This window comes from Rhizophagus irregularis, chromosome 12, assembly GCF_026210795.1.
Source record: "Rhizophagus irregularis chromosome 12, complete sequence".
NCBI classification, from domain to species: Eukaryota; Fungi; Glomeromycota; class Glomeromycetes; order Glomerales; family Glomeraceae; genus Rhizophagus; species Rhizophagus irregularis.
In genome coordinates, this window is record NC_089440.1 from 726,197 (window position 1) to 798,285 (window position 72,089).

Sequence of the window (72,089 nt, forward strand, 5' to 3'; positions counted from 1 at the left end):
ACTGCAATCAAAAGATCTAATAATTCTGGCCCTTGTAAATCCGTTAAATCAATTTTTCCACAATAAATGAATCTAATAATTTTTTTTTTTAAAAAAAAAAAGTATAATCAAGTATTTATTTGTATACAAAAGAAAATAATTTTTTATTTATTCATTACCTTAAAATGATTTTAAATATTTGAGGAGAAATGTTGGACTTTTTAAGAATAAAATTTCCATCTTTTTTATCGGCCCATTCGTTAGAAAATGCTGCATGAAAATACTTAGACCTAATGCATAATATAAGTGAATGTGCACGAATTTCTTCTACATTTTCACCTTCACCAGTATATATAATAACATCACATCCATTATCAATTTTAAGTAATTTTTCATAATCGCTGGTAAGTTCTTGAGAATATTCAAAAGACATTTTTCTTATAAAAAAAATATTTTTTGGATTTAAACGAAAAAAAAAATGAAAAAAAAAATAGCCACATGTTACATAAAATTCATTATGTCAATGAAATTCTATAAACGGAAATCAGAATCAATAAGTTAATTTGGGCCGAAAATTTTAACTAAAGTTAGCTTTGGACAAGTTTTACGATGACGTAATGTATTATCAAGTATGAACTAATGATGAGACAATCCTATAACTTTTTTGAGATAAACTTATCTGAAAATTAACTTTTTTTTACAAATTAAAAAAAAAAATTCATTGTTTATTTCTTAAATATTTTAAAAATTCATGAACTATTTTGTTAACAGAATTCATAAATAGAAATTATAATTGACCAACAAGTTAAATAATTTTAGCCGATAATTAAACGTAATTATAAAAACCAATAATAATATGCGGATTTATTATTAAATATGTAATTATAGAGCGTATAGTAAAATTTTATTAATTTATTTTCCCACAATTACTTTTCGACTTAAAAACAAAAAGTCATCAAATTTTAAGCCACGATAATCTAACATCCAAATTGTAATTTACGTTTCCATCACGTTAATTTATCAAAAAAATTTTGATAGGTAATAATTTATTAATTATTAAGAATATTCGAAATTAATCAAAATGACATTGACTCGATTTCAAATGGTTAAAGTAATTAATATCCAAATTAGTAATAATAAAAGATTGTTATGAAAGTTACTTTAATGTTCGAATATACAATCAGTAGTTTATAATTTGGCTACGACGTTAGGAAAACGTAACAGAGATTGTTTAAGAATTCACATATTAGTTATTATAAATTACATTATTTTAATAAAGAAATACGCTTAACAAATCAAATACATAAATTAATCTTTAATAAATCGATTAAAAAAATATGTCTACGAGTTTTCATCCACAACAACATGAAACCTTTACAAAATTTTTCTTTCCTTGAATTTTATAACGTAGTGGGACAAGGAATAGGATAAGAAGTTGAAAAATTTATAATATATATATATATATTATAATATTATATATTTAGTAACAAGTTGGATTTATTATCCGATTACTTCTTGTCTGATCTATGTTTGATATACCAATATACTAGGTAACGGGAACCGTTGGGCGTCCGAAGCGGTATAATCACATGATCATCAAATAATACTTATCGATTCTATGGCCATACACGCAAGATCCGAAAATTTGATTGGTATTTACACGCGCGGACAGACGCTTCGGACAATTATTAAGAATTTTGACATAGCAATAAAAATTTTACTTTCCCATTATATAAAAGAAGTTTACATCCTCAATTAAAATAATATAATAAAAGCGAATAGTTTTCATTTATAAACTTTATAACTTTATATATAATATAAAAATTAAATAAGTTTTTCTAATTGTTATGTGCAAATTCTAATTGTGCGATTTAAATAACAAAATTTTTAACGTTATTCAGGATTTGTTTTTTTTATAACCTGAAAAACTTCATAATCATCTACATCTATACTTCCTATCGGAATACCTATATTAGGATATGAACAAAAAATATTATTAAACTTCCAAGCTGTACCATCATCTCTACAAGAAAAATCACCACCAAATATTGGTCCATAAGATGGATAACAACCTATAGAATATATACCATTACTATATCCTACTTTTGCAGTTTTTGTATCCCTTCTATCTATAAATGTGAATAAAAAACTATCTTTTGTATATTTATAAATTTTATCTGAATCCCAATCAAATGGATTATAACCTCCAATAATCTGTTCTGATCCCTTGATTTTTATCATAACTATAGTAGCTCCTTTATTATCACACTTTTTATGAAATGCTTCTGATGTTTTACCATCTCTACTAGCACGATAAATTAAATTAAAATGATAAGGAATATCTTTTAAGCTATGATATCTATAATGAGAATCATTTTTCTTTTCAATCCAACTAGAAAAAATAATGAAATGTTGAAATTTAATTCTAGGCGATTGTATATCATCGTTGAGTATCTTATTTGTTGCCATATGAAATCTAAGTATGTTATTGGTTAAATCTTCGGGTAATAACGCTTTAAAAGGACATATTTTCAATTGAAAGTCTTCTGAAGATATATGATAAAACCTAATTAAAGGAATAAACATATGAAAAGTATTTTTCATAATTGCAATTTCTTCTTTATTCCATTTCAGAACGTCTCGCCGAATATAAGGGTGTTGAGCCAAATTCCACTTGATCAAATTATCCCATACTTCAATTTCATCTAATAATAAATCATCCCGTTTTAAAAGTAATTCCAAGAAGGGTGCACTTAACCTAATTAATTTATTAGAATTAAACAATATATCCGGTTTATCACAAATTGCTTCAATAAAGAAATCCCATAAACCTGCAAATGTATCACTTTGATAAACTTTATGAATAGTTTCAAGAATTTCAATTGGATTCTGTTGTAAGAATTCATATTGATGATTAATCAAATATTCTTTAATACAAGGGATTAATGTTTGAATATTAAGTTCATCGACTGCAATCATAAGATTTAATAATTCTGGACCTTGTAAATTTGTCAAATTAATTTTTCCACAATAAATAAATCTAAATAATATTTCAAATTAAAATAATTAGATATATTTAACAGTTTGTTAGATCACTAATTTTTTATTACCTCAAAATAATTTTAAATATCTGAGGAGAAATGTTGGATTTATTAAGAATAAATTTTCCATTTTCTTTAATTGCCCATTCATTAAAAAATGCCGCACGAAAATATTGACATCTAGTACATAATATAAGTGAATGTGCGTAAATTTCTTCTACATTTTCATCTTGACCAGCGTAAATAATAACATCATGTCCTTTATCATTTTCAAGTAATTTTTCATAATCATTTATAAGTTCTTGAGAATATTCGAAGGACATTTTTTTTTAAAAAAAAAAACCGATAAGATAAAGTTTTTTTTTTTGCATGCAAAAATATGCAACATAAAATTAACCAGGAGGTTACACAATTTTTTTTTCAATGAAATTCTATAAATGGAAAACAAAATTTTACCAAAAATTTTGTTAATTGTTAATTGCAACAAATCGATCAACATATTTTTAGTACACCTGCGGATTTTTATTAACCGGCTTGTTTATATAGAATGTTCATATTTTTTTATTATTTTAAAGAAATTAAGTTACATATAAATTGCTATGTATTTTTAAAGTGTTACAAAAATGTGTGGAATCCGATGAGGTACCATCCATGTGACGGTTTGTTCAAGCGATAAATAAGAAGACCGGTCTAGAACTTTCCTAATATGGTAAAATATGTATGTAAAGCATCATGTGAATTGTTTATCTTTTTACCGTTGCAACACCAACAATTTTAAATTCTACTACGTGACCGGTGACATTTAAAGGGTTATGAAAAAAATAATTTTGATGAATATTTAAGCCACGTGGGGTAGTTTATCTACGTTAAACTGACGTTGTTTATTAGGCATAATAGTAAATACATTTTTATATCTCAAAATGTATAATGACTCATAAGGTCATGATGAGTACATACTCAATTTATGTAATATAAGGTTTGTGCAACCAAAAAAACATATAAAAAGTCTTCACTTCCTTTAGATACTAAGTAATAAATGATGATTCCATCATTATCCGTCATTCTATCATCATCATCCTTTAGTAGGATAAAAATTAATATCAATAATACTGAATCAATGGTCATATTATTAAACTCCAATATCTGAGAAGCTCCCATGGACCATGGTATAACTAAAGAAATTCTCACAAAAGTTGATCAGTGTCTCCCTTCTTACGGTAAATCTGGAATATCCCTTTTATGATGATCCGCAATTCAAAAAAAACGGTTTCTCTTGTGCAAAAGAAAGATTGAAGAAGAACAAAAAGACCTAATTGTGCTCGCTGGGTAGAAAAACATAAGGAATTGCACTATATGAACTATATGAGTATGAAGGAATGCAGGATCTATGATAGGGATTAGATAGAGTGATATCCACCCAGCATCCTACACAGAATATTTCTATTCCAATAACACTAAGTAATAAATGATGATTTTATCACCCTCATTGCTAGCAGTAGGATAAAAATTAATTTTACATTACTTAATTACTGCTAATTCAAATAATGAAAAAAATTTAAAAAAATCTCTACATTCTTGTTTGTTTGTTAACAAACATTGGTGTAAAATTATGATTCAAATTTATCCTTATAAATATATATGTTTTATAAAAAAAAATTCATTATTAAATATTACCATTTCACATTTATCAGATAATTCAATTAAATTTTTGAAAGATAAAAATATCATTGAAGCTAAATTTTCAAAAGCAAAAACTTTCATTTAAAAGACAATTTTGATAAACACTTTGGCCCTGTTTTTTTATCATGAGCTACATTTTCCCTACTATAGTAAGATGCTTAATAAATGATGATTCTATCATCATCATCCTTGGTTAATAGAATAAAATTAATATCAATAATACTGAATCAATGGGTGTCACATCAATGTCTGGGAAGCCTCTATATATAGTAAGTATGAAGGAATGGTGCGCACTACAGGGTTTACGATAGGGTGGTATTCGCCCAGTTGCATCCAAGGTTTAGTAACTTTATTTAGAATTTTGTAAGGCATGCTCAAGGAGAAATGACGAATGGTAAAGCAGTCCTTCAATTTTTGGGTCCATTTGATAAAAATTTAAACAGACCTCAGCAGTACTGTGACGATGGGATCAAATAATCAAGAAATCACAAAGAATTATTGAGTAATGTGGAGAGAATGGAAACAAATAACATAATAAAATTTTAAAATTTGCAATGCCTCATTTATAATTGTCACGTACGTCACGTAAAAATTTTTATGCCGTTTTACGCGATCCTTTAATAAAAATGTTGCATAGTAACTTTTTTCACGTGCGTTCTCATTTTGTAAGTTATATTAATAGATATTAATAACACTTCCGTTTATTTTATTGAATATTTATTATAGTACTGAACTACTGATTAATTATGAAAATTATAATTATTTTTTTTTAAAAAAAAAAAATTATTATACATACACGAATTATAAGATTTCTTTATTAAAAATCAACAACAATTCTCACGAAATAATCCAATCAGAATTCTTCAAGTTATCATGATATCTTTAATAGAATTATACAAGGGACGAAACAATATGTTTTAAACCTGAAACTAAATTAAGAGAATTTTTTTTTACATAATTTTTTATTATAAGGTCACGTGACACGTTTGAAACGCATAAATTTATTAAAAAATTTTATATTATTAAAACTATTCTATCATTCCTTTTACAATAATAAAGTTGTTATTAACATTCACAATTTTTTACAATTTTTTAAAATTTTCTTACAAATGAATCAAATTCTAATGGTTCATTCATTAAATTCAACTAAATTGAAATCAGATGACGAATATGTATGTACTGTTTAAACCATAGCATACCGTAACGATTTACTATATTATATACTCTTATTAATTGTAAGAATTTTTTCAAAATCTAATAAAATCGTTTTATACTAATTTGAATTTGTACGAACGAGATAATAATTTACTGAGTTAACCGAAGATTTAATTGTAGTAAAACATAAGAAACCGTTTTTCAATTCAAATTTTCAAAGATACCAAATAACTTTTATTGTTGTGCAATACAATAACGATATTACTATTACATATTTAGTTGCTTTATAACTTGAAAAACTTCATAATCTTCTGCAATTATACTTTTGTTCGGAAAACCACTAAGATTAAAATAATTAGTACTATAAGCTGTCCAAATACTACCATCACTTCTACAATAAAAATAGCCACCAAATATTGGTCCGTTAGTTGAATAACACCCTACAGAACTTATACCACCACTATAACCTACACTTGCAGTTTTCGTGTCTCTTCTATCTGTAAATGAGAATATAAAACTATCATACGTTAATTTATAACCACTACGCGAATCCCAATTGAACGGATTATAACCACCAATAATTTGTTCCGATCCACCAATTTTTATTATAATGATAGTGGCCCCTTTATTATCACATTTTCTATGAAATGCTTCAGCCGTGTTACCATCTCTGCTAAGTCTATATAAAAGATTAAATTTATAAGGCATAGTTTTAGTAGTATATTTGTTATGGTCACCCATTTTATCTATCCAATTTGCAAAAACTGCAAAATGGCCTAGAGCTTGATCAATTATAACAGAATGACGTGCAGAAATTCTCGGTATAATTTTAATAGTTGATCTATATTCTGAATTCGAGTAAAAGTTTAAAAGATGATCAATTAATTCTTTAGGAAATATATCTTCGTAAGGTTTGACTTTGTTGATGTAATCATCAGATGATATTAAATAAAATCTAATTAAAGGAATAAATTTGTAAAGAATTCCTTGAAAATGATCAAAATCGTCCTGATCCCATTCAGAAACATCTTTATTAAATTGTCCTTGTGCCAACCCCCATTTGATTAAATTATCCCAAATTTCAATTTCTGATAAATTTAAATCATCTCGTCTTAAAACACTTTCTAATAAAAGAGCGGGTAATTTGATAAATATATCTTTATTAAATAAAATTTCAGGTTCGGAGCTTATAATTTGCAGACAATATTCTTGTAAATTATAAAATGATTTATTATAATAAATAACTCGAATAACTCCAACTGGTTCACTTTGTAAAAATTGTTGGTAGTTTCCCATGATAAATTCTTCAGTGAGTTTAGTTAATTGTTCCAACTTTAATTCTTCGGAGGCTACCATAATGTCCAAAAGCTCATATCCGGTTTTCGCATTAATATTAAAATGACCAGTATAAAGATACCTTATAAATTTAAATCGTATTAAAAAAAAATATACTTTTTTTTTTAATGATTTTAGTACAAGCAATATTGAAGTAACTTACTTAAGAATTACATCAAAAGCTTGAGGAGTTAAATTTTGTTTTGTAATTATATATTTCCCATCCTTTTTTCTGATATATTCAGTAAAAAGTATTTCATTAAAATATTTAGATCTACAGCCTAAGATAATAGAGTGCCCATGAAATTCTTTAAAATTAGGTTTCTGTCCGATACGAACAATAACATCACAATTGACTTTGTTTTCAAGTAGTTCACCAAGCGTTTTTATAACATCAGATTCAAATTTATAAGACATAATTTAAAAATAATGTTTTTTATTTATTATTGTAAAAAAAAACAAAAAAAAAAAATTATTGAGCGTTGGAGAAAAAATGTTCTTTTTTTTCTTATTTATGTTGTACGTCATTTTCCCCTGCGTCAGATTGCAGTTGCACGTGATTGATCGACATATAAATATTACTTTTCATGGTACCCTGTCGACACCCGATGCACAACGACAATTGACGTACTGTACGACATTTGTTTACATGTGAATTAATGATCTAGCATAAATGGATTTCTATAATAGAAAAAATCGGGATTATCCCGATTCGATTGTCAAACGTTTGTGAACAAGTTTCAGACAAACTTAGTTTAATTTCGGGCCAAAATTTTTCGTAATACCAAGATCTTCACCCGTTTAATAAAGATTCACATCGTAATATTTTAAGTTTTTTAAATTGAATTATTGTAATTAGTTATATGTATTGTAATTATGTGCAAAGGTTTTCCTAATTTCCTTAGAAATAACCTTCTTTAACGAAGTAATTTCTGATTTCCTCAATTAATTCTCTATACTTTTGAAAAATTCTTATGCTAGATTATTAAATATTATGCTAATATCTTGTATAACGAAATTAAATGTTGGATTTTCATGATTACTTGGCATGTTTAAATAATTCCCAAACCATCTAAAATTAACATTAATTTTATGCTTTGATAAACAGAAATTTTACGATTTAAAAATCAATTAAAGATTATCGTGTATTACAAGTAATGGTTGTATCCATGAAATGTTTCAAAAGTGTAAAATACCAGAATCTGTTCACTAATAAAAGTTGATCATATTTGAAGGTGTTTTAATATCGTAAATACAATCATCTGATAAATAGGGTCGTAAAGTTCCCAGTAAAGCAATGATTTTATTTTTTTTAACGATAAAAAAAAAATTATATCGATAAAAAAGAATTTCCATTTATATATAAATTGTTAAAACAATATTGTATTTAAATTGATTGTCTGAATGATGATCGGATTTGATTCTCCGATTGTCTGGGGTACTCGACAAACTTTAAAATGTAGATGAAGGACTTATAAGATTATAAGATCACAGGTTTTAAATTTTAATGGGGATCCTCCTGTCGATTAATAAATTTTACTTATTTTGACATAGGGAGCGATGGTAAATTAACACATACATTTGATACGTTCAAATAACCTTCCTTAATTTGTGGTCACAAGTATAAATTGTACTTGTATGTGGGTTGAAATCATCTTATATTCATTCGTCCTTGATAAAAGGGTGATTTGATCACATATTTTCAGTCGTCTATGAAGATATATAATGGCACAACCACTGGCTCGTTTATTTCATTATCAGTTATACGAAAATCTAGATGAATTTAGATAAGTTTAAGAAGAGCAGAAGGTGTGTTACAATCAGTGACGCTCGCTCAATAATCAACATTACTTATTTCTCTGGGTTACCGTAATCAACGCCCTATAAAAAAAAATTCTGGAAAAAACGATCATTTTTTCCGAAAAAATTTTTATAGGGACGACTGAACAAAATATGAGGGTTATTAAAAATTCATATTAAACGCATTATTTAAAGATTAATATGAAAATGATGAATTTAGTGATATTTCGTAATTTTGAAATAGATTGTTATTATTTACTATGTATTACGGATTATATAAACGATAAATTTGTAGCTAAAAAATCGTTATTAATATATTTTATTTATAAAATGCAATAATATAATAATACTTAAAATACATATGTAGGAAAGGTTTATAAATTAGTAAAATTTGTTACTATTTTTATTTCTTTCAATTATGATTCCATACTATAATTATTACATCTCATCACCCAATACTCTTTGATATAACGAATTTTAAACCATTGTTAATAAATTTAAAATTTAAAATATTTGAATTTTTTATACCAAAGTATTACTAATGAATTAATATTTTTGAAATCTAATGTAATGAGACTTGTATTATAAAATTTCAGTTTTTTGAGTTTAAATAAAACAAATTTTATATCTCATATCGACCTAATACATTCAAACCTTTATATAAAGATATGTCGGGACATATTTGAAATTTTTAGGAAATATCGTTGTATCAAAGTTACGATATTTATATGTCCTCACATATAGTGGGAAAATAAAATTTTATCGATATATCAAATTTTTAATAGTATAAATATCGGTATATCAAATATCGGTATATCGAGGTTAAACTTTAGTTTTCAATATTTTTAATTCCTTCAAATCCAAACAATGAATTGCTGCTATATTGCTTAAGAATTCTTTCCAATCTTTGATCAAGGAGTCTAAATTGATTTTGAATTTAAGATGGGATTATTAAATTAGATGAATAGATGCCAACATTAAATTATTCAATAATAATAAAGTAATAATTTAGAAATTTATTGATGAAATGATGAACCTTCAATCCATCCAATAATTGTATAATTTACACTAAAAAAATTAAGTATTTTGGATATTCAATTAATATACTCGAAGAAGGATTGTCGAAAGAAATACACAAGTAAACGCTTCAACGCGTATTACAACTTACAAGTCAATTGGGAAGGCCATTAATGGAAAACCACTAAGGGTAGGGAATTTTATATAAAAATCGGGATAGAAAATATTTAGAAAAAGATATAAGCAATATTATGTGGACATACGGCTAAATCACGAGGAAATAGAAAATAAAAGATGACGAAAAGGTATAAAAAAAAGTAAATGTGCGCAAATTGTTCTAAAAAATAATAATGAATTAAATAAAGTTGTAAAAAAATTATGGAGATAACAAATTTAAGATTCAGATAAATATATCAGAATCCTACCTTATAAAAAAAATTCTGGAAAAAACTCTCATTTTTCTAGTTTTTATTCCAAAGAAACTCGGACACGTGATCATTTTTCTGAAAAATTTTTTATAGGGCGACAAATGGATTCGCATAATAGTAAAGGAATTGTTGTTATTGTTGTTCTACACCAAAATCGATTAGGGATGGGGCGGTTCGTTCGGTTCCATTTCGGTTTGCCGTCGGTTCCGCTTCGGTTCCCATTAAGAAAAATATGAGCTACATGTGTCAAATTAAAGACACAAGTAGAGCATGTGTTGATGATGAATTAAAAAAAATTTTGATTGGTTAACAATCAATAGTTGGTTCAATGGTTCATGGTAATCATAATTTTGATGTTGGTCATATATTGAACCGGTTCGGTTCAATTTTTAAAAGCTATTAAAATAGTTTGTCTTATAAGTTTTCTTTTTTTTTTTATTTATTGTAAAAGAATAAGTGTTTCTCTATTCCAAATAGGATTTTTGGTTCATATAAGTTCGAAATTCACGAGATCTGAATTGGTTCCAAAAACCGCTCAAAATTACGACCCATCCCTAAAATCGATTGACTAATATACGGTTAATAGAGATGAATTATAGGTTTGAATTATAATAAATACAATTTTAAGGAAAAAAAGTTCACAGAATAGAAGGAGGTGATAAAAGCAGTATTTATAAATACAAAGAAAACTGTAAAAAAATGTGGCAATGCAACTGCTCAATAACATCTGAAAAAATTCCGCAATTTGGTATTGCAGAATTATTACTGGTGTTATCGGGTCGCTCTATACCAACGCACGTTTATTGCGCCATACTGCTTCTGATGAAATCTGATTTAAAAATTTAAACTGATAATTAATATATACTGAATTACTGACTACAAAAAAAAAAGAAAAGGAAAAAAAAGGAAAAAAGAAACATTAAACGTTAGGATGTTTAATAGAAGACATAAATTCCCGAGTAAAATTTAAATGTGGCATAAAAAAAATCAATGATGCGGCTTTTCAATCTTTAAAAGTGAAAAAAAGTGAAGCGGGCCGGGCGGCTGAGCCTTATAACTAATATGAAATAACAGGCGGGCGGTTCACCGTTGGGGCTTTACGTTAATAATAGTTTGGGTTATCTTATCATTTATGTAGTGATTTTAAATCTGTTTTAAGGTAAGAATCCTATCTATACAATAAAATAAAAATAAAAATAAAACTTGTATCTTTATGTAACCGTAATTAATTTTCCAAATCCGCAATAATGCGGACTTTGGAGTCGAATTGCGGTTAGTGATCCACAATTCCGCAAATATAAAAATAAGAAAAATTTACTTTTTTTTGTATTAAAAAAACGATTTTATTAATAAAATTAAGGTTTTCGTTTTTTTTATTAAAGAACTGGATCGGCCGGTTAATTTGACGGTTATTGACAATCCGTCATATAATCGGACGATCCGACTTTTTTTTTATAAAGATATCGATAACCGTCAAAGTAACCGGCCGATCTGATTTTTGAATAAAAATATCTTTTTTTTTACAAAATATTTTTTTTAAAAAAAGTTTATTTTATTATTATTTGTTAATATAATTTAACCGATTAATTTTTAAATTGTGGCATTGCGAATATTTGGACTTCATAATCCGCAATGTTCCCGCAATACCGCAAATCCGCAATTAGGGTATTGCGGACCCAGCCTTAAATTCATATGTCAATTACTTGCTAATTTCTTACATAATTGATCATTTTAAGATGTTTGATGATCATTTTAAGGTGTAGCAAGTATTTGACTTAAATCTAGCCAAATTACTTTATACTTTATTTAGTTAAGGCTATGATACATTCATTCTTTACCAATTAAATAAATCAATGCCCAAAATTCTATATACGCTATATATTCGGTTTACTATTTGATAATAACAAAAGGTTTTAGTAATGAAACTTTGCAGTTAAATTTATTGGTCAATAAATCTGATCATTTGAAATTCGGATTTATGGGCTATACCTTAACATTTATTTTTTCTTTATAATATGATAATTCTTAGTATGCAAACTTAAAAATATACTATTAATTAACCGAGTACAAAAGTATACAGATTTTCTGTCAATGAAATTCTAAAGTTATTAATCATTTTAGTGTTTTTTGCCAAATTTAATTGCAATAAAATCGATCAAACATATTGGCTTAATTTATTACTATAATTGAATATTGCGGAGGAATATCACCATGTGGTGGTTTGCAATAAGAAGACCGGTTAGAACTTTCCTACCATGGTAAAATATGGATGTCGAATATCCGTTTATATCATGTGTTTTATCATTTAATATTTGACGCTTCACATCGTTTGCGCTAAACAATCACCGTACTCCATCATGTCGTTCGATAATTAATCAAGTATAAGTTGTAAAAGTTTTCAATTTGATAATAAATAAATATTCAAGTAAAAATTTCATCTCATTTTAGTATTGCAATGGGTATAATTTTCTTGTATAATATTATACTTCTTTATACCGTATGCTTCATGTAAACATGATGTTATTATGCTGTTTCTATCATATGACCAGCCTTATATGAAACTTAAAAGTAAAAATTTAAGAATATAAATAATCGTCTTTGTTAGTAAAAAAAAAAGAGATCCCATAAATGTAAATTAATAACGAATTTGTAGAAACATTTCTTTGAACGTGACGTAATTGACGTTAATCATTTGTTTATAAACCTCATAAACATACTTCTTATCGAAAAATCGTAACATCTTCTGACAAGAAAGTACAAAACCATTACTAAGTCCACTTTCGTAGTTTTTCATAATAAATATTTCGTTCAAGTAAATCAAAAATAAGTTTTAATTTTCTGGGATGCAAATATCATTAACTAAATCTTTTGGCAGTAATTCTTTTAAACTTGTGGTACCCTGTGAAGTAATATAATACCTCGTTCAATTTCGCTTAAATCTGAATCTTAATTAATAAACTTATCAGAATCAAATGAAATTATAAATCCTTCAAAATTTTATCAAGACAATAATTCCGTAAATTTGAAATGATTAATCTTTTCACAATAAATAATCTAGAATTATTACACTCATTTAATTATTTATCCTTATTTTGCAGAACACCGAAAAAAGATGTTATGAATACGCATGCAATTCTCTTACATTTCGTTTAATCAGCATGGAACCTATTTGATTAGCTAGCTGTAAAAATTTTTAATAGCTTCGTAAAACAAAATTTTCACAAAAAAAGAATAACGAATAAAAAAATTTGGAATTTAAAAAATCTTTAGATTTGTAATTACGGATAGTATATGAGTTAACCGAAATTTTAATTGTAGTAAATTATGAGAAACGTTTTACAACTCTAAATTTTCAAAAGGTACCAAATAAAGGTTTGCATTGACACGCAATATCAATCATTACTCAAATTAGTTTGTAATATTTTGTAAGTATTTTATTTGATTTATTAAAATATTTCATGATTATTTTACAACTTGAAAAACTTCATAATCATCTACTTTTATACTTCCATTCGGAAGACCATCAATATTAGAATGATAGACATTGTTAATATTCCAAGTATTACCATCATTTCTACAATATAAATTGTCACCAAATATTGGTCCAAAATTTGTAGAGCCACATATAGACAGTTTACCATTACTATAACCTACTTTTGCAGTTTTCGTGTTCCTTCTATCTGTAAATGAAAATATAAAACTATCAGTTGTTGACTTATAACCACCATCTTTATTCCAGTCAATTGGATTATAGCCACCAATAATTTGTTCCGATCCCTCAATTTTTATTATAACTATAGTGGCCCCTTTATTATCACAATTTTCATGAAATGCTTCAGCTGTGTTACCATCTCTGCTAACTCTATACAAAAGATTAAATTTATAGGGAATATCTTTAGTATATTTGTTATTTTCGCCCCTTTTATCAATCCAATTTGCAAAAATTGCGAAGTGGTTTTGAATTTGATTAATTGTAACAGAATCAATATTGAAGTTACATTTTACAGAAGACCTAGGTAAAATTTTGACGGTTGATCTATATTCGGAAACCATGTGAAATTTTAAAATATCATTTTTTAATTCTTTAGATAATATGTCTTCGTAAGGTTTAACTTTGTTGAAGTAATCATCAGATGATATTAAATAAAATCTAATTAAAGGAATAAATTTGTAAAGAATTCTTTGTAATTGATTAAAATCATCTTGATTCCATTTAGAAATATCTTTATTAAGTGTTTGTCCTTGTGTCAACCCCCATTTGATTAAATTATCCCAAATTTCAATTTCTGTTAAATTTAAATCATCTCGTTTTAGAATAATTTCTAATAAAGGAGCGGGTAAATTGATAAATTTATTATTGTTGAATAAAATTTTAGGTTCGTAGCAGATCGTTTCTAAGCAAAATTCTTGTAAATTAAAAAATGATTTATTATAATAAACAATTTGAATAATTCCAACTGGATCATTTTGTAAAAATTGTTGATAGTTTTTAACGATGAATTCTTCAGTAAGTTTAGTTAATTGTTCCAATTTTAATTCGTCAGAGGCGATCATAATATCCAAAAGTTCAGTTCCAGTTTTATTATTAATATTAATATGTCCGGTATAAAGATACCTTATTAAAATTAAATCGGATTAAAAAAAAAAATTTTATAATAAGTAACATAATACAAATAATTTTGAAATAACTTACTTAAGAATTACGTCAAAAGCTTGAGGAGTAATATTTTGCTTTGTAATTATATATTTTCCATCTTTTTTCTTGATATCTTCTGTAGAAAGTATTTCATTAAAATATTTAGATCTACAGCTTAAGATATTAGAGTGCGCATGGTATTCTTTAAAATTAGGTTTCTCTCCGACGTGAATAATAACATCACAATTGAATTTGTTTTCAAGTAGTTCACCAAGCGCTTTAATAACATCAGATTCAAGTTTATAAGACATGATTTAAAATAATGTTTTATTTTTTATTAATAAAAAAAAAAAGAAATATTGAACGTAAGAGAAAGTAATTTTATTGAGATATGTAATCTTAATAATTTTCAATAAAGAAGAAAAAAAATAAATATATTAAAAAGAATTTTTCTTTTTTTCCTTATTTAAAACATTTTTCACATGGTGAGCATAAATGGATTTCTATAAATAGAAATCAAAATGATCATTTGATATAGTCAACCCGAATTTGCCGAATCTGATGAATTTGATTAATTTCAGCCAAATTTAATTTTAATTCTGGCCAAAATTTTGCTCCGGCTATACGTGATAAAATTTTTCACTTAATTCATTTCCATGGCATTGATGACAATATCTGAAATTTTGAACATTGCCATTGTTATTTATATATTTGGTGTATATTTATAAAAAGTTTTAGTAATTAGACTTTGCGTTAACTTTCATCAGTTGATAAATCTGACACACTTTTTACTTATTTCATTTACTAAAATACGGATTTATTTATACCTTGACACATTTTTTTTTGTAGAATATGAAAATTCATCTGGTCATAGAATATTGAAGATATAATTAATATTAAAATATAAACTTAAAATATACTATTAATTAACTACCTACTTTTGTTACGATCAATGATAACGAGTATTTTTGTGGGTTAAATTAAAGGAAAACTTTCATTTATAGAAGATCAAAAACTAAATAATTAGTAACTCTTTCTCTATAATTCGAAACTAATAATTTTTTAATCACAAAAAGACAGATTTAAATTTTCCAGGATCACATCATGAATTTATTCTTGTGAGTTGTGAAGTACCAATTGAAATTTTATATTAAATCACAACTCCTAAGCTTTATTTGGAAGGAGGACGTGCTTTTACTGCATGTTATCATTTGGTCTAATAAAATGCTTAAATTAAATGATATTTTTTATTTGATGCTTGTTAATGAAGAAAATTTTGGTATATTTTTATTGATCAATTATTGCCGTTTTCAGAAATGTTGACATTAGAATGTCGATCATTTCTATAAATCGAACACACCGAACACACACCGAACACAGCAATTAAAATTAAAAAAAAACAAATTTTCCTTTAAAAAAAGCAAAATTAAAACTTTAGTAATATATTTTTAGGTAGTGTGCATAAAAAAATGTATAAAAATTATATTATTTACATATATGTATTCACTTGTATTTGCTTGTATTTGCCAATGTTCGGTGTGTTCGGTGTGTTCGTTTGTGTTCGGTGTGTGTTCGGTACAAATTTTCATATTTTCAATTTTATTCATATCTAAAAAGTGACAAAAATAGTTTTTATATAAAGTTATGCATGAATACTTCAAGTTTGCATAATTTTTTGTATGTGTTCACGGTGTGTTCGGTGTGTTCGGTGTGTTCGGTGTGTTCGGTATAAAATGGTCAAAATTTCAGATTGTCAACATTTCTGAAAACGGCAATAAATGGGCCGTCATGTGATAAATATTAACCCAATTTTGGGGTAATGATTGAAAATAATTAAGGCCTAATTTCCGATATGAAAAATTGCAAATGAAAGTATTTTTCTCATAAAGATAATTTAATGATTAATCGTTAAGTTAATTGTGTAATTATGCTTAACATAAACTTTACTACTTTTAGCTACGCGTAATAATAAATGGCGTGTTTTTTACGGTAATACTGTAATTTGGTCAACACATTTTTTTTTATTGCAATAATTAACATTTTGAAAAAACATAATGTAATAACATTTTCTTATCAATAGAATTTGAAATTATATATATTTAAAATTTAAAAATATAAGCCATATATAATTTGCAAACTTAAGTCAGCAATAATGTTAAAGCCTTTCAAACAAGTCCCAAAATACAAATATTATAATATTGACGCCTAAAGGGATAGTAATTATTGCTAACATTAACATATAAGTATGTATATCCGTATTGGATGCGTATATAGCGATTATAGAAAACATTATGAAAGGTAAAATCCATGTAATAGTAGTTACTGTAAACGCAGAAATAAAGCTCCAATCACGCGTTCTCATACAAGTAACAGTATGTACAGGTGCCCACCCTATTGCTACACCTATTACAGCCAATGTCCAAAGAACTTTTCCATTTGTGAATGGTATTAAATCTATTAAGATGAGCAAAAGTGGAATAATTGTTCCACACCATAGTGCAATTTCCATTATTAATACTCTATATTCATAACCCTGGAATATAGTGGTGTTTTCACTAAATAAATCCCATGTTCCATACATAAGTACAATTATAGGAAACGAAGCAGTTATGCCTACTGCAACCCAAGTATTTACCGTAAAATTTATATCTAATAATACTTGAAAAGGATCTTTGGGATTATAGAAACACTGAACCGTAGATGAAATAGGGTATTTTTCAAGAATTTGTTCTACAGCATTTATGTTTTCAAGGTACTCTGTAGTAATATTTGTTGTTATTGATGTATAAAACAAGTTATCACTTTTTTGATATATCACCGTGAGCACAGCTGAGTAACAAGTAGGACATATTATCTCACAAGAATGCCAAAATGTAAACTTACAACAGTAACGATTATAACAACTTGAGCAACGGGCATCACAACGTGCTGAACAACAATAATATCCGTCATTACATTCCCCCCTTATATTATTTATAGGACAAACATTTGCTAGCGAACTATTTGTTGCTACTGCTTTGGCACATGTTTGAGGTGGTATTGAATTCCATTCGTACATTAGAACTGAACATATAGGATCTATTAGCGCATTTGCTGTTCCGCAATAACTACATTCCTTATAGCAACAATACTTTGATAATATTGTTTTATCATCGATCGTACAATTTGTTGAAATATATCCAGCTCTTTTTATTTCAGGGTATCCTAGACCGAAAAATATACCAAAGAACAAACATAAAGCTTGAAGCAATATGATGTAAAAATTTTGAGATTTAAACATGATTTAACTAAAAAATATTGAATATTAGAGTAACTGGTTTCTTTATATACTGTAAAGTCCCGAATATGAGTAACCTTTTTTTATTATAGGGGTGCTTATATTTGGGAAAATTATATATTTGGTATATTGTAGTATTGGCCAAAATTATCATAGTGTTGGTCAAGAGTGCTTACTTACGGGTAATATAAATTCTGGGGATGCTTATATTCGGGACTTTACGGTATTAAAAATGAGTTATAAATGATAGGAATGATCAGCAATGCATCATAAATATTCAAACGCTATATACAGTACGCATATTCTTTAATAATAGTGTTTAATAACGATCGATAGTTTATATATTTCCATCAGCTTCGATGCCTAACATGACTAACTAACCACATTCGCACTTACGTATACTAGTTCCCAAATTAAAAGTATACTTTTCATTTTTAAATGATTTTCTCATAATTCCATAATGAAAATTGATATTATTGTGTTTCACTATTCCTTTTTTCTGCACTCTAATGTTTTTACTTTATTAACCAATATTCTTTTTAATCAAAGCAGTAATAGTAGTAATCCATGATCAATCTATTCGAATTTAAAAGATCTTTATGCGTTAAATTTATGGTTCCATAATTCTTGAGTCATACAGTATATTGATAAAATTTAATAAGAGTTCAATAAAAAATTTGTTGTTTACGCGTTAACTCCTTATAATTTATTATTATATTCTAATATTAATAATAAAACTTTTTTTTTCCAAGACATTCATAATTTGTGAGGGATATTTCTTAATTACATGATCATCAACTACTGTTGGACGTTTCTTTTACATATATAAATACGCTCTTCTACACCCGTTTCCTTTAATTTCTCTCAAAAGGCCATGAGGTCCGCCAATAATGTATATCAATTGTATGAAAGGTTCTGATGAATGACACGCTCGTGACACCTTTCTTAATCGTATTCTTTCCATCTTGATTTCTTTTCTTGACTGCCGTTCTAAGGGATCTAGATTCTTCTTTTTTGTTAGCTTTAGGGGGTACTACAAAATTATTAGAATTCATGTTTCATGATTGTGAATGGATCTCTAAGCATAGTTAATTTCAATATTAAACTTATTACGTTGGAAAAGCACGTCCAATATGGACGTTTTAACATTCTTAATGCTACAGAATCCAACCCATGACATCTAATCTATTTTTCAGGGTCGGAAAGTGTATAAGCTATATGGTACCATTCGTTTAATAAAAGGTCCATCACAAATCTTCCTATAGTTTCCTGTGATCAAGAGCCTAGGAGTACAGACTGAACGTATGGTATCTAAATCGTAAGTTTGTTTGTATTTGTTGACCAAAAGAGCATTAGTTCTAAGAATAAATCCCAGCAATTATATCTGTAATTAAACCAATAAATAGGGTTATTCCTACCTTTGTAAAGCATAGTGACCCAATCATTAACATGACACCAAATTTTTAATATTAATATCAATGACAACTTATCACTTGCTTAGAAATATTGAAATAAATTTACATTGCTTCTTTTTATGCAATTCTATCTTATTTAATGAATTAAATATTTTCATCCTCTCAACATTTTTAATATTTAAGTTCCATTTGTGTTTTTTTTTATTACTTTTCACTATTTTGAAAGAAAAGACTTGACGAACTTTAATCTGAAATTTCTTCAAATTATTTTCTTATATATATATATATATATTAGATTATTTTTTTTATCTCAATAGTGATATTAAATAATGTTTAAAAGATTACATTTGTGTCTTTAGATAGACGGTATTACACCTCAGGGTCGCTTTTCCGTAAAATTGTCAAAATGACGTTAGAGTCTTGTAATAATATATTATGAATTTCGTCATGGCGTTATTTAGTCAACTCATGAATATGATCAATAAAAAATGGACTTTCCGTGAAAAAACTTTATAAAAAATAATAAAAATTACACAAGATAAGTATCAAATGACTCAGTAACATTCTATTAAAGAAATTAATTTAAAGGAATATACTGTATAGTTTCTTAATTAAAGGAATATCATGATCACACAAATCATCGCACAAAAATATTTATGACTTATACAAAGTAAAATTTTTATATATGTCATCTGATTTTAATAAAATTATATAAATATATGTATTTCTCCTATTTTTTTAAAAAAAATTTTTTTCATTGATTTATTAAGGATGACAGTAAAGGCACTTGGGCAGTGTTTGTTTTTTTCACTGTGCGGCATGCCGCGCTGCGAACAGTTGCTCACAATTGCGAAACAATTGTCACGTAGTGCGCACAATTGCCAACAGTGCGAGCAGTTTGTCGCACAGTCACATGGTTCAAATTTATTTTTTTATCACGTTTAGTACTTTTTTATGATTGGACGCAAATGTTTCACAGGGGAGTATACCTGTTTGGTGGTGTCATAAATCATCAGTTGGACAATAACAGTAACTAGGACTACTCCCAGAGGCTTTTTTTTTATGAAGTATTGGTTACCATACTTATATGCAGTTCATAGTAGTTGTCAAATCATGAATTAATAAAGAATCATTGAAATAGAAATTAATATGAATTTAACTACTACTAGAAGCTGTAGTTCATCCCCTGGACTCTGCGTCATTTGATCTAAATAAATTGAGTTACGTATTACCTTATAAAAATATTATAACGTTATTTTTTTTATTGTCAGGTGATTTGTCGATCAATATAAAAAATATCTTAACTTGTTATATAATAATTTCCCAATTGATTGGTAAATTATTTAAAATTAATTTTGCATATTACTAACGGTAAAAAAAAATCCCAAGATGATATTTCTCCTATTAACACTAAATATATTTCAAAGATGTAAAACTTGTATTGCTTTTGTCGACGATACTTTTGGCCTCTCACATGTACTACAGTAGTATTTCCAAATTACACGTGATCGTACTAAATTTTGTATGACACGCAATGCATATAAATATTATGTCATTTGATAAATCATTTGCGCCAACTTTAACCAAAAAGAAATTTTTTTTGTTATAATAAAAATGCTTAAATTAAATAATGACATTCTTTATTTGATATTCAATGAATTACAAGATGATAAAAAAGCCCTTTATTCTTACCTTACAGTTAATAAAACTTGGTGTGAAACAATCGTTCCAATTCTATGGAGAAATCCTTGGAATTGGAAACGTCTGAAAGGAAGGAAATTATTATTGAATGTAATCATTTCACATTTATCAGATGAGTCAAGAAATAATTTAAAGATTCAAGAAATTGACTTCTTGATAAATCATTATCAAAAACCTTTATTCAATTATATTAGATTTTGTAGGTATTTAAATTTAAGTAGTTTAAATAGAATTATCAGTAGTACTATTGATAATAATATTGACAAATCAACATTTTGGAAAGAAATACTTAATCTTTTTATTAACGAAAATACGAGATTAACTCACCTTTATGTACCTTATCAATTTGATCATCAAATACATCTTATTTCTGGAGCCAAGCTCTGCTTTTCAGAACTTGAATTTCTCAGCTGCTGTACTTGCAATGGTGATGGGGTCTTGATTGGATTAGCAGAAATATGCAACTCAGTTAAAGAATTAGAGCTTGTTATCGGAAACGATAATAATAATCATGAAATTACTAAATTAATTAAGACCACAAAAAGATTATTTGGTATTCGTTTTCTAGCAAACGGTAATTCAATGAATGATGAATCATTTTGTAAAATTCTTGAAGAATCATTAATTATACATGCAAATTCCATACGATATTTTAAGATGACTAAACAACCCGCCACAAAAATTATTTCGTCTTTTGTAAATTTAAATAGATTAGAATTGAATGCTATTGGCCTTAAAAATGTGACAACCTGTTTAGATAATTTATCTCTACCATTCTTACAAATTTTAAAAGCTAGATGTATTCCGATTAATGTTTTAGCAAGTTTAATTAAAAATACAAGTGGATATCTTATCGAAATAAAAATTGATTATGCGAGTCATGATGAGATTAATAATAGAAATATTATTCAAGCTATTTATAAAAAATGTCCAAAACTCAAATACCTTAAATTATTGATTAGAAACAGTAATATTCTAGAATTAGAAAATTTATTAATCAATTGTCAATGTTTAAGTAGATTATATATTATTATCAACAATGGAAATTATTTTGAAAGTGATTTACTTAATTGGGATTATTTATTTGAAATTATAACTAAATCATCACCAATTAGTTTATTTGATTTTAAATTTTGTTTTTATAAGGCACCTAAATTGGAATCTTTAAAATTATTTCTTGATAATTGGAAAAATAGACATTCAATGTCATTAAAAACTATTCATGATAGTTTTTTGGATTCGGATATGGATTGGAATAATGAACATCAGAATTTAATAGAAAAATATAAAGCTCAAGGGATTATTAGAAATTATACACATGTTAACTTTTGGAAGATTTTTATTAATTCAAATTAAATATTTCAGTTATTTACGAATTATTATTCAATATATTAAATTTTTATAGGATTTGTAAAACTTATGTTTTTATTGTTTATTTTTATTAAAATAAAATAGATTTTAAAAAATATAAAACGTATATGATTATAAATATGTTGAATATAATGTATAAATCCCCTAATTTTGAAAAACTTATAATAAGTTACCGGTACATTAAGCCATAATTATTTACTTAAACTTATATACTTCAAAGCAATATTATGGCTAAAATATTGTTGCAGCACATCGTAGTCAATACCTTTTCGTTAATTCGTTCGCCTAATTTATCAATTTCTTTATCTACTTACTATGTCTTTTTCTTATATTTAGCTATCCAACTTGGGTTAGATTACAAATAAATTTTGTTTGTTTATTTAATTATAATAATGCTCATATAATGAGAATTATCTTAAAATATAAAGTAGCCAAACTAACCCTAATATAACGCCGTCTAGAGCGTTAGTCCGCTGTATAAAAGAGTGAATAATGTATTAGGAAATTATGTAGTTAACCGACTTAATTACTACACAATAAAGAAAACGAGAGATTAATTACTTATTAAAAGATACTCGATTTATACGATAAGTTAATAATAATATCCGAAGAATTCACTAACCCCATTAATGATCGATTTTATTGGTTCTAATCAGAAACATTCGATACCCTATTAAATAAGGCGATCAATATATTGATAACTATATTGATAAAAGATCGTATGTTGTTGTTCTGATATGTTATATCTGAAATATTTTTATTTATCCATTCATCTGTAAATGATTATTACTTATTCTACAAATTAATAGAAAACATGTATCTAATTAAAAAGGGTAATGTTCCAGAAAAAAAATATATTACTAAATTTCGACTTTTCTGCCAACTAATTTGGTCAACAATAAGTGCAATACCCCCGCCGGGCGGAAGTTCTTCTAATTTTACTAGTCATTTTAACTTTTCATCTAATAATCTCGGAAAAATAAAACATAGAACGTTAGAATTGTCACATCAAGATGTATTAAATGTTTAATGTCTATATTTTGTTATATATTGACCTTAGAGGCACAAAACTCTCACAATATGACTCAACTATATACGATAAAGCTCCATAATTAATGCAATTTAACGTTCTTGAGAGAAAAGTTTGCCGGTTACTTTTCAAAATAGAACATTTAAAGCTCACATGATCATGCAAGAATTGCAAAGTTTCTAATATCTTTATAAATCAATATAATATAATTTTATAAAAAAAAATCTAATGAATTTTTTATCGTAGCTGTGTTATTTTTGAAGTTGTTAAAGTAGCAGTAGAAAAAAAAATTTTACATACGTACTATATATAAATCAAAAAATTTCAATTGATTTTTTGATTAAAAAAAAAATTAAGATACGCAGAATAACCAAACGAATTAATTTAAGTGCCAAATGACGAATCCATTGGTAATGTGTAGATCCTTCTTATTTGGATAATGCTAGGCGGAATTACGTAATTCCGGCCATGAAGATAAATAAATGAGTAGTTACCTGCGTTGATCATGACGTTATTGCTGAAGTTAGTTAACTTCAGTTTTGGGCTTAATACCACCAATCATTCTGATTTCCGTTAATGGAATTTCATTTGCACAATAAAATGCAATCAATTATTTGCGTGACCACATGACTAATTTATGTAACATAAACTTTCAAACTTTAAACATCTCTTTTTTACCAATAAGAAAATGACTTATGATTATTCTAAAGAACTAATCGATGATTATGAGAAATTACTTGACATTGACAAAGGACATGACGTGATTATTTACGCCGGTGAAAATGAAAATGCAAAAGAAATTCGTGCACACTCAATTATTTTATGCATTAGATCACAATATTTTCGTGCTGCATTCTCTAATGAATGGGCCGATAAAAAAGATGGAAAATTTATTCTTAAAAAGTCTAATATTTCTTCTCACATATTTGAAATTATTCTAAGGTAATAAATCAAATAAATAAATTTTTTTCTTTTAATAAAAAAAAAATTATTGGATTGTGATACCGTTGTATTTAATCATTAATCATATTTAAAAATTATTTAGGTTCATTTACTGTGGAAAAGTAAATTTGGCAAAATTGGCAAAATTACAAACTCGAGAATTATTGGAACTCTTGATAGCAGTAGATGAACTTAATATTCAAACATTAATTACTTGTATTCAAGAATATTTGATTGATCATCATTATAGGATTTTACACCATAATCCTATTGAAGCTCTTGAAACTGTTTATCAACTTGATACTTTCTCAGGTTTATTGGATTTTTTTCTTGAGGCAATATGCGATAGACCAGAAATATTATTCAATACTGATAATTTAATTAGGTTAAGAGCACCTTTATTGGAATCATTGCTAAAACGGGATGATTTATTATTGGATGAAATAGTTATATGGGATAATTTGATCAGTTGGAGTTTTTCTCAACATCCATCTATTCAACGAGATATTGATAAATGGAATAAAGAAGAAATCGCAGTTATGAAAAGTACTTTACAAAATTTCATTCCTCTAATTAGATTTTATCAAATATCTTCTGATGATTTTCATTTAAAAGTATATCCTTTTAAAGTATTACTACCTGAAGATTTAACTAATAACATACTTGCATCTTATACCGCATCTACTAATAAAGAACTTAATAACGATATACATCCTCCTAGATCACCAAAATATGATACATTTATAATTAAATCTCAACATTTTGCTATTTTTTCTAGTTGGATCGATAAGAAAAATGACTCATATTATAATTTAAGGAATATTCCTTATTATTTCAAATTAATTTATCGTGCCAGTATAGATGGTGCTTCAGCTGAAGTGTTCCATAAAAAATGTGACAATAAAGGAGCTACTATAGTTGTAGCAAAAGTTAAGAATTCAAATTATATTTTTGGGGGATATAGTCCACTTGATTGGGATTTAAGTAATAGTTATAAGAGTACGCTTGATAGTTTTATATTCACATTTACAAATAAGAATGACGTAAAAACAGCGGAAGTGGGTTATAGTAATGGTCAAATTTCCATAGGTTGTTATCGAAGTTATGGTCCAATATTTGGTTATTATTTAGTTTATCTTGGCACTAATTGGTGGGTTTATTATGGTTATTCAGGAAATTATCCTAGCATTAAAATTCAAATTCTATCGTCCTCAGGAAATATTGATATAGATGATTATGAAGTTTTTCAAGTTATAAAGAAATAATGAAATATGTTAATAAAGAATAAAAGAAATTTTATTTATTTTTTATATTTAAATGATATATATAAAGTGTCATCACTTAGTTATCTCTAGTGTTGGTCACCGTAATAGTTGAAAGGTTGTCGATACTATGTCGATAAAGTTGTAATTTCCGTAATTTTCCGACTCGTTGTAATTGGTTTAATGTCCGAAATGGGTGTAATGACTGTAATGTTAATCGTACAATAGATATATTAGATAAATTCTAAGTATAAAAGTGAGGTGATTTTCACAATTTTTTTGAAACAATAATAAATAATAAAGATTTTAATTTGACTTCCAATAAAAATTTAATTTCAGTAGATTGTCGGTAAATTGATAGTGATATGCACATCAGATCGATAGTACTACTTGTGATTTAAAATTAATTACTGATCACGCTAATTTGAAATACATATACTAAGAAAACGGAAACTGTTAAAAATCTGTCACACTATTAAATAGTTTAACGTAAAAATAAATTTATGAATAGGAGATATTTAAATTTTAATATTGGTTTTTCAGAATCATGCCATTTCTTTAATTTTATGAAATCATCGAATTAGTAGTTTTCTTCAAGAGGGATAGACAAAACCAAATTTTAGTGTAATATTTAATTACAATTATATAAATTTAAACTTTCCCTGAAAATGATATTTAGTAATTAAATTTTATTAAATTTTGTACAAATTTTTTAAAAAAAAATCTGATCGTTTTTTTCGTTTTTGATCGACAAAAATGACTGAAATTGATCGATTTCAGTTATGCTGAAATTATTGAATATATTGATAATTTCGGGATTTCCATTAATAGAATTTCATTTGCATAATAAATAACGATTAACATATTTGCGTGACCACATATATAGTACAGTGCCTTCAAAACTCTAACTTTATTATTTTTACTATAATAAAGAAGATAATTAATATGTCTTTCGAATATTCCCAAGAACTTATTGATGATTATGAAAAATTACTTAAAGTTGATGAAGGGCACGATGTTATTATTTACGCCGGTGAAGATGAAAATGCAAAAGAAATTCATGCACACTCACTCATTTTATGTATTAGGTCTCAGTATTTTCGTGCTGCATTCTCTAACGAATGGGCCGATAAAAAAGATGGAAAATTTATTCTTAAAAAACAAAACATTTCTCCTCAAATCTTTGAATTTATTTTAAGGTAAAGAATAAATAAAATTATCGATGTTGTTAAAATACTTTATTATATATTTAAGCATTTTATTTTTTTAAAAAAAATATTTAGATTTATTTATTGTGGAAAGATTGATTTGACGAAATTACAGGACCTAGAATTATTAGAACTTTTGATGGCAGTAGACGAACTTAATATTCAAACGTTGATCCCTTGCATTCAAGAATATTTAATTGATTATCAATACGAGTTTTTACAACGGAATCCTATTGAAATTCTTGAAACCGTTTATCAAGTTTATCAAATTGATACTTTCTCAGGTTTATGGGAATTTTTACTTGAAATAATTTGTTATAAACCAGAAATATTATTTAGTTCTGATAATTTAATTAGGTTAAGTGCACCATTATTGGAATTACTTTTAAAACGGAATGATTTATTATTGGATGAAATTGTTATATGGGATAATTTGGTCAAGTGGAGTTTTGCTCAGCATCCTTCTATTCAACAAGATGTTAATAAATGGAATGAAGAAGAAATCGTAATTATGAAAAATACTTTTCATATGTTTATTCCTTTAATTAGATTTTATCTAATATCTTCAGAAGACTTTTATTTAAAGGTATATCCTTATAAAGTATTATTACCTGAAGATTTAATTAATAATATACTTGCATTTCATACGGAACAAAATAAGGAATTTAATAATTATGTACAACCATCTAGAAGTCCGAAATATGATACAAATTTAATTAAACCTCACTATTTTGCCACTTTTTCTAGTTGGATCGAAAAGAAAGATGGTTCACATTATAATTATTATAATTCAAGAGATATTCCTTATTATTTTTATTTAATATATCGTGCTAGTAGAGATGGTAATACGGCCGAAGCATTTCATGAAAAATGTGATAGTAAAGGAGCCACTATAGTTGTAGTTAAAATTAAAGATTCGGAACAAATTATTGGAGGATATAATCCATTTAGTTGGGATTTATATAATCATTATAAGAGGTCGACCAATAGTTTTATATTCTCATTTAAAGATAGAAGAGACACAAAAACTGCAAAAGTAGGTTATAGTAATGGTTTGAGTTCTGTAGGTTGTTATCGAAGTCATGGTCCAATATTTGGTTATTATTTGTATTTTCTTAACAATACATGGATAATTAATCACAGTTATTCAAGAAATTATCCCGGTATTAAATTTCCAATGAATGGAAGTATAGATATAGACGATTTTGAAGTTTTTCAAATTATAAAGAAATCATAAATTATTTTGATAAATATACTATATTTACTCTGTAAGATTTTATGGTATAGAAATAAATTTCATCCAATGGCTTTATAATTACTTTTATGTTAAAAATATAAAATTTTTATAACTGGTTCCTTTAACTATGAAAATCTTGACATTCAATTGTGACAAAGTAACTACTAAGTATTGCCATTCCTATAAATAGACTACTTATTAGGATCATAAGGTTTACAATTTTTTCAACCATGAATCCATAATTGTTTAATTAAAATCCTTATATAAAAAGTAATAATCTTTAATGTCAAGTTTAACACATTGGGACCTTGCCCTTCTGATTCTCCCGGACGAATGTAATCCTACTCGCAAATTTTGAAAAAATTATAAAGATAGCTGAAAATATAGCTTACCTTCTTATTTCTTTTCTTTTCTTTCTTCCAATTTCTTCCGAAGATCAGGTAATTTGCTTTACTAGCATCAGACATTTACTTCAATTGTCTTTATATTTCTTTCGTAATACATTATTTCTCATTATAGACGTAGAATTAAATAGTGTTCAATTCATAATTTACAAGTTAAAATATTTAATTTATTTATTCACCACTTTAATATGTTTCAATAAAAGTTAATAATCGTCAAAAATTAAAAAGTATATTTTATAACGTCGAAAATCAAAAAAAGAAATTTTAAATAATTCTTCGTAAAAGATAATGAAAGTTGTAAGATTTTAATATTTTATTATATCTATTTTATGAATTACTCGACAATGGGTTAAACGCTCGGCGATAAAGTAACTAACAATAGGGTACGCTTTCTCTCCAAGAGTCCTACCAATTGTAGCATTCGTACAACCATAGATAAGTATTGTCTCTGGATCTAAAGATCTGCAACAAGAACTTGTTGCTGTAATAGTAAATGGATCTCCAGCTTTAGCTGATTCAGTAAAAGTCACCCATGGGCTGAGGTGATATCAAAATATGCTAGTGTATAAAACTCTCGGGTTGCTCAGAAACAGGAGGTCGGGTGTCATTTTACAGAGAGTCCTACAACATATTTACTTAATTCAAATGTAGCCAATGAAATAAGTTTTTTTAATTTATCAAATATTTCGTTGTAATTATCACAAACTTGGGCTTCAAATTTTTATAAGATTTACGTTCATACGGTACGTATTTTACGTGCAAATTAAGGTTACGGTACATTTCACCGAAGCCATTTCGCTGATCGAAGGATGTTCACCGAAGGGACGTTTCACCGTAAGGACGTTTCGCCGATAGTGTATTTTATTGAATCCATTTCACTGAATAGTCCGTTCCATTTCGCCAAATGGACATTTCGCCGAAAATGCTAGCGATTAACATTTTTATAAAAAAATATTCAACGCGTAATGAAAATAAAAATTAAATTATTTTTAGAGGTTTTTTTTTCCAGGATATTATCAACATTCAAGTAACTGATATTAATTGTCAAGCAATAAATAAATAACTTTATTTTCCTGAAAACATTTATTCACGAAAAAGTAAATATAAAAAAGATTAATGTATTATAAACAACGAGGTAAATTTAATAAAATCAGCTAGTTCAAAATTTATTTAGAAAAGATTTCTTTGTGCATTTAGTATAACAACAATAAAATAACCAAAATGGAATAAATAATTTTTCAGTGAAATGTCAATTCGTCGAAATTGCTTCGGCGAAATGGGTTTCGGTGGAATGGACTTTGGCGAAAAGTCTGGATACCGCAAATTAATGTATATTAAACACGTAATTATTTCAGTAAGCATAACTTTTTAGCCACGTGGCCCAAATTATAAACGGTTGAATTTTAATGATTTTATCCATTGTATTAACCAATTATGAGTCACTTTTAAAATATATTTATTTATTTATATGCAACCTATCATTACGTTATCCTTACAAAGCTATATACTAACTATATTCTTTATTCCTTATGCTTTAACTCTAATAACTATTGGTGTTTCATATTGGTTGATAAAAGTATCATCAATTATATCCCCAAATTTTAGCGGTTCCGTTGAATTATGCTTATATGCTTCAATCAAATCAATTTTGAAATTCTCTAGCCCATTTAATTTTGTAGTTACCTCTTCTACTAAATCAAAAACATCATCACCATTAAAAATTATTTTTATAGTGTTTTCATTAAATTTTACCCAAATTTTTTTCTTATTTCTTTTTGAAGTTTGCTCTTTGATTGAGTGTTCTTTAATTCGATTTAATCTTTCTTGAAAATCTCCTGTATTTTTTAATCCAATTATGTTCTCAATATCAGTCAAAATGCTTTCTTTAAAATCTTCAAAATTTTGATTATTTGATATTTCATTTTCTCTTTGTCTAAAATAATGAAAGATAAACGGAATTAATTCATGTTTATTTTCAAATAATATCTCCCTATCTTTATAATATGTTTCAGCATGTTCAATAAAAACAGGTATTAATCCTTCATTTTTGCTCTTATTTTTTAATCTTGATTCCAAAATTTCAAATTTTACTGTTTTTCCATTTAAAAGATATTCTGCAATAAATTCCTCACAAAGTTCTTTATTCCCTTGAGATATCGGTTCCGGATTAAAATTATCATTGTAAATGATTTTTCTGGTAAAGACTAAGGTCAGTATCTGTATTATTTCAGGTAATTTTTTAAATTCACTGCTCATTTTCTTTTTGCTAAAATTTTCAAAAAGTGTTTTTCGGTTATATAGTGTATACACTATATATATATATATATCAGCGTTTGACTTTTTTTTGCGTGCATATGTATATACTACGTCAATACGTCGTGATGTCATTCTATAATCCATAGAAAATTAAGCGTAGTCAACCCACTAACCAATTTAGCGTTTACCATTTATAATAAAAAATATTTCCGTTAGTGAGTGAGTGTATAAATTTCGCATTTAGACATATTAGAAATCCTAAATCTGTAATAAATCTATAAATGGACTTTTATTAGTCTTTTTATTCCTACTAAAGTAAATGTTAAGTGACGCGTACACTATCAGCTATTGATACTTAAAATAAATTAGTGTAACGCTAACTGATTTATTTATTTTATTTCTAAAAGAGTAGTAAACTAAGTCTATTACAAATAAAAGCAGATGGTACTTGCGTACGAAAAAACTAATATGTGTACAGATCTCAAGTATTCATCCCATATCGGACCTTACACCATCCCATACATGATCTCACTCTTCGGTCTAAACTATTTGAAAAAGTAGGACTACGCTAATTAATCAAATGGGGAACCAAAAACACCAAAAGAAAAATAAAACGGAGACCTAAAGGAAAGAAGAACGAAAAGGTTATATGGAGATAAAATAGATTATGGTCGAAGTAACTGTTAACGTCTAAGATAATTAATTACATCACTAGTACGTAAATCATATGTTATCATCGTCATTTTTTACTACGAAGTGTATGAAAAACGATTTAAACCATATTTGAATTCATACTAACCAACTGTCGCATTTTGATTATCATTGCCTTAATTAAATACAAAACCGAAAAGTATATTGTATTATAATGGTTAACGTCACGATGTGACGATTGTGACGTTAACCAATGTAAATACATTTATCGTTTCAATATAAACTGATATTTGACATTATAGAGCCATGTGATAAGGTTTGCTGAACTTTTTACTTAAAATTCGCATTCTTTTGAACTAAACCTGCCAAAAGTATCATTTATTTCAGTATTACTCTCGGAACATAACAATAGATAGAACGTGAGTAACAGAATGAGTTTTTGCCTACGTTACGCTTTTTTCAGCCACGTATCTCATGCGATGAAATTTCGTGGTATGAGACATTACTTTCTTGCTTAATAGATAATGACAATTCTATCCCAAGATCTCTTTAATACTTTCTAACTTCTTTTTTTTTTGCTTTTTTTAGGATTGCTGTCGTTGTTCTTCATTCATGGTATAATAAAAATAAATAGATGATGTTACGATATAACATTAAATATACCCTTTGATACAGGAATTTTAGGAAGTAAATTGGTCAGTTAATCACGCCGTACCAATAATTTTTTTACCCGCAACCTTGAATAAACGTAATTATCCTTAGTACGTACCAATGCAGTATTTTATTTCAAATAAAATTAATCAAAAGAAGTGGAATCAAGCCAATTTCATTTAATTTATTTAATTTAAAGATTTTATCCTTAAAAATTTCTTATTCAACAATTATAGATTTTAATTTTTGAACAAAAGATTAATAAAAAACATTTCCGATTTTATTATCAAAAAAAAAAACGAGATCCTTCAACTTTCCAAGTCTGGGGAATTTTTCTTACTTTCTCATCGCTTTAATGGGTAAATCCAAAGAATTTTTAGTAATTAAAGAACAATACCTATCTCATACGCTTACAACTCTTTACGATTCAAGTCATCAACAATTTGAAAGCCTGATTTTGAATTTGCGAAAAGCTTCAACATCAACGAGTATTGTAAAGTTACTGTAATGTAACGTAAAGCGAATAGAAAACCTTTCAAAGTTTATTAACATAATTTTCATTACTACGCACTTAGTCAGTTTACGTCATTTAGCTCGTTTAAAAGATCTATCATGAATTTCTAAGGGAAAAGGTATTTGGTGGGGTTTCTTTATTTTTGTAATTTTACATACGCCGCTTACATACGCCGCACATTCCCATCTCAATTCTCGAGTTAAAATAATAAAATTATAATTTACTAAAATTATATTTATAATCTTTATAAATAGGATGAACTTTCCTTTATTTCTTTTATCTAACGATGATTATACTACGGAAATCTTCGGGATATTAGCTACAGAGGCAATAGTAACGTCATTCGTTATCACTATTATCATTTAAATTCTACAAAATGTCAACCACTTCATATTTATAACATTCGGCAGTAAATTTTTGATCATAGTAAGAAACAAGATAAGTTATGATTTTATGATATTAAAAGTTATTTTATTTAATAAAAGATCAATAACATAAAATTTATAACGTTAAAATATATCATGATGAAAAAAAACTAATTATTTTTTTATGGTTTCTTTGTAACTTGAAAAACTTCATAATCATCTGTTTCAACATATCCTGCTAATGGAATGTTAATATTAAGATAATTTCTTAAAAAACTATCGTCAACCCCCCAAATATTACCTTCACCATTACAAGTAAGATAACAGCCATACATTGATCCATAATCTGGATAAAAATTTATAGATGATTCATAACCTACTTTTGCAGTTTTTATATTCTTTCTATTTGTAAATGAAAATATAAAACTACTTGTCATCATATAATTGCCATATGATCTCCAAATAACTGGATTATACCCACCAAATATTTGTTCCGATCCCTTAATTTTTACTACAACTATAGTGGTTCCTTTATTATTACATTTTCTATAAAATACTTCACTTCTATTACCATCTCTACTAGCGCGGTAAATTAATTTAAAATGATAAGGAATATCTTTATCAAAATAATAAGAACTATTCTTCCTTTCAATCCAACTAGCAAAGATAGAAAAATGTCGTGATGTAACTATATTTGTATCATATTTTGGTTTTCTAAGGGGTCGAATACCATTAAAGAGTTCCTTATTTGGCATCATATGAAATGCAAGTATGTTTTCAGTCAAATCTTCGGTTAATATTACTTTATAAGGATATAATTTATAATAAAAATCTTCTGAAGATATATTATTAAATCTAATTAAAGGAATAAATCTACGAAGAGTACTTTTCATAATTTCGATTTCTTCTTTATTCCATTTATTAACATCTTGTTGGATAGAAGGATGTTGAGCCAAACACCATTTGATCAAGTTATCCCATATTTCAATTTCATTCATTAATAAATCATCTCGTTTTAAAAGTAATTCCAATAAATGTGCATTTAACCTAATTAAATTATCAGAATTGAGAAATATTTCTGATTTTTCACAAATTGTTTCAAGAAAACAATCATATAAACCTTTGAAAGTATCATGCTGATTAAGTTGACAAACGACTTCAAGAATTTCAATAGGGTCTTGTTTTAATAATTCAAATTGATGATTAATCAAATATTCTTGAATACAAAGATTTAATGTTTGAATATTTAATTCATCTGCTGCCATCGAAAGTTCTAAAATTTCTGGACCTTGAATATTCATCAAATCAATTCTTCCACAATAAATAAATCTGAATAAATAAAATAATTAGCATATAAATTAATAATAAATTATAATATTGTTAATTTTATTTTTTTATTACCTTAAAATAATTTTAAATATTCGAGGAGAAATATTAGGTATTTCAAGAATGATTTTTCCATCTATATTGGTCCATTGATCTGATAGTGCAACACGAAAATGTTGAAGTCTAGCACGTAAAATAAGTGAGTGTGCACGAATCTCTTTCATATCTTCGTTTTCTCCGGCGTAAATTATAACGTCATATCCTTCACCAACTTCAAGTAATCTTTCATAATCATTAATAAGTTCTTGAGAAGACATTTTTTTTTATAATAACGAGAAGAAAATTTTTTTTTCAAGATCTAGTGTACAATAAGATCGTAAATCAGGTCATATGGTCACACAAAATTCATTACGCTCAAACATTTTATTGTGAATCAACATGATTAATCAAGATTTATCAAATAGTTTCAATTTATTAACATGAAGTTACTACACAATAAGATATCGTTATCAAAATTTACCAAATTTTAAGGATTTTCTCAAAATTCTGATTGTTTAAAGCTTAAACAAATATATTTAAAAGAGAACTCCGAATAAGTCTCGGTATCGGTGACAAAATAATTGTGCAGATCTTTCCTCTTATGGATAATATTTCGATAATTCTAGTCAGGAAATTATTTCCATTTTTTAGATACTGGCCAGCATTACTATAATCCCGGCCCTGAAAAACCTATATGAGACTTTTCGAGTCCTTTTAAAAGTTTTTAATAACTAGAAACAGTTAGTAAATATTATAAAAAATTTTTTTTACACTAATGGACGCCAATTGTTTGTTTATAACCTATATTATTATGATTTCCATGCTTCCACCTTTCATTGTTCATTCTCTATGATTAAATATTTCGCAAATTCTATGACATCACTCAATTATTTTTCAACGAATAAAATTTAGTTTTTATTTTTGCGTTCCTAAAAAAAATTTTTTTTTGTTTATTTCTTTACATTCCAAAAAACTATCATAAATTATTGAGAATAGATTACTCAATTTCGGATAGAAGTTGCCTACACAAAAGTAATATTACTAAGCATATGCAAAGAAACATGACCGAAATTATTGTTAGTATTTGTCCTACTTTATTTACATTTATTTAACATTTAAAAATTTTGGCCAAGTTAAAGGACTTAATTAAAACCAAAGTAGATAATGAGTGATAATTAAAATGAAAGGTTTTTTCAGCCGATCCGGGGTTCTTTAACCGATTGTTAAAATAAAAACGTGTTGTTAAACATTAAAAATCTCCGGAATTATACTAGTAAATATTCAGGCTGATAATGACTATTTTTAGTACTAAATTTGGCTGAGCTGATCATTTTCTAGTTATAGAATTTTTGCAAGTATATAAGGAGATGATTTTTTTTTATGTTCACTGTTTTTTATTTATTTCAAAAAATAATTAATTAATTAAATCATGTCTAAATGTCAAATTATTTACACAATATTTTTACTCTTGACTTTAGGCTTATTTCTTGGAATATTTTTCGGTCTAGGATATCCTGAGATAAAAAGAGCCGAATATATTTCAACATACTGTACGATCAATAGCAAAACAATATCAACAAAGTATTGTTGTTATGCGGAATGTAGTAATTGCGAAACAGCAAGTGAATTAGCTCCTAAATGTACAGATCTTGAGTCCAAGTGGAATTCATTGTCACCTGATACATGTACCAATGCAGTATTAACAAATAGTTCGTTAGCAGATGTTTGTCCAATCAATGATTTGAAAGGAGAATGTAATGGCGGATATTATTGTTGTTCGACATGTTGTTCACCCTGTTGCTCAAATTGTTCTTGCACTTGTTCGTGTTGTAGTGATACAAGTAGACTTTCTTGTCAGTTAAAATGTCCTATTTGTTATTCAGTCGTGCTCACGGTAACGCTCCAAAAAAGAGATAATTGGTCTTACACGCCAATAACAACAAATATTACTACAGAGTTTCGTGAAAACATAAATGGTGCAGAACAATTTCTCGCTGATTATTCCATTTCATCTACGGTTCAGTGCTTTTATAATCCCAAAGATCCTTTTCAAGCATTTCTAAATGTAAATTTTGCGGCAAAAACTTGGGTTGCAGTAGGAATAACTGCTTTTTTTCTTACAATTACACTCATGATTGGGACATGGATTTTATTCAGTGAAAACAATACTATATTACAGGACTACAAATATAGGGTATTAATAATGGAAATTGCACTATGGTGTGGAACAATTATTCCACCTTTACTCATCTTAATAGATTTAATACCATTTACAAATGGAAAAGTTCTTTGGACGCTGGCTGTAATTGGTGTAGCACTAGGATGGGCGCCAGTACACACAGCTGCTTGTATGAAAAAGCGTGGTTGGAGATTTATTTCTGCGTTTACAGTAACTATTATCACGTTGATTTTACCTCTTATAATGTTTTCTATAGCCGCTATATACGCATTAAGCACAGACATTCGTACTTATATGATAATATTAGCAATAGTTATTCCTTTAGGCGTCAATATTATAATATTTGTGTTATGGGATTTGTGTGTGAAGTATAAATCAACAATATTATTTAATAATCAATATAAAGGAAAATAATGCAAGTTATCTTCTTCTTTCTCTGATTGATAAATGATTTTATTGAAGGTTTTATATAATTTTATTTTATTTTATTTTATTTTTATTTATCAAAAAATTATAATCTACTACAATTAATTAAAAGTTTATAATATTTACAAAAAAAAAAAATTGACGAAAAAATTTTCTTTGGAATGTAGAATTTATTTTCTAATCCAACTCCTTCGACAAATTTTCTAATTCTAGTCTAAATTATGGCTTATGTATAAAGATCCTAATTGCCTAATTGCCTATTATACGTAAACTTGTACGAATCTAAATTTATCAACGTCTTTTTTCCTATTTTTTCAAATTAATGTGTAACTATCGGAATATGTCCGTTGATTATGCATGAAGATCACATGATAAATATCGTTCTAAAAATGACAATGTGACCTTGGGCAACACCAAACATTGTAACTTAATTATAAATCTAGGTATAAAAATAAATACGATACTAAAATTGTAAAAGTCAGCCCAACATAAAAAATGCTTTTAAATTTAAAAATTAGTAAAATGTTATTATTAAAGATTCTTTAATTATTTAAGTATCTACTTGCATGAACATTTTTTTTTTTTAAATTTATTGAAAATATAAAATTCTTCAACAATCTCTCTCGAAAACATATTATGAGTAATTGTTATTCATATTTCTTTTTAAAGATGATATATAAATAAATTAGTTTTAATAATAAAGAAATCAACCGACTACGGCTAGTTCACAGCTGATCATTTCTGTTTATCTGCAAACAAAAAGACGGTTTCGCGTAACCGTACATTTTTTAATTCCCAAAATAAAATTGTGTAACTTAACTTTCATAACCGGGACTATAATACCTTAACCATAGATGTAAAATCAAAAAATAAATATTTTCGGTTAAACTTAGATCATCTTGATTTAAAATATTTCTAACAAAGGAGGAGGTATAATGACAAATTTATCGGAGTTGATTAAATTTTAAAATTAAAAAAGATAAATTAATAATAATAAGAAAATCAGCATCAAACACGCTACCTAAAATGAGTCTTATAATAAACTTCCTATCAATAATGCATTAATATCCAGGCCAATTAATTTTTTTTATGAAATATTTACCGTGTTGGTATTTTCGACCAAATTTCTACGTAATACGTACCGTACGACTATACGTAATAGTAAATCCGTTCAAAATATTCAAATTTGGTATGTGTTTAAGATTTAGAACATATTAAATTCACTATTATTAGCGTTCATTAGCCTTATAATATAATGTTTAGTTGACATCAAAGGTCTAATTTTAAGAAGCCTGTTACAATTTACGTCATTATTTAATTATTGTTTAATTGCTTAATTTGGTATTTATAATAAGTTGCGACCTAAATATTTATTTTCTTTTTATATAATAATAATGTTATCATTTCAAAATGTCCGATTAATTAATAACGCAAAAAAAATGTGATTTTTCGGACAGTTTCCGTTTATGATCAGACAAAAAAATCATTGAACGGAAAGGTCCGAAAATTTGACTGGATGATCACGCTTTGTTTTTGTCATTGTACATTGAAAATCATCAGTTTTTGTAAACTTGAATCAAAATATTTTATTTTGTTATCAAAATATAAAAAAAATTTTTATTATTCAGTAAAAGTAAAAAAATCTATATTGTAAACATTTTATGAAAAGTGTAAGTTAAATATAACTTTAATATACAGTACAAATCGTCGATTATCTTGTTAGAAGGAAGGGAAGTTATTTAAATTAGCTATAATATTAATATCGGTCTACACTTTATAACACAAAAGTCCCATAATAAAAACATTATTATATTGATTCCTAAAGGAATAATTATCGCTAATATTAACATACTAGTATACAAATTCATATTAAGCGTATAAATAGAGAATGTAGAAAATATTGTGAGAGGTAAAATAAATGTGATAATAGTTACTGCAAACGCAGAAATAAATCTCCAACCACGTGTTTTCATACAAGTAATGGTATGTATAGGTGCCCACCCTAGTGCAATAAAAATTACAGCTAATGTCCAAAGAATTTTTCCATTTGTAAATGGTATTAAATCTATTAAGATGAGTAAAGGTGGAATAATTGTTCCACACCATAGTGCAATTTCCATTATTAATACCCTATATTTGTAATCCTTGAATATAGTAGCGTTTTTACTAAATAAATACCATGTTCCATACATAAGTATAATTGTAAGAAACGAAGCAGTTATGCCTACTGCAACCCAAGTTTTTACCGTTAATTGTACGTTTAGTAATACTTTAAAAGGATCTTTAGGACTATAAAAACACTGAATCGTAGATGAAATAGGATATTTAGCAAGAAATTGTTCTGCGCCATTTAGGTTTTCACGGTACTCTACAGTAATATTTGTTGTTATTGGTATGTAAGACGATTTATCATCTTTCTGATATGACATCGTGAGCACAGCTGAGTAACAAGTAGGACATATTATCTGACAAGAACGATGATATGTACTGTTACAACAACTACAATTACAAGAATATGAGACACAAGAAGTACTACAAGATGAGCTGGAGCCTGGGCTTGAACAACTATTTGAACAAGAAGTACAGGTAGAACAACATTTTGAACAACAATAATATCCATCATCACATTCTCCTTTTAAATCATTGATTGGACAAACATTTGATAGCGAACTATTTGCTAATACTGCACTGGCACACGTTTCGGGTGATAATAAATTCCACTGGGATTTAAGATCTGTACATATAGGAGCAACCGCATTTGCTGTATTGCAATAATTACATTTCTTATAACAACAATACTTTGATGATATTGTTTTATCATCAATCGTACAATACGTTGAAATATAATTAGCTTTTTGTATTTCAGGATATCCTAGGCCGAAAAATATCCCAAAAAACAAACTTAAAGCCAAAAGCAATAATATCGTGTAAATTATTTTAAATCTAGACATGATTCAATTAATATTTGTAAAAAAAAAAAAATCAAGTAAAAGAAAAACGCTTCTTTATATATCAAAATGTGAGACATAATTCAGCCGAAATTTAGTACTAAAATAGTTAGTCATTGTTACTCTAGATTTTTACTAGCGGATAGTGAAATCCGGAATCTGAGTCGTAAAGTTCTTAAAAATTTAACAATTCTTTATTTATAATAATACATTATATACTGTATTACGTTGATCATGCGATATTGACATGTTAATTAGCGTTGTTTAATTATCTCGTTTTTTGCATGATCTACAAAACTGGTTAATATTCTTTCACATGCCTCACAAACTAGACAGAAAGTATACTCACTTTCTTCTTTTGTTTCAGAAATAACAAAATATAATTTTAATTTAAATTGAGATCAATGTATTTTATAATTATGATTAGTATTAATTAGAAATTCATACATTTATTAGGCCAAGTAAATAAAATTTTTCGTTTCTCATGAAAAATAATAATTCCCAAATCTGACCCGGTCGTCCGGAAAAAAAAAATTATTTTAAAAAAATTATTTTACAGTAAAAAAAAAAATTTAGGCAAATTTCTAAATGTTGATTGGCCGGTTAATAAAATAAATTTTTTTTCACCCGGCGACCGGGACGAAAAATTTATATTACTTTTGATAATTTTTTTTCCATTAGGCGACTCGGGCAAAAAAATTTATAATTTTTTTTTTTTACCCTTTAAATTACGATTGGACAAAATGTAAACTTTAAATTTTTCTTCTTTTTTTTTTAACAAAAATTTTATAGTTCTTTTTGGTTTTTTTTTTAATAAAAATTTATAGTTTTTCTTTTCTATATATCAAAAAACGCCTTCTGTAAGTGTAAGTTTTGTATTAAGTGATAGAAAAGAATTACTTAAATGGCAAATGATGCGAATTTTTTTCATTCACTAGCTATTGGGCAAGTTTCACCTGAAGCTTTTATTAATAAAGATTATCATAAATTTTTATTAAAAACAAAAGTAGGAGAGATTCCGTTAGAGGAGAATTTTTTGATGTTAATATATAATAAATATATATAAAAAAAATTTTTGGTTCAAAAAAATTTTTTACAACCAACCGGTGTCACATGACTAAAAAAATGGATTTTTTTTTCTTTTTTGTAACATTTATATGATCCATGAGAAACGAAAAATTTATTTACTTAGCCTTATAATAAGAATAATAAAACTTTGCTGGTAAATTATGCATGATGCATTTTAACGCCATTTGATTTTGTTCTAAATAAGGCAACAATAGTCATTTTAATTTTAAAACTTCTAACAAAGGAAAAAAAGAATTGATTTTTTCTTTGTTAAAAAAATAATCCATTCATTATATTTGATGTATTTATTATGTATTATTATTTTCAATTGTCTTATAATAAACATAAAAGTTAAACTTATTCTATTTTTGTCATTATAATTGTCGGAGTCATTAATACCTTTTTTTTTTTTTTAAGGTGGCTGTGAATCATTTTATCACGCTATTTTTATGTGCAACATCGGGAATTCGGAAATTTCAATCCCTTTTAAACGTAATGTTGATCGTAGAAATTAGAAATTTATTTGTTCAACAAAGTTATGTTATTTCTGATTCCGATAAAAAATCGGAATTATTTTTTTTTATTATGTATTCTGAAATGAATTACGAGTTACGTAATTTATTTAATTCGTGACCACTTTGTATATTTTTAAAATTCCATTTACAAATGATAAATTTATAAAATTTCAAAAATTTATAGAACATTGTGTTGAATCAATAGTAAAACTAAAAAAAGAATCTTTTTTCTTTTTGGTCCAGTAGCGAAATAGGATAGAAATCGCTAATTTTGATTGGTTAATTTTTGGATTTTTTTTTGCTCCTCCAAAAAAAAAAAATTACTTCTTGAATTTATTAGCCTTTTCATTTCCGTTCGCCCTAATAAAAAATTTTTCAGAAAAATGATCACGTGTCTGAGTTTCTTCGGAATAAAAAACTAGAAAAATGATCATTTATCGGTGGTTTTTCCAGATTTTTTTTTATAGGGTCGGTTGCATTTTCAGTCGGGCCTTGTATAAAATTTTTGGATTTTTTTTAGGTCGAACACGTACTAAAAATTTTATTCAACATTGCTGCGCCACAAAAAATATTATTCTTGGGTAGGATCCTCAGGTAACTTGTTTTATTACATTTGTTGGCATCATGGTGCCATTTGTACAGGTGGTAATGTAAGAGCTGGTTGGTTTTGGAATGATTTAAAAAATTAGTTTATTGAATAGAGGAGAAGACAGTTAAAAAAGGGAATGAGAATAGAAGAAGATAAGAAAATGGTCTTTCTTAATACATATTTGTATTAAGATGAGTCTTGATTAACTGTGAATGTATGACAATATGTATTAAATAATTTAATATCTTTACCGTTTTATGATTTATCGTATATTGTGAGGTCATTTAGTCGTTACTTCGTGTATTGATAAAAAATAATAGTACTCATTTTGTAAAGAAAGATACTAAGATCTGTATAAAAGCTCACTTTTTAAATTTCATCTATTATCTATTTTAATTTTAGAATTCATTAATTGCCAATAAAAATAATTAATATTCGGTATATTAATCTGATTATCTGTAAAGTGTAAATCGAGAGTAATTTAAAGATACAACCGCAATTTTACTTTATTTATTAAAAGGTGCAATAAAGAATTGTAATAATTAGGCGCACAAGTAGTAGATTTCGCATTAGTGATTTTAAATTAAAATACTGTATATGATAATTCCAACATATTAGCTGTTAAATAATTGTCTGATTGTATTGTAATATGACGTAAATTATCTACACGTCATTTTTTATGAAATTATTTTAACTAAATTTAGTCTTTTAACGACTAATATAAAAATTATAAATGTTCAATTGCTAACTATATAAAGGTTAGCCTTTTAATTTGCTCACGTTGAATTTTGTATTATACTATTTCCTGTTATTATTTATAAAAAAAGTTGAATTGCAGTTCATCATATTTTAAAGAAAATTTCATTGAATGCTTTATTATTAGAGACTGAAAGATCTATCCATGTAAATATCAATACTGGTAATTTATAAAGAAAAATTATAAGTATATATTAATATTTATCGTCAAATTGATTTAATTTTTATTTAATATATTTTTTAAAACTAAAAGATGGCAAGTTTATTTGAAGTATAATAAGTTATTCAATATCCAAATAACTCAATATATTTAATAGAATTCTATTAACCTACATTATGTAAATATGAATTTATTTATTTTTTAATGACTTCAAAAACTTCATAATCATCTATAGGGAATATTCCTCCCGGAATACCATCAATTTTAGGATAAGAATTTGATGGAAAGCTGTAGCACTGACCATCATTGCGACATATTAAGTCTGAACCTTGACCAAATCCTGGACCATATGGAGCTAAATTTCTTATGGAATAATTATCACCGTTACTGTAACTTACTTTTGCACTTTTTGTATCTATCCCATCAGTAAATAAGTATATAAAACTATCGTTTGTAGATTTAACTTGATTTGTTGAAATCCAAATGAGTGGATTATACCCCCCAACTATTTTTTCTGAATTTGAGATTTTTACTACGACTATGGTGGGCCCCTTGTTATCGCATTTAGCATGATATGTTGCTGGTGTATTACTATCTCTACTAACACGATAAAGTAAATCAAAATTATAAGGAATATTCTTCATGTTATAATGTAGTAAATTATTTTTCTTATCAATCCAACTAGCAAAAACAGCAAAATGATGATTCTTAATTAAAATTGAATCATAATCACAAATATGCTTTGATATTCTAGGAGGCTGAATTTCGACAATATTTGGTTTCCTATTCGGTGCAATATAAAATTTCACCAGGTCTTTAGCTAAATCTTTTGGTAATAATTTTTTAAAAGGATATATTTTATCAAGAAAATCATCTGAAGAAATATGATAAAATCTTACTAATGGAATAAATCCATGAAGAGTTCTCTCCATAATTGTAATATCCTCCTTGTTCCATTTTGTGATATCTTTTGAAATAGAAGGATTTTGGGCAAGACCCCATTTTAATAAACTATCCCAAATGAAAATTTCGTCCAATCCTAAATCATCTTTCTCTAAAAGTAATTTTAATAAGGGTGCTTTTAAACTAGTAAATTTATCAGATTCAAACAATATTTTTGGTTCTTGACAAATTTTTTCAAGACAATAATTCCACAAATCCGTGAATGATTCATGTTGATAAACTGCTTCAAGAATTCCTCTAGGATCCTGCTGTAAAAACTCATCTTGATTTTTGATCAAATAGTTTTGAATATAAGAGATTAAAGATTGAATATTAAGCTCATCCACCACAATCAAAAGTTTTAACACTTCAGGACCTTGTAATTCCTTCAAATCAATTTTTCCACAATAAATAAATCTAAATAATTAAAAAAAATATTTATTACGACGCTTATTTTTTAAAAAAATTTATCACTATATACATTACCTTAGAATAATTTTAAATAATTGAGGTGAAACGTTAGGTTTCTTAAAAATAAATTTTCCATCCTTTTTTTCAGCCCATTCATGAGAGAATGCAGTATTAAAATATTGTGACCTTGTACATAAAATATTTGAATGCGCATGTAATTCTTTTATATTTTCATTTTCACCAGCGTAGATAATAACGTCATATCCTTTTTCAGTTGTAAGCAATTTTTCCAAATCGTTAACAACTTCTTGAAAAAATTCTTGAGACATTTTTAATAAAAGAAAAAAGAATTTTATTTCAATGAACAAATGAATATTATTTCGGACATTTATTTATTCCTAACTTGATTTTTGTACGACTGTGATTGAACTTCGGGTAATAATTTGACCGAAATGAAATGATTTTCATATGATAGATAATCACATGGAGGAGTAAGTATATCGATATGCTTTTTACTGTCAATTACTTTAATTCTTTTTCTTACGATTGATTTATTAATTTTACATTTTACCTCTAATAGAGAACTAGAGATCAGATGAAATATGAAATCCGCGAATATGGTATCTTTTTTTTTTAGCTACCCGTTTTATACTCATAAATTCAAGAAATAAAATGGTAATATTTCTTTTCAAAAAATATAATTTCTTAAAGCGCTACACATGTTATAAGATTCTTCGTGATTTTGCTCGTTGGACTTTATTTAAACTAATAGTTTCATTATATTTTCAAATATAAGAAATGAGAAAAAAAATGTAAGATTATTTTGTCATTTTCTTAACTTATTTCAACTATTTATTAATATTCTAAGAATAATTTTTTTAAATATAAATATATTTATTATATAATAATTCATAAACAGCTAAATTGATAAATTGTGTATAGAATAAGTGTATATGCTATCATTCCCGACTCTAATATCAAATGTCGGACTACTATGCGAATAACATGTTCATCATCATTATTACTATTTTTAGGGACCTAAGAAATAATAAATGATTATATGATATTATAAAAATCTTTTATTATGAATTATACCAAAATATGAAATTCTTGAAATTATTTAATAAAAAGTCAGTCTCAATAATCTAATTAAATAGTGGACATGAAGAAATTTAGGCATTTCATCAATTCTACATAAAATATTTAAATTTCCAATACCGGTATAGAATATTAATATTTACAATAATTATCGAAAAAAAATTCTTTTTATTCTTATTTGTTAAAATATTTATTAAGATTACTTGATCGGTTGTTGTTTAAAAATGGGAAAGTTTGGATTTAAAAGGAGAACAGATGAAATTAAAATAAAATTTCAGTAACACTTTAATAATCCACGTTCAAAATTCATAAAATTATAAAAATTACTAAAAAATATAATAATTTTTCCAAAACCGGAATATTTTTTTGGGATTTTTTTTTTATTATTTTCTATTATTTATTAATTTAAAACTATTTTTTTCAGTTTGTTGAAACAAAATGATTTTTTCAAACATTTATTTTTTTAGCTTTTGAATCAAAAATTTTATTTTAATATTATCTTTTGGTTTTTTTGAACCAAAAGTTTTTTTTTTGAATAAATTTATTTATTGTTCTTTTGAATCAAAAATAGATTAATAATAGGTAAGAATTTTTTTTTGTTTATAAGGTTTCAGAATTTGAAAATTTTTTAAGGAGGTTTCCGTTTCAGTAATAGAAATATTATTTTACAAAGAATAATATTAAATAATGATATTAATTTTTAATAATATTAATTTATTATTAATATTATTTGTTTATTTTTTTTTCTTTATTTTTAAAATTTATTTCTTTTTTGGTTTAATTGAACCGAATTATTTAGTTATTTTTATTAAATTTTAATAAACCAAATTATTTTTTAATATTATTTTCTTTTTGGTTTTTTGAACCAAATTATTTAATTATTTTTATTAAATTTTAATTTACCAAATTATTTTTTTTCAGTTTTTTTAACTTAATTAATTTTTTTATGATTCTTTTTTTTTATTAAAAAATATTATTTTAAAAATATTCATTTTTACTCCAGATTTTTTTTTTTATCTTTTTCAGAACCAGATTTTTTTTATTTTTTTTTTCTATTTTTTTTTTAATTTTTTTTTCATGTTTTTCTTTAGGATCAGAAGAGTTTTGGAACAGTTTCAGCACAGCATACAAAAGCGCCATTTATATTTATATATATATATATATATATATTCTCCTTTAGTTCAGCACTCGGTAAGACACTGATTTATAATAAAGCTAAGTTAATCAAATATTGAATTCCCATATTTAGCGTGATTGTAAAAATTACACACGTGCTTTTTTATGATCGGATCTTCCTCCTTCCCTTTTTTTACAAACCGAGTAATTTTTATATTATTCGCGATATATGTTCGATACCTATTACAAAATTTGAAGTATTGAATTAATACATTACCGATACCCGATCTTATAATTTTTAATTACGTTCAATCAATGTCGATATAATGTACACATCAAATTTTATGTATGACGATTGACGTAATAATAGAGCAATTGTACTTTCGTTCAAATATTAATAAACAAAGAAAACTTTTTTTACAATATATATGGATATGGATATATATGTGTATATACCGAATTTTGAATTTACATACAGTATATACATACAGTTATACAAAAAAGGTATTCTTTTTCATCAGCTCAATCGGATACAATCTTATCCTAACTCCGATATTCCACATGTATAAACGATATGCAAATCGGATACAATTTTACCTTAACTCCGAAAATTCCATATATAAACGACATGCAAAAAGTATCCATTCTTTAAAAAAAAATCCCCCTCTCAAAAAAAATTTTTTTTTTAAAAAAAAACTTAACAAAGAAAAAAAAATTTTCTAAAAAATAAACCAATTATTTCAATTATTCTCAATTTTCTGTTCTTATTGATATTAAAGTTATCGAATCTTTTACACAATTTCCTTCACGGCTTCACCACGGCCATCGACTATTAACGAAAATGGTCTTGAATATTTCCAAAATTCTTTACATTAAATCAAAATATAGAATGAGAAAGAATTTGCGATGCACCACCAGAGATACTAGAAATAATCATCCATTGGAAATTAAAAATGAAACAAACTTTAATTAAAAAAAAATCAATAAATTCATGAAAAATTTTAAGATTAAAAAATACGAAAAAAAATTATAAAAAAAATTATGAAAATTATGAAAATTAAAAAAATAACATTAAATTAAATGTCCTTTGACGTAAAGAACAAAAATAATTTGAATTTATACAAAATTCTTATTATGATGTCATCAATGTCATCATCACATTTGATGTTTCGTATATATGAAAAAGACAGTTTCTATAGAGCTATGACGAATCTTATTCCTATGTTTGTGTATATTGATTTGGATATACTAAAATATATAACACCAAACATCACATGGAAAGGGAAACCTTTTGTCTATAGAAATTGTTATCTCACTAAAAAATTAGTTCTTTACGTCTTGCACCTCTTCAATATTTAACCTATAAATTCATCTGCAAGAGGTTATTTGCAACGATCATTCCCATTTCATAACAGTGATGCACAAAGACATCTTCCAATAGATGTCAATAGATCAAGTAAATTATGGGAATGGTTTACGCAAACCGGTTGGTTAAAAATCATTTCCAATGAGATAATCAATTTATTATGAATTTACTATGTTTTTTTTTCTTTTTGAATTTATAGAATTTCATTGTAATAGTTTTCAATCAGAACGCTAAAAGTTTATAAAAGTTAATATTTAAGGAAATTTTTTTTTACAATAGATTTCGTAAAAATGTGACTATCCTATAAAAATTTTTTATCATATGTCAGAGTTTTTTAAGAATATAAACTAGAAAAATGATCATTTATCAGAAAATTTTTTATAGGGTTACAGTAAAAATATTATAATATATAAAATATAATAATAAAATAAGTTATTAATTTCACCATTTTCTTTATTTTAATTGTGATGATTTATCTCAAATTCTTTAATTTAAGCTGAATTTTTTTGACTTCTACCTATGACAATTGTACGTTACGAATATTACAAAATTGGTTGCTTCATACCGACAAAAATGTTCAATTATTTATGTATAAAAAAAAAATTCATAAAAAAAACTTCAAAGAAATTAGTATTCTGGAATTATGTTTCAGTCATTTCACTGTCCTATTTTGGGTCGCATTCATTTCACCGACAGGGTCATTTCGCCGACAAATGTTTCACCGACAATCGTCTCACCGACAAGGGAATTTAGGATTAGGTAAGAAAATTAGGATGTGGATTAGGAATTTGGGTTGGGATTAGGATTAGGATAAGGTTAGGATTAGTGGATTAGGATTTCAAAATTGTCGGTGAAATGACTGTAACGTCCGTTGGTAAGATAATTTTCGGTGAAATGATTGTTGGTGAAATGAGCCAGACCCCTGTTTTTCTTTAAATGTTAAATGTTTACAGATAACACTCGGCTCTTATAATTATCTTTTCTTGTATTATACCATTCTTCATAATTCAGATTGTCCAAGATGGAAGTTTAGGATTCATATGACATAATCTGTCATGTGATTTGCTTTATGCTTTAATAAATACTTTTTATTTTTTACATCTTCGTATTCATCGCTCACTGACAGTTATTTCGCAAGATCGGCAAAAAAATCTTATTCCATAAAAGCAATCAATATATTTTGTAAAACTATTAAGGAATTAAACATAACGTCATACCAGATATGTGCTACCTCCTTCTCTGTTTCATTTGTACCATTTTAGAACTTTGAATATTTGTTAATTTTCGTTAACATGTACACAAAAAAAAAAATGTTCAAATTAAATTGAAATTTTATTGTCATTAAAACAATTTTTATATATTATTGCGGATTATCAATTCATCCGTCATTCAAATTCATCCATATTTTTTTTGTTCGAATCGGATAACGAATGTTCAAGATCGTAAACATTATTTGTAATTTTATATTATTAATCAAAAAAGAAGATTATAAATCAAAAATATGAATATTATTAATAATTAAGTTTTTGATTGAAACAATAGAAAGTAAAAATAAGGTCGAAATATAGAATTTCATCTTACGGATATAACGGCTGAGGAGTACCAAATTTGTAAATTCATTTAAACAATTTGTAAATAAAGATATCATAAAGATAATTTTATAATTAAGATAATTATAGAAATGTTGAACATAAAATAATCTTTTATCATGTAAAATATTTAAACATGAAATTATATCGTTTCAGAAAATATGGTTAAATTAAAAAAAAATTTCATTTTTTCTCATGAAAACACCAAAAAAGTTATAATTATAATTACTAAATTTCTAAATTAATGCTTCTTTTGGAAGAACAATACAATTTAAACTTGTAATATTTTAAAATAATAATTAGTATAAATAAAATATTATTATTTGTGTTATTCAAATGATTTTATAAATATTTTGTAATCAATTACTAAATTGGATTTGATCTGAAAAAAGAATTTTAATTTTATTGGTTTATCAAACGTTTTTGTGTAATTTTTAAGTTTTTCTGTCATTAAATAAGGTTCATGATCATATTACTTTTTATTTGTTTTTTTTTTAAAAAAAAAAAATTTGAAACGCTAATAAAAAATAAATATGTTTAAAAAAGTGGGTTAGATTTTCCTATCAAAACCCTAAAATAATTATGTAACGGTAACACACCCTCCTTTCAAAAAAAGTAAATTCCACTAAGATAATAACTTTGAACCAATTGCATGATAAAATAAACACAGTACTTACCTTAAAAGTATTGGTCTAATAATTCAAAATCTAAGGTACAGATATTAAAAGATATTAAGCTGCTAAATATCTTTAGGAAAAGCGTATACCACAATTTTTATGATGTAATATATAACGCAATTGTAAGAATTGTTATAAAAAGTGTTCAAATTTTTTAATTATCCAAATTATAAATATTCAAAAAAAAAAAAAAAAAAAAAATTTTAATGACATTCTTTTCATTTACATTCACATCATGATATCGTTGGTAGAAAAGATACGATAAAATTAAATAATTTTAACGTTTAATATACACTTTATATATACACGAAAGAAAAATAATTCCGATTTTAAAATTCACTCTATGAAGAAAGAAAACGTTTTTTTTTTTTAAGAATTCTTTTATAATAAAAAAAAATATCGGCGACAAATAATAAGATGATCTTATTTGACGGTGAAAGTGTCGAAGAGCATTTGTTAAACTGAAATGAAATAACATATGCCTGTATTCAAATTACTTCCAGCTAATAATCTAAAAAAAAGAAACATTATTATTTGAGGGAGGCGATGAGATAATAATTTCGTTGACTTTTGGCGCCCGTCCGTGAGTCTATAACAAGATAATCCAAGAAGGCGGTAGACACAACTTTAAGAGCAAAGTTACAAAAACGGACCTGGAACTTTTATATCTTTCATAGTTTCAGAAAAAGAGGCGGTTATTGATTTTTATTATATTTACTTTATACAATTATTTACTTTATACAATAATAGTCGATGGAAATTTTTTGATAATATGTAAATACTATGATGTAAATGATACAAGTAGCAAATTTCCTTTTCCCCTTCGCTTAAATAATTTTTGTTCTCTTTGTAAAAAAAAAATTATATTTTTAATAATGAATCGTGTTTTATTTAATTAAATCTTGACGGCAAATATTACGATATTACACACAACAGACAGTATGAATTTAATGACGTAATTCTGAAAGAAAAATATTTTTCTCTAATAAAAATTTAATGCAAATATTCAATCAAATAAAGCTACTCTAAATAATAAAAAGTTCTCATAATCCTCATTAATTTCATTTGATTTTATAAATGTTTTCTTAAACCAGGAATTTAAACTTAAACGATCCCAATTTTTAAAATTGCAGATCATCTCGCAATTATGAAAAACGAAATAAAAATTTTCCTAAATCCAAGTTGTAGTGTTACGATCCGTCTATTCTCCATCCAGAAATATAGTGCGGGTAACTGTCATCTGTACCTGCCAGTATTAAATCTGTCGAATTTCTGCGGATCACGTGCATGATCCTTAATAAAATTGAATAATTCTTCAAGGAGTAATTCATAAGAAGCAACTAATCCTATCCTGGCTTGGTCGGAGTCCCGGGTAGTTTTCTTTTTAATTCCAGTAAAGGTCCGCTCCAGGGATTTTTATCGTTGTTTGGACGAAGTTTTATAATGGTTTCCAATATTTTATTCGTTAGAATAGTGATGTGATTTTCATTGTATTTCTCCTTACTCTACATAAAATAAATAAATAAATAAATTCATAAGAAGCAACTAAAAGTCCAAAAAATATCTTCGCCTATTTTCTAATTCAAGTTAAAAAAAATAATAATAAAATAATTGTAAATTATGATTACCAACTTGAAATAATTTAATTAAATTATATGGATTCCATCTGAAACACTTGAAAGTTGAAATGGGTAAGTATATTGGGAGTGGCGGATTTAGTAGTATTTATTCAGAAAATTAGTTCGTAAATAATGAGAATTAATTAAATTCAAGCGCTTTGTATTCCGACGCTTAAGCGCTTTAATAAAGTAATAAATTTTCAATTTTGTAAAACAAAAAAAAAAGTGCCACGTATATCACAGCGTTTCTTATACCGTTAACGGTGGATGAGTCGAAATTTGTTGTTGCATATTTCACCAAGTTTATAAATATTTGTTTAATTCATTTAAAAAACAATAAATTGTATTTCTTAAAAATAAAAAATAAATGATATTTATTATAAATTGATATAATATATATAATATACTTAAAAAAAGCCTGATATATGATTTTTTCTACTACAAAAATTTAACCTTTGTGAATATACTGTAAACCCTTAGTTTACCCAGTAGTTTTAATACGTTTTCCTACTTTTTTTAAAATGAAAAAGAAAAATATTAACATCAAAAAAAAAGAATAAAAATAAAAATAAACATCATCATCAAGCCAAATTAATATTTACCACTATCGTCATATGTTTCAAGGTTTAATTCTTCAATGTTTCGCTTTTTTAAAGAGGTTGAATTTTGAATTGTTAAATTTTTTGATGATAAACTAAATAATAATTAATATTAATTAACCAGTACGTGGTACAATACATTTAAAAACATAACTGATAATTGCAAATACCTTTCAATGTCTATTATTATATCAAGCTCTTCTTCTTTCGAAATATAATTGTAATCTAAATAAAATTCATTTTAAAGATTACTTAATATAGTATTTTTAGTTACAATTAATTTAATTAATTATTTTCTAGTAATACCTTGTTTATTACCAAATGAAATTGTTGAGAATGAATTAATGGATGAACATTTAGAAATTAAATCGCTTAATGGTCTACTTGTATAAATGGCTTCCGGGTGGCATTTTTCAGCAAATTCAGGTCCAATTTTCTTTGATTCTATCAGGTTTTCTCTTTTTTCCTCAGCTTGATTAAATTCTGCATCATTTTTACCTCTAAAATACCAATTATCAACTGTCAAACATATTTCTTTCATAGAAGGCCTTTTTTTGGGATCAGGATCCCAACAACTTTTCATTATATTAGCATAACATTCTGGCGTATCTTCTGTAATTTTGGGACGTTCTCCATCAAGAATTTTATAAATAAGATGAATATCATGTTCAACATTAGCAAAAGGTTTACAACCTGTTGTAAGTTCCCACATAATCATACCCAAACTATAAATATCAGCTTCTTTAGAAAATGCAGACCCTTTAAATATTTCTGGTGCAATATAAGGTATAACTCCATATATTTCATTATTTGATGATTCATTTTTTACAGATTGTGATAATCCCAGATCCCCAATTTTCCATGAAAAATCTAATAATATATTTCCGCTGTGGAAATCTCGATGTATAAATTCATTATTATGAATATATTCAAGCCTAAATAAAAAAAAGGTTAATAGCTTAAATTTTGAAAATATAATGAATACATTAAAAAATATAAGTACCCCATTGAAATATCTTGTAAAATAAGTAATACTGTATTATTATTATTATTCCACGTAAGATTTGTAAAATTCTTTTGTAAATACTTATGTAAATCTCCTTTCGACGCATATTTCATAACTAATATATAATCTTCTAATTCAGGATCTTTTGTAAATCCATAAATTTTAATAATATAGTCATAGAATGTTCGATTAAAACAATGTTGATTTGATCTTAACTATAAAATTTTATGATTTAATATCAGAGATTAAAGACTAAATTATTTAATAAATTACTTACGCAAGTTTTTAAAATATTCACCTCATTTAAGAAATATTTATTATTATTTTTAGAATTTTCAAATCTTTTTAAAATGACAGTTTCATTATAAATTAACCAAGTTGCTTTATATATAATACCATATCCTCCTTTCGTCATTTCTTTTACATCTTTAAATTGAGAATATGGTATCCACTTAACTGGTTTTACTCTATCTTTTCCTTTAAAAATATAATAGAATAGGTTAATGGTAAATTAAGAATATGATATTAACCTAACTGGTTTTACTCTACCTTTTTCTTTAAAAATATAATTTAATAGAGTTGATGGTTCAAAATATTTATCAATGGTTTTTACAAAGTCTAAACATAAGTTTTCATGCATATTATCATTAAAAAGGAAATCATCAGGATCTCTATCTACGACGTTGTCTATAATAAGTGATATTCTTTTACATTTTTTACAATGAGTTTGGCCTGTAAGTCCAAAAATAATGTTTGTTGTTAAGCAATGTCTGCATCCAGTATAAAATATAAGACAATTTGTACAATATTTTTGGCAATGTGATGTAAATGTTAACTCTGAACTACACATGTTGCAACTAGGAGTATTATGCCACCATGGTAAGTAAAGAATTAAAATTTGTTTTTTAACCAAGGTTGATTTTACACATTCAAAAGAAATTAGATAACAATCTGAGCATAATATAGTTCGCCGTATAATTCTTTCCGATGGAGACTTTCCACATAATTGACAATGTTTTTTACTTTCAACCAGATAATAGTATTTACGTCCTTCTATTTGATTAAAACTTAAAATTCTCAAACGGCTTTCATAGTATTTCTCATATTCATTAAAGTCTATTTCGTAATATATGTCCAAGTATATATTATTATCAGTTATATCATCAATATAACGCGAAAAACATTTTTTGCAACATTTTTGATCATAATAAAGAGCCTTAATATATATTACTCCACAATTAAAACACTTTTCATCTTCTTTATTAAAAGATATAAAATTTAATTGGTATAGGACTAGATTTCAACCTTGGTGTTGGGTCAAAAAAATTTTCTTCATTTGTATTTACAAGTTCCATTTTAATATATTAATGACTAAAATATGTTATAAATAAATATCTAAATATCGATAACAAATAATTTGGAAATTGAATGTATTTTATTTATATTTTTATTTATACCTGAAATGAAAGGATGGAAATTTCTGCTGGTGATACCGACGGTGATACAGAAAGTATTTCTGGATTTACTCATGGAAAGTTCGTTTTAAATTTAGAAATACTTTATCGAAGGGAAAATGCATAATGATGATGCATTGACTTACTTATTTGATTGAGATGCATATGATCAACCAACGGAAGTACTTTTTTTAAGATTGGCGTAAAAAATATTTCATCATAGAAGGTAATAATGGAAACTAAAATGTTACACAAATTAAGAAAAGAATGAATAAAATATGAAGGAAATCAATAATTGAAACAACTGAACGATTAAAAGAATATTTGTACGACCAATTGGCGTAAAATAATACTATCTAAATGAATCAATATCATAATATTGTAAAATGCAAATGAAATCTCAAATTTTCATAATTCTTACATTGTCGTTCATTTAAGGGAATACTCTACATACCCTTAAATGTGTTACCCAGTAACAATAAACATTCCGTCAATTTTTTACTAATGTAAACTGAATTTTCGTAAACTTAACCTAAAAGGATTAAATTCATATCATGTTTAAAAAGCCAGGTAATAAATTATCAGTTTACATAACCACCATTATCCGAAGTAATACCCATTTTCCGAGGTTAAATTAAAAAATGATTAAGCAACCTTTATTGTTGTCGACGTCATAAAAAACGTCAATTTATTTTTCATTGTATTAAGCACTTTTTTATTGCAAACCATAAAAAGTAAAATTATTTAGAAATACATGATTTTCCTTTAAATTCTAAATCTTTTAATACTATATTATTCACACTAGCCTAATTGGCTATTAACAAATAGTATTTAAAAATAGGATTTTTTAGTAAATAAATAACGGTCTTGACTATTATTTTTTCTATTTTTATTTATCTTGTTTCTTTATACTTTGATTGATATGTTTGAATTTGTGATATTTATAAGGAATTTCACTTATTATTTCACAAGTTCAAAGCTAAAATATAATATTTTATTTCTCAATAAATAAATAATTAAATAAATCGTTATATATAAATAACATTTTATAATTATTACATAATTTATAATACTAAACTTTATTTAATATTTGGAATAACGACCTCCCCAAAAAAAATTTATAAAAAAAAGAATATTAAATTCGTGTGATCATAGAAACGATGATTGATTTCAATTTGAAAAATCTTTTTTTTTTGCAATATATAATAATACAATTGAATTCTGAAAAAAAAAACGAAAAAAATATTCGCTGTACACTCAATCCGCTGATAGACTTACAAGGTAATTGTAAAAAAATTAAGTAAATAATATTAAAAGGAATGAGAGAGGAGATCAAGAATTCAGACAACGAGATACTATTAATAAGAAAAATAGACTATTTTAAAATATAACGACCTGCTGAAAAAATTTTCCAATACTAAAAATTGACTAATATATTTTTCAGTTTATGATTTCTTTACAATTTGAAAAACTTCATAATCATCAATATTTGTAATTTCTAATACTGATATTGGAATTTTAATACCAGGATAATTCCTTGAAAAATCATTATTAACCATCCAATGAGTATTTTTATAATAAAGATAATAACCAAATATTGGACCATAATCTTGATAACAACCTACAGAACATCGACCATTACTATAACCAACTTTCGCAGTTTTCATATTCTTTCTATCCATAAAAGAGAATATAAAACTATTTTTTGTAGTTTTATAATCACCACATAAATCCCAATCAAATGGATTAAAACCACCAAAAATTTGTTCTGATCCTTTAATTTTTACTATAGTTATAGTAGCTCCTATATCATCACAATTTTCATGAAATGCTTCGGCTGTAAAGCCATCTCTACTAGCACGATAAATTAAATTAAAATGATAAGGAATACATTTTAAATTATAATATGAATTGGATTTCTTTTCTATCCAACTAGAAAAAATAGCAAAATGTTGAGACTTAACAATATATGTATTATATTTTGGATTTCTAGAGGGTTGTATATTATTATCAAGTATTTTATTTGGTGTTGCATGAAAAGCAAGTATGTTATCAATCAAATCTTCAGGTAGCAATACTCTGAAAGGGTATACCTTTGAATGAAAATCTTCTGAAGATATTTGATAAAATCTAATTAAAGGAATGAAATCTTGAAAAGTACTTTTCATAATTGCGATTTCTTCATTATTCCATTTATTAACATCTTGTTGAATGGTAGGATGTTGGGTAAAACTCCATTTGATCAAGTTATCCCATATAACAATTTCATCCAACATTAAATCATCCCGGTTTAATAAGAATTTCAATAAAGGTTCTTTTAACTTAATTAAATTATCAGGATTGAATAATATATCTGGTTTATCACAAATTGTTTCAAGAAAATAATCCCATAATCTTGAGAAAGTATCACATTGATGAACTGAATGTACAATTTCAAGAATTTCAACGGGATTTTGTTGCAAAATTTCATGTTGATGATTAATTAAATAATCTTGAATACAAGGGATTAATGTTTGGATATTGAGTTCATCCACAGCGACTAAAAGATTCAATAATTCTGGATTTTTTAAATTTTTTAAATCAACTTTTCCACAATAAATAAATCTAAATAATAATAATAATTTTTTTTTTAAAAAAAAAATATTATAATTTTTAAAATAACAAATGTTAAATTTTTTTTTTATACATTACCTTAAAACAATTTTAAATATTTGAGGAGAAACGTTAGGTTTTTTAAAAATAAATTTTCCATCTTTTTTAATAGCCCATTCATTAGAGAATGCCGCACGAAAATATTGTGACCTAATGCGTAATATGAATGAATGAGCATAAATTTCCTTCATATTATCATTTTCACCAGCGTATATAATAACATCATATCCTTTATCAATTTCAAGTAATTTTTCATAATCATTAATAAGATCTTTAGAATATTCAAAAGACATTTTTGTTTTCAAAAATAAATATAATTTTTTTAAAAAATAGGGTTAAGTTCATAATTCGGAGTATAAATACATAATTATTCATATGGTCGCACAAATGATATTAGGTGCATTAAGATTTGTATTCTTCTTTTAGATATAATTTACTCAAAATTAATTGGATGATTGTCCTATTCGTGTAACATTTTTGCCTTTGTGTAGAATATAACTACAATGACTTATATAGTTTAGGAATAGTATGAATTATGAGAAAAAAAAAATACTTTTGCCAAAAATAATTAATTAAAACAAATAATAAAATTTTATTTCTTATATAAATTTAAATTATTAAATTTAGCAATTGTATTACTAAATAATATTCTATGTAAATAGTATTCACGATATTTGTGATTACAAAACAAGCTTACTTGATCACTCAAGACCTGTTTCATGCTGTGAAATGAAAAAATTAAATATTTGTAGCGCAGTAATTACATGGAAATACCATCACATTTCTGAATGTTCAAAAGTAATCCTAAACAGGGCAAACTTTGGTTAAATGCAAGGGTTTTTGGATTAAGTAAATTAAATAAAATACTGAAATTATGGCGGGAGACAAAGGATTTTTGCTGATAAATAAACACATTTGTACCATTATGAAAATGATTGGACAATCTTTCAAACTAGTAACTTGTTATTAAATTAATTTATACCTGTCAAAAATTTATTTTATCTATCTGAAATGTTAAATTTGCTGCGGAATATGCGGAAAAAATGCAATTGTTGTGAAAATAATCTACCTTATAAATATAACCCGAAATCAATGATTAGGAGTTATCTTAGTATTGTTCGGGTCGGGTCTGGAGATGATGCTGGTACAACTTAAGACTCTCATTAATATTCATAAACATTTAATTAGATTTAGTTATGAGAGTTAAATTGGAGCAGCCTTAAACAATGAGGTTGAATAATTAATTGTGATATAAAATTAGGAGAAAATGTTTATAACTATAAGCTTTTTTGGTGATCTCCGTCATTATAAAACAATTGCATTAACGTGCAAATATTTTTTCAATTATTTACTATACTATGAGGTTTCGTTCACTATGAACCGTAAAAAGGCCTTAATATCATTGTAATTTAAGGCTGGGTTTCATTTCAATCCTTAAGCATATTTTCTGATTATATTTATCAGTAATATTTATGATGTAAATTTAAACAAACGTTGTTTATATTTCAATGTTCAATTATCAACATAGTTTCTCAATACAATAAACTGAAGGAAAAAAAATTTTTTTTTAGTATCATCTAAATTGGACAAGCTAAAACACATGCATTTTATTCGAATAACAAATTTAAATTAAGTAGTAACGATTGATGGTTATGATGAAATATTATTAATTACGCTATAGAAACTAACGTTTAACGTTCTGAATTTTTTTAAGTATCGTTTCAAAAATTTTATTTATAAGCCCTAAATACATTATAAATAGTTTGGTTTTGACATTTAAAGGTTTTTATAATAATCAATGAATACGGAATAATTATTGATAAAAATTCTAAATAGAAATTATAGTGATAATTTGTATAATACGGTGTTGCAATTTTTTCATGTGTTTCTAATAACCCGAGAAATTGTATGAATATAAAATAACTGTATATTTTGAAACTTTCATTACATTATCAAATATAAATAAATAGATTCATTAATTTGTTTTTTCTGATTTCTTATAATTCGAAAGCTTCATCTATATTTACACCTATGATTGTTGGAAATACCAAATTACTAATACTAGCGATACTAAGATAATAATTATTACTAATATCCCAAAATTATCATTACTTTGATGACAACATCCATAAAATCCGATTAAATAGTCTGCAATCATATTTTTATCAATCATGCGATGTCATCATACCATAATATAAATAATCCCTAATATAAAAGTCCTTAACAATCGCAATGACAATATATTTATATTTTTAATCGTACTTTTCATCATAGTCATATCAATACGAGTTCGAGGTGTAATAACAATGGAGGGACTCTTAGACAGCGCTATTTATATGATTTTTGCAAGTGTATTCATGTTCTAAGTAAAATGAAACTTAAACTCCCGACTGGGCAAACTACAAAAAAAACTCGAGCAAGTTACGGAACTGGATGGGAGAATGAAAGTACTGTAGTATGAAAACCGTATACAGTATAAAATATGTGATGGCATATTTCGACTATTTCTGATGAATATATAACTTTATTTCCTAGTCATCCGCAAAAAAAGTTATATAACTAAATATTTGGATGATTGATTAAAACGAAAGAAAAAAAGTATTCACCTACGAAAATATACAAAGTTGTTGGTTTAGTTCTGGACAATTGTGCTTTAGCGTCGCATTAAATAACCTAATATCCGCGTTCCATTACTCTTTAGTCCTGCTAAGTCTTATAAAATTAGGGATTAATTTTATACCACTTAAATATATTTTATTTATTATGATATAGAATGTTTACATAGTTATAAAAAATCATACCAATATTAAAAAATTTATCATGTTAACATTTATTTGAATCCATACAAAATCTTAGAAATTATATTTTTGACAATTCTTTGTGATTTATTTATATTCTTCTGTTAAATCTAAATATTCATCATAATTGGGTTCATAGTTTTAATAACATAAAGTGTCTGTTTTTCCAATTATCAAGAAATAATTTTAAAGATTCAAATCTAGGTGCCTCGTCAGAACGAAATTTGTTTAAAATAATTATTACCATTGTCAATAATTGCTATTCCTGATCAATAATTTAAGGTAATTCAGATTAGGACTATTTTGATAAATATTCTGAATGATACATTTATTGATATTCTTATGTAATCAACTTTCATCTCTTTAAGAATCCATTTGTATTTTTAATTAAGCTTGCTTAACGACTAGCTTTAAATTTTGTAATAACGGTAATGATAAATTCCCATATATTGTCGTTACATTTTTAAGTCTAGCAGCATCCAATTCTAATCTATTTAATTTTATTAAAGATAAAATCTTAAAATGTCGTATATAATTTGCATGTTTAACCGATGAATTTTCAAGATATCTGCAAAATAATTCATCACATCGTGTATGATGCAACTGAACATTATTTTCATAATTATTATTATCTTCTCCAATGATAAGTTCTAGTTCTTTAATTGTATTGTATAATTCTATTAATCCATTTAAAACATTATCATTAATATTAGACTATAGTCGAGAAATTCAAGTTCTGAAAGCAGAGTTTGATATCAGGGATAAAGATGATAAGGTATATAAAGGTGTTGATTCTAGTATTTTCGTTAATAATAAAAAGTTTAAGTATTTCTTCTATAGTACTATTGATATTTTCATTTAAATTATATAAATTTAACTATCTATAAAACAAATGTAGTCAAATAAAGATCCTTGACAAGGATTTGTCATAAAATCAACGCATTGTTTCTTTAGATTATTTCTCGATTCATCTGATAAGTGTGAAATAATCATGTTTAAGAATAATTTCTTTCCTAATTTATTTCCTTTCAAATATCCCCAAGAATTTCTCCATAAAATTGGAATGATTGGTTCACACCAAGTTTTATTATGAAAAAAGGGTTTTTTTTATCATTTTGTAATTTTTAAAAATTAAATAAGAATATCAATTTAATTTGTTTTAAAAAAATTATTTTTTTGTTAAAGTTGGGTGGTGCGATCAAATGACACAATATTTACAGTTAAATGCTCTGATTACGTACTATTCATCAACAAATGATTCAGACGAACGATCCCGTGTCGTTTGTCATATATGTGAAATACAAATATAAGTTTAACCGAAAAGCGATTGCAATTCACACGATAATCTTATTACAGTAATTATAATAACATTTTGACGTATTTATGTATAGCAGTATATGTTGAAAATGCGTTTATTATGTAAAACTGGTAATGTCAGTCGATAACTGGTCAGTGAGATCAACCGGCTATAGGTTTTGCCAGCTTTTGAAAACGTCCTCACATGTATTATAAGTATGATGTTGTAATCCTTAGAATATTAAATATAATAGTTTTATCATTAGAAAATTTACAATAAATTGTGTGTAGCACTATAAAAATACAGCCGATGACTCAATAATCCTAAACTTAATCATGAACAACAGTAGATTAATGAAATGAAACAAGTCTTTGTTGAAAAATTGATGCAGATTTTATATCAAAATAATTTACAACGTATCAAAACTTTCAAAATCAAAGTTAGTTTATATTTAAAACCGAAATGTTAGATTACGCTGTGAAATTCCGTTTGTGAATAATATCTTTGTTAGAGAGCGAAAAAACTATTGTTGCCGCATAATGTTTGAAGAAAATCACATGATTAATCTAATATTTTGATCATTAATTATGAGGACTGCCGTATAAATCATAGTTTAAATCTTTTATTGTTGCCATTATAAAACAATTTCACTAGCGCGCAAATTTTTTTTTCCATTGTGTATTATACAATCTTTTCTATATTATCTTGAATCATTCATTTATAACCATAAATTTTAATTTTATTGAGTCTAATTTTTTAGTCGTAGTTAAGACATTTCATTTTCAAACTATAACAAATATTTTTCGATTATTTTTATACGTGCTGTGTATCGATTTATTTTATAACTTGAAAAACTTCATAATCATCTGTATTTGCATTAACTTTTGATGAAATACCAATATCAGAATAATTATTGTTATTAATATTCCAAAAAGTACCATCTCTGGCATGAAAAAAAAAACTGCCAAACACTGGTCCATGTTGTGTGTAACAACCTATAGAACTTTGACCATTACTATAGCCTGCTTTTGCAGTTTTTACGTTATTTCTATCTGTAAATGAGAATATAAAACTGTCTCTCGTACTTTTCTCTTTACCGTCTGCTGATTCCCAATCAAATGGATTATACCCACCAACTATTTGCTCTGTCCCATTAATTTTTACTATTACTATAGTTGCTCCTTTATTATCACATTTATCATGAAATGCTTTTGTTGTATTACCATCCCTGCTAGCCCTGTATAAGAGATTAAATTCGTAAGGAATGGTTTCAGTAGTATACTTGTTATTTTCCTTTTTTTTATCAATCCAATTTGCAAAAAGCACTAAATAATCCTGAATATTTTGATTAATTAAAACAGAATCGAATTGATTCTTGGGACGTCTCGGTGAAACTTTGAGAGTTGGTGTATATCCAGAAACCATATGAAACTTTAAAATATCATCTCTTAATTCCTTTGATAAAACCTTTTTATAAGGTTTAACCTTGTTGAAATAATCATCGGATGATATTTCATAAAATCTAATTAAAGGAATAAATTTATAAAGAATTCTTTGAAAATGGTTAAAATTTTCTTGATTCCATTTAGTAACATCTTGACCAAGAGTTTTTTCTTGGGCTAGTCCCCATTTGATTAAATTTTCCCAAACTTCAATTTCGGCTAAATTCAAATCATCTCGTTTTAAAATGACTTCTAATAAAGGGGCGGGTAAATTAATAAACTTATCGGAATTGAACAAAATTTTAGGATCAGAACAAATTGTCTCCAAGCAAAATTCTTGTAGATTAACAAGTGATTTATTATAATAAACAATTTGAAGAATTCCAACTGGATCATTTTGTAAGAATTGTTGGTAATTTTCAACAATAAAGTCTTCGGTAATTTTAGTTAATTGTTTCAACTTCAGTTCATCGGAGACGATCATAATATCCAAAAGCTCAGTTCCGGTTTTATTATTGATATTAATATGACCAGTATAAAGATACCTTGTTAATAAAAAAAATTAAACATGTATAAACAAATTTAATTCTTATATTTCGTACAGGAATTTGAATTAACTTACTTAAGGATAGCATCAAAAGCTTGGGGAGTAATATTTTGTTTCTTAATTATATATTTTCCATCTTTCTTCTCTATATTTTCAGAAGATAGTATTTCGTTAAAATATTCGGATCTAAAGCGTAAGATAATAGAGTGTAAATGAAATTCCTTAAAATCATGTTCTTTTCCAACTTGAAGAATAACATTATAATCTGTTTCAGTTTTAAGTATTTCTTCAAGCGCTTTTATGACATCAGATTCAAATTTATACGACATGATTCAACTAATATTATAATCTTCTATCAAAGAAACAAAACGAAGGAACGTAAGGAGTTTAAAAGAAAGCGAAGCTTTTTTTTAAAAAAAATGCAAGTAGGCGCAATTTATGTAAATCATTGATTATAAATGGAAAATAGAATGAATTATGATTTATCGCTGTTTTCAATTTAGTGCGACCTCCCTAATTTTAATCGTATTTTTCACGTGATTATCAACATTTATAGCTGTATCACGTGGTTAAAAATAAAAGAAAAAAAGTAAATATTAAAATTTAATAACTATGTTTCCTGCGATTCAATTTGAATAATTTTTAATATTCTAAAAGAACAAACAAAGCTTGTCCTATATTTCATTATCTTAATCTAACATGACTATACATGGTTATAAGTTATAACCATTCAAATATACATAACAGATAACTGATAATATTAATTAAAGCATAAATTATGGTTTATTTATTAAACTTAAACCTATTAAAATATAACGAAAAATACTTAATTAACATTTGTTTAGATTATATAATTAAATAAAAATAATGTTTTTTTCGAAAGTATAACTTTTGAATAAAAAGAAAATCGAAGGAAATCTGTAAAATTTCATAACTTGAAAACCTGGTAAACATCATTCTTATAACCTTGCAATTGTATAGTTTGTCATAAAAAGTTTATAAAATCATGGGAAATTCGTGAGAAATAAACTTAACAAGAAACTTTTATTAGAAGTAATTGAAAAAAATGAGGAAATCAAATTCTAGTTACATAATTAGGGGTCGCATTGAAAAAGGCGATAAAAAAAAAGTTATTTACTATTAGCATAGTAAATAACTAATACAACGATTTCAGCCAAATAATGTTTATCTGTTATTAATTTTAGCCAAATTAATTTTAATTCCGGACAAAAATTTATAATAATCAGTTGGAAAAATTTTTTGACCTCAATATTAAAACAAAACAAAGTTAATAGAACTTATTACCTTAGAAAAGGTTAACGATTTACGAAAAAATTTTTTGGTAGATACCATATTCGCACTTTTGATTTTCTGTTTGTAAAATTGATTAAACAAGTAACCTGACTTATCCGCTTTGTGACTTCGAATAGGTTGTTACATTGTGTACATCAATCAAGCTTTTGTTATTTTTACTCCTTCTACTATGCTACAATGTTAAACTAGCAAAATGAAGCTTACAAAGGGTGTTCACGTTTTCAAACTATGAAGAAGTTCTAAGTGAAAGGCGTGTTGCCTTAAGAAAGCCTTTAAGTTCTGAAATAAACTTAAATAGCTCCGCTCAAAAAAAAAAAATAAATAAAAACTTGAGAGCTGAATAGGATAATTAGCTATAAGTAATTAACGTTTTAATTTACTTAATTGCCGATCCGCCTAAAGATCGGCACTGCGTTAATAAAATTCGGGTTAATAGCAATAATAAAAAAAAAGCATTTTTTATATCTCGCGCGCGGAATAAGTTTCCACCCATTTTACAAACAGAAATACCACAATCTGAATGCATTGTACAATAATTGTACAAACTTTTGTACAAGGTATTTTTAAATTTAAAATATATAGTACGATATTTCTAACAATGTATTATTTAATATTAATTTATTTGCAAACAATTGTAAAATAAATATATATATAATATCTTTTCCAATGAATCTTATAAATTTTCATAATATTTTCACAAAATTTTATCACTGTTTATCTATATATAAAATTGTACAAAATAATTTACAATAAATTTCACAATTAATTATTTAAATATATATTGTAACAAATAATTTACAATAAATTTTGCAATTAATAAAATCATTAGCCATTGATTTTTTATAATTATAATTTATAATTATAACCAGGCTTTCGTAAAGTATTAAGTTAATAGATATATATATATGTATATATAAGTATATATATACATCTATTAAAAAAAAATTTTAAAAAGAAAAAAATTTCGGGGAAAGCCTTCTATTTATATAAAATTATGTATCACGTGTATCACGTGATGTTAATATTATAACCGCAGCAGTCAAACTGATCAGCTTTTTTAAACTTTTTTTTTAACTTTTCCCCTTTCTCCTTTCCCCTTTCCTTCATTCTCGAGCTGTCCTTCCCTCACTCTCACCCTTATCTCCCTTTCCTTTTCCATGACTTTTTCAAATCTCTTAGACGCAGATTTCAGGTAGAAAGGAGATTTTTTTTTTTTGAATTTACTTCTCTTAGCGAAACATTTTCACTTTTGTTTTATTTGTTTTATTTTTTTAGACAGCCAGTCCTTGGAAGTGTATTGTTTCGGTAACCTCCGAAAAAAAAAATTTTTTTAATTTATTTCTTAGTGAAACGTTTTACTAACGTTTCAGTTTCTTCTCTTTTTGGACGAGAAGATGACCAGTCCTTGGACACGTATTGTTTCGGTAAGGGCTTCTTAAAAAAAAATATTTTTTAATTTGTTTCTTGTCTTACTAATGTTTCAATTTCCTCTTCTTTTAGACGGCCAGTCCTTGGATGCGTATTGTTTCGGTAAGGGCTTCTGAAACAAAAAAAAATTTTTTTAATTTATTTCATTAGCGAAACATTTTACTAATGTTTCGATTTTCTCTTTTTTTTAGATGACCAGGTCTCAGGATGCGTGAAAATCTGGTAGGAATGGGTTTTTTTGAATTTATTGTTCTTAGCGATACATTCATTAACAATTTTGTTTTTATTCTTTTTTTAGGTGATTCTTGGATGTGCTACTCTGTTGTTAACAATTCTTTTTTTTTGGATATAGGAATTCGGTAAGTATATTTTTTTTTTATTAATTTCTTTTAACGAACGGTTACTAACTATTTGATTTTTTCATTCTTAGGTAGTTCTTCAGGTCTCTTTATACACGTGGGATTTTATTTATTATAATGAAATGTATGTTAACATTTCGAATTTTATCTTTTTTTTTAGATGGGGTGCATGGGAAAGGAAATCGGGACTATATTTTTTTCGAATTTAATTATTTATTAGGTGACTTTTCAGGTGTTTGTTTTGTCATTTCCATTTATTTTATGTAAGTAAATTTTAATAAAGTGCTAATTTTTAGGTAGACTCTAGTGGGTGAGATTTCGATGGGAGATTTTATGATTTATTTATTTACAAAACGTTTTATTAATGTTCCACTTTTTTTCTTTTCTTTAGATATCGATGAGGTACCATTTCTAAACTTAGGAATATCAAAGGCCAACCTGTTGATTGGATTAAAGACGCATACGGTACCCTTGTACTATTGTTTAAGGTGTGTTTTTCTATGAGCCATCTATTTTAACAAAATGTTTATTAACGTTTCAATCTTTTTTTCAATAAAGATAGAAGGGAAAGGATAGGACTTGGATTATCCATGGAGGTCAAGTTTCACATAACAAGCTATCGATCCTAATGGACAGCACTTACACAAGAACATGATAGTCTTCTCCGGAAGATAATTCATCCTAGCATTCAAGACAAATGGATATTATGAAGGAATACAAGACAGTAGTTCTTTTTTCAGAGCTCATGTCAATAAATCAAATTTCGGGGATCATAGGATTATTAGGGGACGTGTCATCACCAATTAAAGATTATTCTTTTCAGGCGGTATGGTGTGGTCAATGTAATTAACAATTTTAGACGAGAACATAAACTACCATCTAAAAGAGAAAGGGATGACTACAATTTAGCGCTAGATCCAGACTATAAAGCCTTTTTTTACAATGGATATCAAAGAAGGGGTTTTTTCAATACAAGCACTTTGCGCTAGATGAAAAATAAAAAAAAAGTTTCGATTTTTTCTTTTAGACATGTGGGACAGGTAAGTTTCGAAAAATAAATTTTGAAACTTTAAAAAAAATGGGCTTTAACTTTTTTTTTTGTAGGAACTTTGGCACCAATTCGAATATGGCAGAATCGGTAAGTTTTTGAAATTTATTTGAAGACCTTAAATATGTTTTTACTAACGTTTTTTATTATATAGCCCCAGCTCATATTTTAGTGTTTCGAAATTTGGAACTTTTTATTTTGTAGATTCAGACGGACTAGGCCATTGGGAAAAATAAAGTAAATTCGTCATAAACTTTACTTTTTTGATTTTTAAAAAAAGAAACGTTTGTTGACGTTCCTCTATTTACATTTTGTAGGATTCGAATCCTGACTACTGGAGGATTGAGTTTTGTATGTATCATTACGAAACTTAGTTTATCTGATTTTTTTTTAAACTTTGAAAGCATTTTAATAAAGTCTTACTAACACCATTTGTTTCTTTCTTTTTTTATACAGTTAGTTTTAGATCTTGAAGTTTGGACGCGTAGAAGGATGCATTTAAAATTCGGTTTGAAGAAAATCGAATACATTAGATCAATCAGGTGGCGGACCATAGTAGATAGTATATGTGATGGAATTAATTTTGGACAACATTACATTAGATAATGTATTTTATAACTTAATTACAATATATTTTTCACAATGAATTTTATAATGCATTTTACAATAATTTGCTACAATTTATATTAAATATACATGTTAATAAATTAATATTAAAATTAATGTTATACTAACTATTGTACGATGTCCCTACAAGACCAATAACGAGTATCTTAACATGGTTTGCATACAATGTACTGTAATTTTAATTTTACAATACATTTAGAAAATTTTAAGTTGTTAGCAAAGCATAAATACAATATTTTCCTTCATTTTATAAAACTTTTTGGCAAGTATGACTTGCCATAACTATATTTATGTAACGGGTTTTCTTCAACTTTCACTTGTTTTTAATAATAAAAATATTTCAAAGATGTCTTTAAAAACAACTTTAAAAGCTAAAAATTATATGTTTTTAATGTATATAACACAATATAGTAGAATGAAATATTAAAATTTCGTATTTTTTTAAGGTGTAGCGTACATAGTAAACTCATTATTTTGCGTATGAATGTATAATTTTTTTTTGCAAATTCTTTTTTTCAGATATTTTTTCAGTATATCATATGACTTTTATTTATAGTCAATATGTCGTCTATGAGATATCCTCTTTTGAAGTTTGTAACCCGAATTTTATTAGTAACGCAGTGCCGGGTCGGCAATTAAATAATACGAATGTGTCTTGGAGAAAATGAAAAGTTAAATATGAATATTGAACTTTCATTTTTACTTAATTTATTTTAGAATGTAATAAAATTAAGACAAAAGGCTGTTAGAAGAATCACTCAACAAAAACCAAAAGGCCATTTGTGGTTAAAAAATGTTCGCTATAATTTCAAATCACTGGAAAAAATGAATTATTTAGTATGTAGAAGAACAATGGTAAGATATAATAATAATGTATTGGGATTATTGATAATTAAACTTATCTGTAATAAAACTTTCAAATTCTTTTATATTAAAATTTTATTATTCTATTGTCTTTTTTATTATGATTTTATATAAATATTTTAAAAAAATTTCGATTTTACCCAACGATCTTTGTCTGAAGTCACGTGTAACTATGCAAATCAATCCGGCTACTATTTATCCGGGTGATTGATTCGATTTAAAAAATTGCCATTATTGAAACTTTAATTACTCATTATAGAAGGTAGCCTCTCTTGAGCCCAATTTATTTTATTAAATGATGAAAACATAATAAAATATCATCAAGTTTTATTATGAAATTTTGATTTACGAATATTTTGAATGTCTTACTTTTTTTTATGAGCTCATTGATGTATTAATTGTGTTGCTAGATTTAATGGTCTGAAACAATTTCATCATAACAGTTATTTCAAGAACTTGTACTCCCATCCTTTGGTGTTGGCTTTAATACCGACGATATACTCAACTGTAAGTAATTATCGACGTAGTTTTTAATACAGTAAACTTAAAAGGGGCTTTTTCTCGGAACTGCCTAAAATCCATTTTGTTAATGAATAAGCAATGGTGTTTGTAATGAAATATTATTTATTACACTATGACGACTGACATAAGTATTATCGAAAGAAAGAAATTTTCTAGTAACATGTTCTGATTTTATATAATATTTTATTTACAAACCTAAATCGTTACACATAATAACTTTTATTGCATTAATTGTATTTTTTGCACTTGGATTTGGTTAATATATGAAGAACTTGTTTGACTTTTAGTACTAAGGGTTTTGACTTTTGAGTATTTAAGAAATAAGAAATAATGATGAGATTTTAAATAGAAATTTATAATGATAAATTTTATAATAAGGTGTCGTATGCGTTTTTAATAATACAAGAAATTGTATAATTAAAGATAAGCATAAAATTATAATTTGAAAATTTTCATCAAATTACTAAATCATAAAATAAATTTATTAACTTTTTTATTTCTTCATAACCTGAAAAACTTCATAATCATCTGTAATTATACGCTTGTTTGGAATACCAATATTAATATAATTGTTGTTACCAATATTCCAATGAGTACCATCCATTACATGATAAAAATTAGTACCAAATATTGGTCCATGTTGCGGATAACAGCCTATAGAACTTGTACCACTACTATAGCCTGATTTTGCAGAGTTTATATTCTTACTATCTGTAAATGAGAATATAAAACTGTCTGTTGTATGCTTATAATTATTACTTGAATCCCAATCGAATGGATTATACCCACCAACTATTTGCTCTGTCCCATTAATTTTTACTATTACTATAGTTGCTCCTTTATTATCACATTTATCATGAAATGCTTTTGTTGTGTTACCATCCCTGCTAGCCCTGTATAAGAGATTAAATTTATAGGGAATGGTTTTAGCATACTTATTATTTGCCTCTTTTTTGTCAATCCAATTCGCAAAAAGTACGGAGTAATCTTGAATTTGATTGGTTATTATAACAGAATCGAATTGAAATTTGTGACATCTTGGTGAAATTTTGAAAATTGGGGTGTATCCAGAAGCCATATGAAACTTTAAAATGTCATCTCTCAATTCCTTTGATAAAATTTTTTTATAAGGTTTAACCTTATTGACGTAATCATCAGATGATATTTCATGAAATCTAATTAAAGGAATAAATTTATAAAGAATTCTTTGAAGATGATTAAAATCATCCTGATTCCATTTAGTAACATCATGATTAAATGTTTGTCCTTGTGCTAGTCCCCATTTGATTAAACTTTCCCAAACTTCAATTTCGGCTAAATTCAAATCATCTCGCTTCAAAACAATTTCTAGTAAAGGAGCAGGTAATTTGATGAACTTATCTGAGTTGAACAAAATTTTAGGATCAGAACAAATTGCTTCTAAGCAAAATTCTTGTAGATCAACAAATGATTTATTATAATTAATAATTTGAAGGATTCCAACTGGATCATTTTGTAAGAATTGTTGATAATTTTCAATAATAAAATCTTCGGTAAACTTAGTTAATTGTTTTAACTTCAATTCGTCCGAGGAAGTCATAATATCTAAAAGCTCAGTTCCAGATTTATTATTGATACTAATATGACCAGTATAAAGAAACCTTTTTAATAAGAAAAAAAAAATTAAACATGTAAATAAATTTAATTCTTTACAAGCAAAATTGAATTAACTTACTTAAGAATAACGTCAAAAGCTTGGGGAGTAATATTTTGTTTTTTAATTATATATTTTCCATCTTTCTTCTCTATATTTTCAGCAGAAAGTATTTCATTAAAATATTCGGATCTAAAGCGTAAGATAATAGAATGCGCATGAAATTCCTTAAAATCAGGCTCTTTTCCAACTTGAATAATAACATTATATTCTGTTTCAGTCTTAAGTATTTTTTCAAGCGCTTTTATAACATCAGATTC

General features: G+C 26.1%; 7 protein-coding genes across 7 annotated transcripts; 3 read left to right on the forward strand and 4 right to left on the reverse strand.

The window, feature by feature from the left end:
• Nucleotides 1-17,226: 17,226 nt before the first annotated feature.
• On the reverse strand, nt 17,227-18,351 carry OCT59_003731 (uncharacterized protein; the record flags this gene model as incomplete). Its single annotated transcript, XM_025311434.1, has 1 exon — nt 17,227-18,351. One exon carries the CDS (start codon nt 18,349-18,351, stop codon nt 17,227-17,229), a length of 1,125 nt encoding a protein of 374 aa, XP_025171612.1.
• Nucleotides 18,352-21,377: 3,026 nt separating this feature from the next.
• OCT59_003732 (uncharacterized protein) lies at nt 21,378-22,913 on the forward strand (the record flags this gene model as incomplete). The annotated part of the gene is made up of 1 exon (XM_025320331.2): nt 21,378-22,913. One exon carries the CDS (start codon nt 21,378-21,380, stop codon nt 22,818-22,820), a length of 1,443 nt encoding a protein of 480 aa, XP_025171611.2. The 3' UTR covers nt 22,821-22,913.
• Nucleotides 22,914-30,445: 7,532 nt separating this feature from the next.
• OCT59_003733 (uncharacterized protein) lies at nt 30,446-31,174 on the reverse strand (the record flags this gene model as incomplete). Its single annotated transcript, XM_025327372.1, has 1 exon — nt 30,446-31,174. The coding sequence occupies one exon, from the start codon at nt 31,172-31,174 to the stop codon at nt 30,446-30,448; it is 729 nt and encodes a 242-aa protein (XP_025171608.1).
• Nucleotides 31,175-36,116: 4,942 nt separating this feature from the next.
• On the forward strand, nt 36,117-37,398 carry OCT59_003734 (uncharacterized protein). Its single transcript, XM_025332465.2, has one exon. It carries the CDS (start codon nt 36,150-36,152, stop codon nt 37,311-37,313), a length of 1,164 nt encoding a protein of 387 aa, XP_025171606.1. The 5' UTR covers nt 36,117-36,149; the 3' UTR covers nt 37,314-37,398.
• Nucleotides 37,399-38,921: 1,523 nt separating this feature from the next.
• OCT59_003735 (uncharacterized protein) lies at nt 38,922-40,276 on the reverse strand (the record flags this gene model as incomplete). The annotated part of the gene is made up of 1 exon (XM_066147841.1): nt 38,922-40,276. One exon carries the CDS (start codon nt 40,274-40,276, stop codon nt 39,074-39,076), a length of 1,203 nt encoding a protein of 400 aa, XP_065996503.1. The 3' UTR covers nt 38,922-39,073.
• A 12,384-nt stretch (nt 40,277-52,660) lies between these two features.
• OCT59_003736 (uncharacterized protein) lies at nt 52,661-54,634 on the reverse strand (the record flags this gene model as incomplete). Its single annotated transcript, XM_066147842.1, has 8 exons — nt 52,661-52,689; nt 52,782-52,873; nt 52,949-53,003; nt 53,085-53,390; nt 53,472-53,713; nt 53,782-53,999; nt 54,083-54,261; nt 54,334-54,634. The coding sequence occupies 8 exons, from the start codon at nt 54,632-54,634 to the stop codon at nt 52,661-52,663; spliced, it is 1,422 nt and encodes a 473-aa protein (XP_065996504.1).
• Nucleotides 54,635-67,820: 13,186 nt separating this feature from the next.
• On the forward strand, nt 67,821-68,729 carry OCT59_003737 (uncharacterized protein; the record flags this gene model as incomplete). Its single annotated transcript, XM_066147843.1, has 2 exons — nt 67,821-67,901; nt 68,580-68,729. The coding sequence occupies 2 exons, from the start codon at nt 67,821-67,823 to the stop codon at nt 68,727-68,729; spliced, it is 231 nt and encodes a 76-aa protein (XP_065996505.1).
• Between the last annotated feature and the right edge of the window lie 3,360 nt (nt 68,730-72,089).

Bases quoted from the DNA above. Each gene is read 5' to 3' on its own strand.
- OCT59_003734 (XM_025332465.2), top strand. From the start codon at position 36,150: ATGTCTAAATGTCAAATTATTTACACAATATTTTTACTCTTGACTTTA.